Source organism: Engystomops pustulosus, chromosome 1 (genome assembly GCF_040894005.1).
Source record: "Engystomops pustulosus chromosome 1, aEngPut4.maternal, whole genome shotgun sequence".
NCBI classification, from domain to species: Eukaryota; Metazoa; Chordata; class Amphibia; order Anura; family Leptodactylidae; genus Engystomops; species Engystomops pustulosus.
The window spans coordinates 203,185,969-203,258,057 of record NC_092411.1 but is presented as its reverse complement, the minus strand read 5'-3'; the positions used below and the strand labels follow the sequence as shown (position 1 = coordinate 203,258,057).

Sequence of the window (72,089 nt, the reverse complement as noted above, 5' to 3'; positions counted from 1 at the left end):
ATAAAATCTAATTATTTAAGCTCCGTTTTGTGACTAATGACATTGAGTATTGTTGTATTTATATCATCATGGGTTTTTGTGTCAGACGTTCATATTCCCGGAATACCCCTTTAAACATAAAACAATTAAAGGTATATACACAGTACATTGCCATAGCTGTAGGACCTGACATTTTACACAAAGTGGAGGGTGGTACACTCCCATACATTGCAAGTCAGTGTGTAAGTCAAGGGTATATAGGTCAGCGTCTAGGTAGTGAGTCACCAGGGGAGGGGGAGGGCTTATTCAGGGGTAGAAGACCCCAATTGTTTCATGACACACTTCCTGCTTCTTTATAGTATATGACTTCACATATTGTGTGTCAACATATATTTAACCTTTTTTGGTTGTCCAAGGTCTATTGTATAGTATGGACGTCGATGGATGGAGGAAGACATGATGTTCGATATGTGCTCAAACGGATTTAGGTCTGGGGAACACGATGGCCAGTCCATAGCTTCAATGCCTTCATCTTGCAGTAACTGCTGACACAGTCCAGCCACATGAGGTCCAGCATTGTCGAGCATTAGGAGGAACCCAGGGCACCAGCATAGGGTTTCATGAGGCTCATTTTTGTACCTAATGGCAGTCAGACTACCTCTGGCAAGCACATGGAGGACTGTGCATGCCCCCCACACCTTTACTGACCTACTGCCAAACTGGTCATGCTGAAGGATGTTGCAGGCAGTAGATCGCTCTCCACGGCGTCTCCAGACTCTGTAATGTCTGTCACATGTGCTCAGTGTGAACCTGCTTTCATCTGTGGAGAGCACAGGGTGTCAGTGGTGAATTTGCCAATCCTGGTGTTCTCTGGCATCCTGCACCGGATTGGGCTCTGAGCACAACCCCCATCTGTGGACGTTGGGCCCTCATTCCATCTCCCACATCTCCTGGTAGCGCCTCCAGCTTTTGGACAGACACAGCAAACCTTGTGGCCATAGCTCGCATAAATAAGCCATCCTGAATGAGTTGCATTGAGCCACTTGTGGGGGTTGCAGAGGCGTTTAGGGAGGTCATACAGGCACTTGGAGGTCATACACAATACTGGATCAGCCTATATAGTGTTTTTCCACTTTCATTTTGTGGGTGACTCCAAATCCAGGCATAGATTGGTTACTAAATTTGATTTCCATTTTTTGCTGATTTTTTAGTCAACACGTTCAACTTTGTACAGAACAAAGTATTTAATGAGAATATTTCATTCATTCAGATCTAGGAAGTGTTATGTGAGTGTTCCCTTTATTCTTTTGAGCAGTGTTTATTGTCTTCAATTATTATATTTGACAGTGAATGTCAAATACATACATTTGTACCATAGAATTTGGATAGAAAACTCAAGACATACCATGTAATATAAGTTACACCATGTGTTATGATGTAGTACTGTGTGACATGTTTCCTATGAGAAATTAGAGTCAATTTTGTCTGCACTACATTTGCATACTGTTTATTGCCTCCTATAGGTTGCCCTAGGTTCAGAGACACCCAAAGTACCCAGGGAGAAGGGAGATGCGGTTCATTACCCCAATTCCGCTCCTTACAGCATTGGCTGCAATCCCACTTTGCATTTTGTTTGCGTTTAACGCATGCATTTTCAAACAGCTGAAGAGGATTTTTGCCTAATTACATTTTTATCAACATTGCGTTTACAAAACGCAAGCGTTAGCGCATGTGTTCACAAATGTGTGCGCTAACAAAGCGTTAACGCATGCATTTTGTAAACACAATGCTGACACCAATGTAATAAGGCAGATTCTCTCTTCAGCTGTTTGAAAACGCATGCATTAAGACGCAAACAAAATGCAATGTGTGACCACAACCTGAAGGAGCAGAGCCGGCGCTGCTGTCGGCTCCATTAACTCGGCAGTCCCGTGACCGCCGGGTCTGAGGGCGCGACAAACGTTCTGCTAGTGTTGCATTCATAACGCGACGCTAGCGTACAGGGGGCGGGCCTCGGCATATGCGTTTTCAGAGAAGCGCATGCAGAACGTGTGACCGTGCCCTAAGCGTGATGCCACATGTGGCATTTTTGGTCCATTTTTAAGTATTTTCAATCTGTTCAAAAATGCATGCATTTTTTATTATTGCTTTGCTTTGAACCTGTTTATCTATTGAGATCTATTGGGAAAAACAGGTTCAAAGCAGCCAAACGCATTGTAAACAGTACAAAACTGATGCGTTTTAAAAACAGACCAAAAACGCCACGTCTGGCATCACCCTAAAGGGGTTAACCAGAGTCTTATTAGACCAAGTACAGCTCTGTCCCCCTGTAACTGAGGCTCTCTTATAGATACTGGCTATATATGGGAAGGGGGGGGGGATGCAGGCACTGGCTATATACAAGGGGGCTGCTGGCTATATACTGGGGGTAGGCACTTGCTATATAGAAGGGGGCTGCTGGCTTTATACTGGGGGGCATGTGACCAATGCATTTCCCACCCTCGGCTTATACTCGAGTCTATAGGTTTTTGTGCTAAAATTAGGTGCTCCCCGCTTATACTTGAGTACATACGGTAAATTTAGAAAACACATCTAAGATTTTGTTGTGCAGTTTCTAGTTTCTTAAAAGTAAGGTAATACCCCAAATGTGAATGTAAACTACTTTAGGGGCCCACAGCAGAGCACAGAACGGAAGGAGCACCACTGAGCTGTTAGAGGGCAGATTTTGATGACTTGTTTTCATGTGCCATTACGCATTTGAAAAGTTCCTACGGTACCAGAACAGTAAGCCCCTCCACCACATATGATCCTATTTTGGAAACTACACCACTCAAGGGTTATATTGAGCATTTTACCACCACGGATGTTTTATAGAAAGTATTTACATTGGCATGTATAAGTGAAAATCTTCTTTCCAAAAGAAAACCCCTTGCCTATGGCGCAATACCCATTGTTTAACCTTTATTAGTTTTTTTTTGGGGGGGGGATTATTCGGTAATTGTAATTAGGTAACTGATTATTTTTACCCGTTTTGTTAAATTTATGCTATTACACACCAAGTAGCATAGCTAACATGTTACCCATGTTCTATGGGTCAGTAAGCTTTCGACGATATACCATGTATATAGCTTTCTACAGAATAAAACCTCAATTTGAGAAATTCCTTGATTTTGCATTGCCATCTACTAACTGGTGTTTTAATTTATTTTCTTTTAAGGCGTTAACCATATGGGTTAAGTAACGATTTTATTTTATTGTACAGGTTGTTAATGATGTGGCAATACCTAATATGTGTTGTTTGTTTGGCAGTTTTAGACTATACAGCCTACTTAAAAACACCTGACTTACAGACGACCCCTAGTTACAAACTGATTTTTGGATGTTGGTAATTTACTGTACTTTAGCCTTGGGCTCAATAAACAGAGGTGTCTGCAATTAAGCTTTATTGTTAATCCTGGTTCTTATGACAATACAACATTTTTAAAATCCAATTGTCACAAAGACCAAATAAATTACAATTATAAATTATACAGTTCCGACTTAGATACAAAATCAACTTAAGAACAAACCTACATAACCTATCTTGTACGTAACCTGGGGACTACCTGTATTGGGCATTTCAGGGACTATTATTGTGCATCCTGCCACCTCTGGGACTTGAACAAGTAATCATTTGATCACTTGTCCAAATTAATACACTGCCATACATAGGCTGACACTGGCACTGCTAAGTTCTGGCAGGACCCAGCAGGCACTCAAACAAGGTAGCCATGGGGTCCTTCAATGGACCCCAGAGCTCTTGTGGAGATGATCGACACCTCTATACCCAGCGCAGGGGTGCTGATTGACAGGCAGAGAGGTGGGTGACCCCTTTAGGTGCGGCAGTCATGACCGCGTCGCTTCAAGGGTTCAACAGCCGGCTTTGTAACTATTGCAATGCCAGCTGTTCGTGCAGAGGTCCGGCTGTCACATACAACTGGCTTCCTACATGGATAGCGTAAACTCTGCTTCTGAGCCTGTGTGATCTCCATGACGTTGGAATAGAAGGGAAGCGGTTAATAGCTGTCCTATTTGTGGAACAGAAACTCAGAAAAACTTTAAATGATGGCAGTTAAAAGAAATCTACCATTAGAATCAAGCATGATAAGCCAGAGACACTTACTCGTAGATCCAGGCACCATAACTGTGCTAATCTTCTTTTATTTGTTATTCATGGTCTTCTTCTAAGGTCAACTTTTTAAATGATGCCAAAAGTCCCGGTGGTTTGGCTTTACATAATGTTAGCATTATTAGCTCATTAGCATATTTTTTAACCCCTTACCGACATGAGACGTAATGCTACGTCACATGCCGGGTATGGGTGCATGGAGAGGGCTCACGGGCTGAGCCCTCCCCATAGCCGGTAAGTCTGCATATTGCCGAGGATCGTCGCTCCCCGTGACGTCATCGGGAAGAACCAAGGCTGCTTCGTGTTAACCCATTCATTACAAGGTGCTATCAGCACAATTCAATTAATGAGGAGGAAAATCCCCCCCCCATACTGTAGTATGGCAGTATATGATAGGATTGTACAGACAGCCTAGGGTTAAAGTACCCTAGGGAGTCTGAAAAATAGTAAAAATAAAAAAAAAGTTTAAAAAAAATTATAATAAAAAAAATAAAAACTCAAATCACCCCCCTTTCCCTAGAACTGATATAAAAATAAATAAACAGAAAAATAAACACATTAGGTATTGACACCTCCGAAAATGCCCGATCTATCAAAATGGTTTTTCAATGCATTAAAAATTCTATAAAAATTGATCAAAAGGTCGTACTGTCCTAAAAATGATAACATTGTAAACGTCATCAAAAGCGGCAAAAAATGACCCCTCCCAAAGCTCTGTATACCAAAGGATAAAAAAAAAGTTATTAGCGCCAGAAGAAGGTTTGTAATTTTTGTAAATGCATGAAAACATTATAAAATTTACAAATTTGGTATACCCTTAATCGTACTGACCCAAAGAATAAAGTAGACATGTCATTTGGGGTGCACTGTGAAATCCGTAAAATCCAAGCCCACAAGAATACGGCACAAATGCGTTTTTTTACCAATTTCCCTGCATTTGTAATTTTTTCTCGCTTACCAGTACACGGCATGGAATATAAAATACCATCATGTTGAAGTGTAATTTTTTACACAGAAAGTAAGCCATAACACAGCTCTGTACATGGAAAAATAAAAAAGTTATAGATTTTTGAAGGTGGGGAGTGAAAAATGAAAATGCAAAAACGAAAAGGGCTGCGGCAGGTAGAGGTTTAAGTTTACTTTAGGGTGATGGCACACGTGGCGTTTTGAACGTGATTTTGGCCCGTTTTTAAGTAGTTTGTGATATGGCATCCATTTTGACAGGTTTGAATTAAGATAATCGGTCCAACCTGTCAAAAATGGATTTCCAAAAATGGAAAAACGCACGCATTTTTTAACACATGCGTTTTTTGACGGACTGCTTAAAAACGGGCCAAAAACGCGTTCAAAACGCCACTTGTGCCATCACCCTAAAATAAACTTAAACCCCTTCCCCTCCTTTTTTGTTTTCATTTTTCACTCCCCACTAGAAGGAAGAAGGCCAAGGATAACAGATGTAAAAAGATTACCACAGCACAGTGCCTGGATCTATGAGTAAGTGTCCCTGGTTTCAGGACACAAAACCATTGGAAAGTGTGAAATCATTCAGGCTCAATCGGGTCTGAGAATTTTAGGGCTAAAGAAATACGGTATTTGTGAATAAAACTATTAATATCTTTCAAATATCATTAAATTGTTCAAGCAATATACCGGTATGTTACATGGTATGCTGTCTACTGATGTTTTCTTATGTTCTAGAGGATTAACATAATTAGACTTTTTTCTTTAAATCATTTCGTGATTTTTTTGCTTTTGTCTGCTGCAAATGTAGATTTTTCTCTCACTGCGGTATGCACATTTTATACAATGTGGTATAAATTTACATGGCATTATAGGGTGTTTTCTATGCTTTTGTTAAAAACCTGCTCTATTCAGTTTATCCCTGGTGTGGCTCAGTTACATTTGAATAGATGTATTTTTCTCACCTCCTGCAGAGATTTTACTCTAGTCTGATACAAATAACTTACCTGTTGAATATCTGGCAGCTGTGATTGTATTTGATTCCCTGTGCAGTACATACAACTGACGCTACACAGACATGTCTGAAAATGTGTTTTCTAGGTAAAACCCAATAAACTGAGGTGAGCAATGTCTATTGTGAGGGGTAATATAATTTCTAAAATATCATGCTGATATGCTGAGCCATTTTCGGCCATGCACAGTGTACACTGTGGGACGCAATTTTCATCATGTAGGAACATTTTTCTTATACATGTTTTTTCTTATACATGTATAGAGACACCAGGTACAGAAGACTAATTAATTTATCAGCTGTTACACTTATTGGTCACATGGCTTAATGAACTACATTTCTTTTTTTTATATTAAGGATATGATTATTGATTATATCAAGCACATCCCCTTTATAACTCCCCACCATCAAAGATCTATAACTTTATTTTTCCATGTAAAGAGCCAGGTGATAGCTTGTTTTCTGCGTAACAAATTACACTTCATATTGGTGGTATTTAATTTCCCATGTCGTGTACTGGGAAGCAGGAAAAAAAATCCAAATGCAGTGAAAATGGTGAAAATGCATTTGCGCCTTTTCTTGTGGGGTTAGATTTTACGGCTTTCACTGTGCGCCCCACATTACATGTTTACTTTACTCTTTGGGTAGGTGCGATCACGGTGATAACAAATTTGTATGGGTTTTATAATGTTTTTTCATACAGTTACAAAAATTAAAACCTCCCGTACAAATTTTTTTTTTTGATTTTGCCATCTTCTGGCGCTAATAACTTTTTCATACTTTGGTATATGATCTGTGGGTGGTGTCATTTTTGGGGACTTTTGATGACATTTTCAATGATTCTATTTTTATGACTGTATGACCTGCACTTTTCACTTTTTATTAAAATACAATACTGTATAGAAGTATATGGGGATTTTTCTCCTCATTCATGTGCAAATCAATATGTTAAAATGAAAATGCCATGGTAACTGCTCCCCGATGACGATATTCACCTATTTAAATTCGCCGGCAAAATAATGTGTGCGGATAACACCTGTGATCTGTGCTGGAGGCGATCGCGGGTGTTACTGGTAAGTCCTGATCTACAACAAATCACAAATTCCTCTCATATATTTAAATAAATGGCTATGTCTATAGGTATATGGCTATGGATATATATATGTTTAAATCGACCCCATCACCACACTGACCCCCGCCCAGCTTACAAACAGCACCTTCTTCTGTAAAATGTACATCTCCTGGAGGTGTTTTTAGCATATTTTTAGGTTGCAGCATGAATAAAAAATTTTATTTTATTCTTTTGTAGGAAGCTGTTATCCGCTAGCGCTGCCTTTACAAACGAAGCGCTAGGGTAAGGTGGTAGGCATCTACGGCTGACATCCCTGGGTAACACCCGGGCTCCGATCGCGTGACCGCGGCATTTAACATGCCTTCCGGGGGTCTTTCCCCCACGATTTCGGGGGTGCCAATCGTTGCTAAGGCATCTCTGGGACCCCAGAGATGCTTGAAGGCACAGCCAGTAAGATGACGTCTGTGACTTCATCTTAAAGGCAGAGTGTCAGCCTATGCATGTGCATAGGCTGACACTGCTAATACCCTGCAATACATAAGTATTGCAGAGTATTATCATGAACAAGCAATCAGATGATTGCTTGTTCATGTCCAATGGTGAAATAAGTAAAAAAAATGTTTTTCAATAAAAAATAAGTTTATAAATCACTAAAAATGCCCATGAGCCCCAAAACATATAAAGAGACATAATGCTCAAAAAATTCTAAATCATAACACAAACCCCACATATATAGTATCACCGCTTCTGTAACAATCCGTAGAATAAAATTAAATAAGTATTGAACCCGTACGATGAACGCCGTAAAAAAAAATTATGATTTTTACCTATTGAATCCCACAAAAAATGCAATAAAAAGTGATCAACAAAACATATGTACTCCAGAATAATACTGGTGCAAGGTACAACATGTTCCGCAAAAAAACAAGCCATCAACCAGCTCCGTAGCCGAAAAAGTAAAAATGTTATGCCACTTGGAAGACAACGATGCAAAAATGATAGATTTCACCCCCCACATTAAGGTTTTATTTGGCAAATTTAGTAAAACATAAGAAAAAATATTCATATATGGTATACCTGGAATCGTATCGACCCATAGAATAAAGATAACATGATTATTAGGATAAACGGTGAACACAAAAAAAAAAAAAAGGAAAAAATCCAGTACAGAATTGATGCTTTTCTACTCGTGACCTAAAAAAAAAGTTCCTAAATTTTCAACATTAGGGGATACCAACCCCAAAATAGTAAACTGGAAAAAGCATCTCGTCCTGCAAAAAAAATGCCGTCACATGGCCCCAATAACAAAAAAGCGAAAATTTTATAGCCTACAAAAGGGGCCAATGAGGAAACTAAAATCCTGGCAGCTTCAGGTCCCTCCTTCCTTTCTGCAGCTCGCCGTGCGCCCATAAAACAAGTAACGGCCACATGTTGGGGGCCTCTGAAATCGGGAGAAATTTCATAACAAATTGTAAGGTGGGTTTTCTCTTTTTATTCTTTTGGAAATGTGTAAATTTTAGGGCTAAATGAACATATAACCGACAAAATTTGACCATTCTAAATTTCACCTCCATTTTGATTCAATACTATGAATATCTCAAGGGGTTAACAATCCTCCTAAAAGCTGTTTCTAATAGCTTGAGAGGTGCAGATTTGGAAATGGGTTGATTGTATAGGGGGTTTTAATGCTAAATATGTAAAATTTCATTTAAAACTGTATTTATCCCCAAAATAGTAAATTCTGAAAATACGGAAAATCGATAATCTATTTGTAAGTCGCGTGACATCAAAATAAATTATCCAGACATTTAAAAAATGATGAAAATGTAAAGTAGACATATGGGAAATGTTATTCAGCAACTTATTTAGGTGGTAAATCTATCTGTACTACCCGCAAATTAAAAACACGCATTTCAGAACACATTAGTGGAGCCAATATCAATAGCGGCAACAGTGTCCGCAGTGTTTCTGGCATTTCTAAACACTTCCGAGATCTCCACAGAGGTTCAGTACATCACATGAGTGTTATAGCTATTGAGCACATTTCCCAGGACAAGAGAGGTGGAAATCGAGAAAAACGCTTCAACATACGTGAGGCATACTGGATCATGCGCCTGGATACCAGATTTCCGAAGGGCATGAACTATAAAAATGATTTAATGTACATTATATTGAGGCGTTTACTTATACTTTTACTCATTTATTACCATACGTTCATGTCCCGGACTTCATCCCACCGTCATTACATTCTCTTTCCTCTTTTCCTCAGCCCCCTCCTCTATGCATTATCGCGTCATTTTAACATATCAAGTCTTTGTACCTGTGCACAATATGGTATCCGCGGTTACTGGGTTACTGCGGTTTTGCATGTTTCTGGGAGGTCTTTCCTCCAGATCACGTGCACCTATATCACATGATACTTCATTCTCTACCTCAGGTACTTTAACTCCTTCTCCTCCTCACACACAGCTGTTTCATTTCATTGGGAGTTTCCACCTTCCGGTTTCCTCTTTCCCTTTATATACAACCTCACACTAATGTCATGCTAGGTATGATTAAGGACTGACACTTTGTTTTGTCCGAAACGCGTCACCATATGCATTTTTTCTTGTGATGTTTTGCTGTTTTTAACTTTTTCATGAATTGAATAAACCGAATTGAACATTTTTTAACCTTATACCAGTGCGGACAGAGTGGATATCCTTTTCCTCTTTTTTTCCTTTGCTACTTACCTTGGACCTAGACCAAGCGCTCTCCCTCTTCTATCCAGCACGGAGCAACCTTCAACATGCATTTTTGTGGGTGAGCATAAGCATTTTTTTCTTCTATTTTTTCCGTATTGGTAAATCTATCTGCCTGAAATCGTGATGATTTCGAATATCGAAAATGGCTAATTTTTCAAAAAATTCATCATTTTTTCTTTTCTTTGTAAATAAACGCAAAACTTATCAGCCAAAATTTACCACTAAAATGAAGTACAACATGTGGGGAAAAAACAATCTTAGAATCGTTTAGATAAGTAACAGTGTTCAAAAGTTATAACCATATAAAGCAACACAAGTCAGAATCCAAAAAATGGGACTGAGCCTTAAGCTACAAAATGGTGGCGTCCTTAAGGGGTTAACCTAAAAAAAACCCCTAAAAACTGCATATGCTGATCACAATATTATGACATGTATCCCAAGATGGCACAAACAAAAACAACAACCTTTCCTGCAGACAATTTGGCCCTTATGACTGAAATGTAAAAAAACTGTTAATTTGGTGTTGCTATAATCACAGATTCGTTTTCACCAATAACTTTTATCCAGCTCTGGCCTCTTGCACATGGCCACCATGATCTGGCCAGGCAAATTATAGGTCCTATATTTTGCCATTATACAGCAGTGGTTACTTGGCTTTCTATAGATAGGGGAGGGATGAGGAGCGCTTACCCTCCTCCCCCTGGCCGTGTCCTCAGCCAGAGCCTTATCTGTGATTGTCATGTATCTGTGATTTACCTGGATTGTGCCAATGTCAATACCTAATTAAGAGTTGTCCGAGTCGGATCAGGGGATGGCCTCTGTTAGCTAGAGAAAACAGAAAAGTTGTGAAACCACAAAAAAAACTATCAATACAAATGTATTTGATTTAAAAAAAAAAAAAGGAGTTCTCCAAAAGTAAATGCAGAAAATACTATATGGTGAGATGAGTTTTATTTTGTAATGCCATCATTTAATGTTTTATAAAATGTGTAGAGAAACTGAAAAAAATAAAAGGGTTGGAATTAGGTATAATTGTTGTTATTAGTAGAGAGGACTTCCTTTTTTAGTGTTGGCCTGCGCAACCTGGACATATTGCTAGATTGGCTGCTGAACAGCTAATCCAGCATATGAAGGCCCCTAGCAATTCAGCCATGACATGGATCTCCCCTTGGCCAATCACAGCCATGGCTAGTAGATAGTGGTGTTCATTTGGCTGTTTGGCAGCCAACATGGCAGTATGTCAGGGTCCACTTATCTCTAGTTATTGGTATTCGAGCATTAACTGTTTCATTTTAATTATATTCTGAGAGTCAGAGCCATTATCCATACGAAATTAACTACCGTATTTTCCGGACTATAAGGCGCACTTAAAAGCCTTGGATTTCCTTGGAAATCCAAAGTGCGCCTTATAGTCCGGTGCGCCCTATGTATGGCACAGGGCAGCGGACCATACTTACATAGGTCCCCGCTACCGGAGACAGCAGATCTCCAGCGGGAACTGCAGACCACGCGGCACGAACAACTTCTGCCACGTGGTCTGCAGTTCCCGCTGGAGATCTGCTGTCTCCGGTAGTGGGGACCTATGTAAGTATGGTCCGCTGCCCTCCTCCACCTCCCCCTCACCTTCCCCGCGTCGCCGCGTCTCTTCTCGGCGTCGCGTCCAGTCGGGTCTCCGCTCCGCCCCCGGACCTCCACCACGCCCCTGACCCTGCGCCTTATAGTCCGATGTGCCTTATATATGGAATTATTACATATATAAGGCGCATCGGACTAATGTCTTATATTCCGGTGCGCCTAATGGCCCGGAAAATACGGTAAATAAAACTGGTAAAAATATAATAATTGTGACGCAGTGACATCATCACAATGCGCCTGCCAGGGAAGGTGAGTACTGTTTATTTTTATTCAACAAAAGTGGAGCCATAAGACCGGGAGCAGAGAAGAAGCTACACTATGGGCGCTGTCCCACGTTGCATTTTGGCTGCGTTTGCAAACGCAGACCAAACCGCACCCACTGGGGCGGGCAGCAGACCAATCGCATCGGCGGTTCTATGGAAACGAGCAACCAGTGTTTTGAATTACTTTAATGCAAAACACCGGCGGCTCGTTCCCGATCGCAGGCGGTTCCATAGAAACGCAACGTGGGACAGCGGGGGTAGGGGCACAGATAAATATGCACAATAGGAAGGGGATGCAGAAGTGGGAACCATAATAAGAAGTGGAGCTGAAAAAGGGGGCACAATAAGTGGGGGGAGCAGATAAGGGGCATAATAAGGAAGGGGAGTAGAGGGAGGCACAATAAGAGAGGTAGCAGAGAGGGGAGCACAATAAGAGGGTTAATAAATAAAAGGATTAATAAAAGGGTTAGCAGAGGGGGGAGCAGATAAGGGGCATAATAAGGAAGGGGAGTAGAGGGAGAGCAGATAAGAGGTATAATAAGGAAGGGTAGCAGAGAGGGGAGCACAATAAGAGGCATAATAAGAGGGTTAGTAGAGAGGGGAGCACAATAAGAGGGGGGAGAAGATAAGGGGCATAATAAGGAAGGGGAGTAGAGGTAGGTACAATAAGAGGGAGAGCGGAGAGGGGGCTTAGAAAGGAAAGGGAGCAGTTACTTTCCGCTAGCGTTACGTTCATACCGCGACACTAGTGCACAGGGGGGGGGCGGGCCTCAGGCCGATCGCATATGCATTTCCAGGGAAACGCATGCGATCGATAACCAAGACCCGGTGTCCTGCATTTAAATAATAAAAGACATGTGGGCCTGGTTACCAACCACATGCATTTCCATCGAAACGCATATGCAATTGGCCCGAGGTCCACCGCCTGTGCGCTAGTGTTGCATTATGAACGCAATGCAAGCAGAATGTGTGACTGTGGCCTAAGGGGCATAATAAGAAAGGGGAGAAGAGAAATGGCGACCAATTAAAGGGGAGGGGAGCAGAGAAAGGGACCACAATAAGAGGGGAGAGGGAATGGGGCATTGTACAGGGGTAGAATATATGGTGTAAGAGCCATTTTCTAGGTATTTATACTGGTGTTTGGACATAGTAGTGAGTGGGATAAGGGGCGGGGTTTATTATACAGTACAATTACTTTTAGGCTAGACTATACAATGATTTGGACTAGACTATTGGGTAAATGTGATGTGGTAACCCCCAGCACACTCTCCACTAGCAGCTCTTCCTAATGAACAACACTTGCAGGGCAACCCACTACAGGGCAGCAGATATGGTTTCCCTTAAGAAAAAAATATATATCGCAATTCAAAATGCCTGCAGTCTCCGTGTTTTCCTCTTACAGCCCGGGATTTTTCACGCTCAAATAAATCGACCCCCCTTTGCTTTGTGTTTAGACCCGCCCACTATCCGTCACGTCATCATTCTCCGCCCTGTAACTCCATGATTGGTGCCTTCAGAGAACTAGTGCCCGGATGTCCGCCGCTCCATACATATAGTAGCTGCGACCGCGGGAGGGACTTTTGCTTTGAATCCGGGGATTGTTGTAGGAGCGAGGAGAAGCGATAAGAATGGTAAGCGCGCTCTATTCTGGCCCGCGCGGGCTCCCGTCCGCCGAGCGAGAGGAAGGCACTCGTCTTATGTATAATCACACGGCTTTATCTGAGGAATTGCAGCGTGTGTTATGTCTTCCCCTATGAGGTCTATGTAATCCCAGCTGCGGCTCTGTCCTCGGCTACACGGTATATTGTATCCCCGCCCTCCAGTATGGCGCCTCCTTGTGGCCGCACTGTCTCTGGCGGGCTGCTGGCCGGAGGACTCTGCGGTGTAATCTCTATGGATTTCCCTCCAGGACCAGGCACAAGCCTCATTCTATGTAACCCGTCACCTCCCTGTTCTTATTTTTTTTTATTATTTTTTTTCTAATGTATTGCTATTGTTTTAACAGGCAGGTGGCAAGGCTGGTAAAGATTCTGGCAAATCTAAGGCATCATCTGTTACCCGCTCTTCAAGAGCAGGACTGCAGGTAAGAAGGGGTTAAACTCGACTAACTTTTCCGAGGTTACAGGTAGTTTACTACAGATCCATCACTGAGTGGTTGTCACAATAGACTGGAGCTTCCGGGATATCTCAGGTTTAATAACTGGGAATATATTTTATTTCAAATGTCAATGTAACAAAGGCTCAAACACACTTCAACCATTAAAAGTAGCTTGGGAATTTGGGCTTACTTAGAGGAGGTTAGAGTGATGTGTAGTGGACTGTCTTCTGGAATTTGTGTGTGACTGACCATGTGTACATGTTATGCAAAAGTGAAAGAGAATGTCCGCAATTCATATAAATCCATTTTAATGTTTATTAAATCCAAATTTTAAAGACCTTAAAGTCACACACTAGTGTCAAAGCAGTAGTCCCAGTACCCAATAATATATTTAACTACAAACCTAACCAGGCAGAATACAATTAGTATGAGTAAATTCTATGTATGCAATACATATCTCGTACCCACTAATGTATTGTCAACAAGACTAGTACATAAACGGTAATAGAGCCATAGTTGTCCAAGGAGGCAGAGTAAGTTCTTTTTGATTGACCCTTACTCTTATATGTGGCTGTGTACATGTCTTCCTGTTTAATAATAATGGATAATTTTGTTCTGTTTTTCTGTAAATTTCTTACTTTATGCTTGCTTTTGTTTCTTTGTCTGTATTTTTGTACTACTTGCATATTCTTTAACACTTTAAAGAGTGAACAATTAAAGCCTTTAGAAAAAAGTCTTAAGGGCTCAAACACCCTTCTCAGTCATTATTAAATTTAGTTTCCATTCTCATAAAGAAAATGCATGACTTCACCCTTGTGGCTGCCCCTTAAGGATGGGCCCAAGAACACTCACCACTGAAATGTACATTTAGTTAATCAACTGTCGGGGCAAAACTGTTATGGGAACCAATCGGAGCTCAGCTTTCATTTTATATTGGACCTACCGCTCTAAGCTGCTTTTAATCTCAACTCCCCCATTGGCTTATTCTCTGTGAGATGTGTTTCTGTGTGGGTATGTATGCCAAGACTGTTTTCCCAGAACTAATTAATTCTATTTAAATGCCTGTGGTTTATAAGCAATTGCTCTGCAACTCTATGCACAGCTCTTAAAAGATTAGCATAAATTACATTGTACATTTATAAATGTGCTTTGGGGGTGGGGGTTTATACACTATGGGTTTTAGATCTGTAGCATGTCGGTCAAATTGTAAATTATGCCCTATTTATGCCTACCTTTAGTTTACTGCTGTTGATTGGTATGCTTACTTAGGACTCCAGTCTTTGACCCCATATACACAAGACCACCTCTTCACAATTTTTTTTAGCTTACCTGCCCTGTATAGAGCAGGACAGGTGAATTCTATCTTGGTAGAATATTGCCCCTGGTAGAAAATCTTTCAAACACAAATGACTATGCCCCTTAATGCCACAGGTGTTCAGTTTGTTTCAACCTGGCAGCCCTTTTCCTTGATGGGAAGCTTATCTTATTAAATAATATTTTATTTTATCATTTTGTTCTTTAGTTTCCGGTGGGTCGTATCCATCGTCTTATGAAAAACAGGACAACCAGTCATGGACGTGTTGGTGGAACAGCTGCAGTGTACACAGCTGCAATTCTGGAGTATCTTACTGCTGAGGTACTGCTACAGGGATAAAATGGTGGTAGAATGTGCAGTTACTGCTTGTAGAAGTTGAATCTTCTAGACAATTGTGCTTAAAGGGTTTGGCCACTTGTACTACTCTAATATGGGTGTTAATGTATGTTAATTCCTTATTACTTGCAGCACCATAGAATTAATGCTGATCTATAAATACTAATGACTAGCCCACTGTGCTATCTGAGTTTATATGAACAATGTGGTAGAAATTGTGCTGTAGCTTTCTGAGACCAGTTATTCATGTGGGGCTTCTATGTGACCAAATTCCACTCATTTCCATTTGTTTGCCTAATATTTAGTTGAACTGGTTGTTTGACATTTTTGTATCTGTCATGAATCAGGTAACCTGTTGTCATGAAAATAGTCTAATGCACAGAGTGGACTGTTTATATGGATACACCTAAATAAAATGTGAATGGTTGTTATCAATTTCCTGTTTGTGGTACATTGGTATAAGGAAGGGGGAAACTTTTCAAGATGGTGGTTGACCGTTGCGGCTGTTCTGAATCCAACTTTATTTTTTTCCAATGGGAGGATGAACGCCCAAAACATATTAAGCATTATACAAGAAATAAAATGGTTTGCTTGTTTGTGATCCAACTTTATTCTTTCATGAGTTATTTACTTGTTTATTTATTTACATGAACTTAAATTTGTTCAGTGTTGGATTGTTAAAAAAAAAATGTATCCATATAAATGGCCCATCCTGTATAGATCTAGAAAAAATTTTATAGATCCAAATTTTGGCTCATCCAATGAAGCATATAAACTGCTGACTTGTAGATGAATAGATTTATAATACTGAATAATCCCGCAAAACTATACATCAATCAATTCAACGTCTCCTGCTCTTTAACTTGCAGCTAGTAATCTGCACTCATTTTCCTAGCGTTTATTGCTGTAGAAGTGTTGTCTGCATGATTATTCTATACATCAAAGAAATGTTTTGGTTCCTGAAACAGATTTCATGTATCCAGAGGAGCTACTTACTAGGCACTCCCAAAAGTCAAGTCTATACATTATAGACTTATTTGTTTTTCCTTATTTTAAGGTACTTGAATTGGCAGGAAATGCTTCAAAAGACCTCAAAGTGAAACGTATCACACCACGTCACTTGCAGCTTGCTATAAGGGGTGATGAGGAACTGGATGCTCTCATTAAGGCTACTATTGCTGGTGGTGGTAAGTATAAGGCTGGCTACTTTCACACATACAGATTATACATGAAAATCTTGGAAAATGTATTCCAAACCCTGCATATTAAATACTGTTGTATTGAATAGTACAATAGCAGACCCTTAATAGAGAGATTGTGGTTAAGTTGTATCATCTCTTGAGCTTGTGGCCCAGGTAATTAAAATGGAACCTGTTATCAAGGTGGTCATTGTTACCTGCAGATAGGTTCTTATGGCTCATTCATTTAAAAAAAGTCTTTGTTGATAATGTGAATAAATCCAGTGCTTTTTATTAAAATACAGTGAGTGAACAAAAAAGAATAGAGTTAATACAAAGGAGTCATTGTTTTTGAGATGCAGCTGCAACTATCGGAAGTATATTACCCCAGCAATGCATAGACATAAATCATGTTTAATTGATTTTTACAATTATTGACTCATAACATGCTGCTGGCGGGAGCCAGGTAAAGTAAAAGAATAAAAAGCACTAGGTTTAGAGATTTCTGACATATTTTTAATTTTTTGTGAAACCGTCATAGGCTATTGGACCATGTCCAATGCTTGCTTAATGTTTGCGCAGGATAAGCGGATTGACCGCTTCGTATGCAAACAAGCGCAATTGCAACCTTTTGGTAGAAAGGGGGAAAAGGTAATGGGCCGCATGCATAAGTTGCATTGTGTGAGCAATGTTTGAGATAATGATTTATATACACTTAATTCTAAATCTGCTATAACCTTCAATATTTCATTCCAGGTGTAATTCCTCATATTCACAAATCCTTGATTGGCAAGAAAGAGCAACAGAAGGCCGTCTAATAAAATCCTCAAACGTGGACATGTCTGGAATGTAACCAGTTTTAAAGCAAACCTGTCACCAGCAATGTTGTTTTTGCTGGTGACCTGTTCCAATAGCCTTGGCTTTACTTATTTTAAAATATGCCTTTGTTAGCATTCTGATTCATTTGAGTCATGTAAGTTTAATTACCATTGCCTGGCTCCCTGCCAGCTGCACATGGTGAGTCCCGGCGGGAAGGGGGAGGAGGGCAGCTGCAGACTGCTTGTGCATCCTTGGTCTTCACTGCTCCACCCTTCATGTGTGTAGTAGAGGAAGAATGCATTAGGAGACACAGGCTGTGCCTGCCCCTCCCTGGGGACTCTCCACACACTGCTGGCAGAGAGCTAGGTAATGTGAATCTTGCTATTATAAACTACTGAGGTGTTTCAGAATGCTGACAGGCATTTTGAAAATCTGCATAGCATAGGCTAAATGAACCTGTTAACAGCTAAAAATTACATTCCTGGTGAAAGGTTCCCTTTAAGTTTTGGCTTCAAAGAAGCCAGTTCTGTGTTGCATCGGCTGGGAATTTTTAAAAATATTTTTAAGCATTTTTTTCTATTGAACATTGTTTTGTTGACTTAAAAAAAAAAAAAGAATAAATGTTAACCTTTCCTTCATGCTGTGTATCACTACTCTGTAAGAGATATAGGACAAAGGGTTGACTTGACAATAATAATACTATAATTGGCTAGTCTCTGGTGGTTTGATGAATCCAAATAATCACCCTGTTAGTTCGTATATCAATCCCATAGCCCCTGCTCCCCCTTCTGCCCCTCAACCCTGGAACGTGTACTCTTTGGTTATGGCTTGCAATAAAATTCTTTTCTTTTGAATGTCAATCATCCTATAAATTCAACAATGAGTTGTCTATAGTAACCAGTTATTTCCAAGATGGCTGACATGGGATACTATAGCTACTCCCTCTCTTGGTCTGCTCCCGTTGATATGGGTGATGATCTAATAGACCAGTGATTGTGAACCTTTGAAAGCATTGCACCCACACTAGACATAAAACCCACTTGTATTTTAAAGTGCTTATGCTGCCATTTGCTCAGCAAGTTACTGGTCCCTGCTCTGACCCAGCAGATAACACAATACAGTTGAAGGGAGGCAGGGAAATTCACATTACAATTGTAGCCTTTTTTCCATGGTCTCCTCGGAAAGGAAAAATTGTGGGGTAGGAGCTGCAATGATCCAGCCAGTTCCACACATCCTTGCTATTCCAGCAGTCCTATGAAGTGTTGCTTTATATGAAATCTACCATTTGTTTTTATGCATTGTGAACCAAACATACCTTGAGAAGGCTGTAGCTACACTGATGCAAGATAATATCTTGTTTAATCCCTGATCTGAGTACTTCTGCTCAAAAAACAATTAAAAAAATGCAGGACCTTGGGAAAGCGAGGTGCATATTGGCTGCTTTGTTTCATGGAGCTTCCTGAATTGTCCAGACAGGACTAATCAACCTGAGCTGGATTGGCGCAGAGAGATGCTCCCTTCCTCAGACAAGTCTGCTTGTCGTCTTTGATGCGTCTCTTGCAGATCAGAGGGATAAAGAGGTTCGTAAAAGTTTCTTCCAAGTTAAGAACTAAATTCAAACAAAAAATTCCAACTTGGGATCTCTCCTTAGTCCCCCCTTTGAACCACTCAAAGCAGCTAACATTAAGGATCTTACTTTGAAAGTAACATTTTTGATTGCCATCGCTTCTGCTAGAAGATTGAAAGAAATACAGGCACTCTCCATTAGAGAACCCTATTTAAAAAATAGCTAGTGACAGAATAACTAACACGAGACAACTTTTATTCCCAAGGTCTTGTCTGATTTTCATCAAAAGCAACAGATTATCCTGCCCTCCTTCTGCCAAGAACCAGAAGGAAGTGGCTTGACACTCATTAGACATTAGAAGAGCCTTATTACAATACCTAAAGCAAATTGAGTCATGACAGCAAGATTGTAACATCCTCCTTCAGTATGGGAGCAGGAGTAAAGGCAAAAAGGCATGCAAAGCGTCTATCGAGAGATGGAACCGAATGATTATGAAAATACTAAACGCAACTCAACTATGTGTTCCTGAATCGATAAAAGCACACTCAACTCGAGCCATGGGAACTTCCTGGGCAGAGAAGAGAGGAGCTTCAATAGAAGAAATTTGTAGGGCTGCAACCTGGTCCAGCCATATGACTTTTGCTAGACATAGACTAGATATCCAAAATACTAAACAGCTTGCCTTTGGTAAGAAGGTCTTACAGGCTTCCCCCCTCCCCCTTAAGAGATGGTTATTTGTTATGTCTCCAAGTGGGGCTGTCAATGGGGGACGCTAGGAGAAAAGTTGAATTATTCTCGCTGTTAATTCCATTTCCATTGGTGCACCATGACGGCCCATGTATATTCTCACCCTATGATATTTTGATGTTCAACATCATGTGTTATATACCTGTGGTATATGTGACCTGAACATACAATGAATGGGTTGTATCCACTGCCAGGTGTTGTTAAATTAAAAATGTCATCAAAAGTCACAAAAAATTACACCACCCACAGCCCCAGACACTGAAGTATGAAAAAGTTATAAGCGCCAGAACATGAAGAATTTTTTTTTCTCTTTTGTATAGGACAGTGATGGCGAACCTTTTAGCGACCGAGTGCCCAAACTGCAACACCAACCCCCCCCCCCTCATTTATCCCGAGGTGCCAACCAAAAATTTATGCAGTAACTTATTGCTTCCTGTTCTTCAACAACGTGGACACCAACACAATAGAAAGGAATAGGGAACTTTTGCATCATTGTAGCCAAGTAGCCAAGTTAGTATCAGTTTAAAATATCACTGAAAGTAGCATATTTAAGTGTTTTTAAACTGCAGGAAAATTCTTTGAGCCCTGTCTGGTGTGCTGGGACGATGGCCCGGGTGCCCACAGAAAGAGCTTGGAGTGCCGCTTCTGGCACCCGTGCCATAGGTTCGCCACCACTGGTATAGGAGATTTGAATTTTTGTAAATGTATTATAACATAAAACCTATACAGATATGGCATCCCTGTGATCTCACCGACCCAAAGAATAAAGTAGACATGTTATTTAGGGTGCATAGACAAAGCCGCAAATACGTTTTTTCACCAATATCCCTGCATTTGGGAAATGTCGGTATTTACAGTCCATCATATCCCTTATTCTGGATTTTCTGCAGAGAGGTTTGGATAAGGGTCTCAAGAATACAACACTAAAGGTACAGGTTGCAGCCAAAAACCTGTCATCAGCAATTGGCCCAAGAAGCCACTACCAGTATGTAACACCTTCTAGTTTTTGTTTCCTACATGATTCAGTGTGATGGCATGACCAAGAAAAAGAACTTTGAAGTGAGCTGTAAATTGGTTGTATAAAGTCAAGGAGGAGAGTTTAACACTGTAGGTCAAGGAAGGGAGATCTAAACGCCTCCCCTTCTTTAAATTGACATCATGCATCAGACTTCATGAGATCGGCGATGTCTCTGGTTGAAGGACCATCAATTACAGTGAAGCAGGCTTTCTGAGGAAGAAAGAGCTTGATTTCAGTGTTAAAATCTAATACTGACCAAAGCTCGTCGCAAAGCAGGTTGGACTTGCTGCGGCGGGATACCACCAGGTCACTCCAACCGACTTTGCTTGCAGCAGTGGCCAAGGCAAGGTACCAGAACGGCGGGCAAAACCAGAGTCGTGGTCAGGCCGGATGTCAGGACAGGAGACCGGGTCATAGCAAATGATCGAGACAGACAGAAGAGAATTGAGGTCAGGAATGGAAACTATGAGGCACAAAGATCCAGCAGGAGTTGCAGGAAGAGGCCGGCTATTTATCAGTTCAGCGGCCATCCAGCACCAATTAGCATTGCGCTGGTCCTTAAAATCTAACAGAGCCAGCATGTGTGACCCAGTGTCCTAGGGCGAGTGTTGGCTCTGTGAGATTAGCGTCACTTACTGGCCTCTGACTTGATAAATAGTCAGACCACAGGAGCCGTTGCTGGAACGCAGACAGGTAAGTCAGCATGCCGCAGCCGCGATGGGGGTCACAGGGGTACACATGTGCGCCTGCGACCTGGGACACTATACAACCAATTTACATCTCACTTCAAAGTTGATGTTCTGGATGTTGCCACCACACTGGGTCATGAAAGAAACACAATCTGTTGGGTGTTCAGCTACTTGGCAACATAATGGTGGTGGTTTATTAGGTCAATTTGTGCTGACAGGTTCCCTTTAAGTTCTTTCCTAGACACTAGATTGTCAGAGAACTCGCTTAATATTCAATACAGTATTTCTCCTTGCCCCGTATCTAGAGATTAAAATGTATAGAATCTCACTAACCTTGCATCTCTGATACTTGCCCAAAGTGGTTTCAAAATTTCACAGAGAACAATATATAACGCTTCCCTCTTTCAGTAACCATCCTTCCAACCCAAAGGAAGAAAAACTCCACTGTTTAGATGTAAAAAGATGAATTATCAGGGGGGTGTGGGGGTGTGGATGGAGATGTGAGACTGTAGCTCAGCAGTAATCCTGCCATATCATTGACTTCAAAGCATTAAACTCCTCTGCTACCTCACCAAATGCCTCTTATTACTCTACTGCCATGACCAAGAAGAGGAAAAACGTTATTAGCCCATGGAAACTTACCAATTTCAGGTTCCTCCCCAAGCTCTGACAACATGAGCGCTCGCTGCTTCTACTCAGCTTCCTGCAACCTCAGGCTCACAGCGCAGATCCAAGTCAGTTTCCGAGTTATATGACCCTGCCTCTCCACCTCGGGACCAGAGGGAAACAACGGACATAGAAAGATGCTCACAGTTTACAGCGAGGAAGGACCTGCAGGACCTCGTGTCATCTCCTCAGACACGGAGCCCAGCCAAACAGACTCCGAGGCTATACCAGGAGGCAAGCTACATGGAACAGCTTCTAGGCCAGGAAGTAGGAGACACATTTGACTCTCTGCCTACATCTAATAATACCCTTACAGAGGCCCTGAAGGGAATGCTGACAGTGCTACGCGAACCCTTTCAAAAGGATATTGCACAACTAATAATCCCTATAGATGGATCAATTCAGTCTCTGGGCAACAGAACCGACCATACAGAAAATCAAATGGGTGATTTTGCATCATCCCACTATGAGCTAGAAAATTAAGTACAGCAGCTAAGATCCAAAATGGCGGATCTAGAAGACCGGTGAAGCCGAAACAATGTTAAAATTCAGGGAATACTTGAAATTGTGCTACCGGCAGATTTATTCAATTATATACAGACACTCATTAAAAACATCCTTCCAGAATACTTGTACACATCCACTTTTACACCGTTAAAGTCTGCTTGAGACTGCAAGGAAGATGGGACAACTTCCAGCTCCATACAGTGACACTGCATTATACACTGACCTCTCTGCAGTGACTTTACAGCTTAGAAGGCAACTTGACCCCATCACCACCATCTTGAGAGAAAAGATCCTCTACAAATGGGGCTTCCCTGTACATCTCCTTCGTGGATGAAGGTTACTTATTACTCAAGTGCAGGGCCGGCGCTATGGGTAGGCAATGTGGGCAATTGCCCAGAAGAGAATCTCTTCTTTCAAATGAATCTTGAATTGTGTTTCTAGGTGCTATAGATCCAGATATTCAGGTTTAAAGTGAGAATATCAGGTGCGATTGTGAAATATATAAATTACTCCAGGCGGCAGTTTAAAGGGAACCTACCACCACAAATCTACCTATAAAGGTAGATCGGGTGTTAGGTGGATCAATGGGACGTGAGGATAGCCCTTTTAAGGCTATCCCCGCACTTTTTTAGTAACTTTTATCAAACTTTTATGCTAATTTTATTATGTGGCTACTGGGGCGTGGAGTAGCCGCATCTGAGGTTACACGAGGTGGCTACTCCACGCCCCGGTAGCCTCTTTTCTCCTCCTACTCACCATCTTCGGCGCGCAGCTGCTCGCCCTCGTCCGACGATCCTGCAGTCTGCGCATGCGCAGAACAGCAGGTCCGCGCCTGTGCAGCCCCGGCTTCGGAGCAGTGACCGCGCAGGCGCGGGCCTGCTGTTCTGCGCAGGCTGCAGGATCGTCGGACAAGGGCGCACAGCTACGAGCAGCTGCGCGCCGAAGATGGTGAGTAGGTGGAGAAAAGAGGCTACCGGGGCGTGGAGTAGCCGCCTCGTGTAACCTCAGAAGCGGCTACTCCACGCCCCAGTAGCCGCATAATAAAATTTGCATAAAAGTTTGATAAAAGTTACTAAAAAAGTGCGGGGACGTGAGGATTATCCCTTAAAAGGGCTATCCTCACGTCCCATTGATCCACCTACCACCCGATCTACCTTTATAGGTAGATTTGTGGTGGTAGGTTCCCTTTAACAGTTAATATCTCTGTTTTCCTGATAGTTAGAAACACTCAAATGGAATCATATAAAAGAGGTGACTCTTTTCTTTCACAGAGCCAGAGATACAGCTCTCTGAAGTGTCCCCCCTACAGATTCTTAGCCATCAGCAACAGGGAGAATTTGCTGCACACAGGAGCTGCTGCACCTCACAGATAATGGAAATAATCACTTCATATGTTACTACATTGTGATAAGGAATAATATCAACTAATATTCATGTTTTTAACCCTTCTCTATGCAGAACTATCCAAGAACACACTTTCTCTCTTATTGCCTTTTATTTCATAATAGTTTTATTTTTTGCAAAAATTGACTGATATGATGAACATTTCATTCTCTTCGACTAATGTCGCTATTATATATTAACACCGTGACCCAGATCATGTCCATAAAGCTATATGTAACACCAAATACACACACATGTTCCTGAATAAAGTTTTTATTTAACACCATCCTCCATTATTTCTCACTCAAATTCTTATGAAGCGCGGAGGGTTCTGTTAATGTGCGGATAATACAATGGCGAATATACACATATGGGGTCTATATGATCTCCTCATAAAATTTCTAGCTGGAAGCAGATATTTAGTTATTTCAGTTTTAGTGATATCATGTGGATTTATTCATGTGAGTGTATCAATATGAGGCATTTGTGAACTCTACACATATCCATCTATCACATTTAGGAGATGTGAAGGTAAATATTTTGTGTTTAGAGCACATTTTTTGCCATCAAAGTAAATTTTAAGTATTTTCTATAAAATGTTTTAGTTTGAATCAAAATGTCTATAAACTCTTTAAAGCAATTTTGAAAATGGAGCAAGTGTCTGCTTTCAGAAAATATGTGGTTTGCTGCGGTTTACTTTAATTCTTTTTGCTGTAATTTTTATTTTATTTTCAAACGTCAAAATTGTAAAAATTGCTCTGGTCAATAACGCAACAAAATATCCAGAAATGCCGGGCGGTGAAATGGTTAATACCCCTAGGTTGAATTCTCGGGTAAAGATGCTTATCTATCCCCTGTATACTTCTATCATCTATCTATCTAGTTATCCATGTACTAATCAATCTTCTACTTCTCTTCTACTGTATTTATCTTGCATATCTATCTCCTGTACATATCATCTACTTTATAGTTCTGCATCTAGAAATCTCTATCATCTTTCATATTTATCTTCTATCATAATAATTATAATTAATAATCCTTTATTTATATACAGGCGGTCCCCTACTTAAAGGAAACCTACCACTTCAAAATGACCCTTCTGACCCACAAATACCTTTAGCTTGCTCATGATGAACTGATGCTGGACCATGTTTTCATTTAACCCAGAAACCGCTGTATTCGAACATATTTTATTTCTTTGCTTTACTAAAATCTTCCTTCGGCGCTTCTGTGTGCGTCACACAGCGCGCACCACGGATCCTGCTGCTCCATAAAGCTCGCGACCGTCGATCGCGTCGGCGCCGCGCCAGTGTGAAATGTTGTCGTGCCCGAGAGCCGGTGACGTCACCGTGCTCTCGGGCACACTAGCGCATGCGCAGCAGCTCGCCGACTCGCGTCTCGGCCGGCTTTTCACTGCGCATGCGCGAAGTCCCGAAGCCTCGCGATACTACGAGGCTTCGGGACTTCGCGCATGCGCAGTGAAAAGCCGGCCGAGACGCGAGTCGGCGAGCTGCTGCGCATGCGCTAGTGTGCCCGAGAGCACGGTGACGTCACCGGCTCTCGGGCACGACAACATTTCACACTGGCGCGGCGCCGACGCGATCGACGGTCGCGAGCTTTATGGAGCAGCAGGATCCGTGGTGCGCGCTGTGTGACGCACACAGAAGCGCCGAAGGAAGATTTTAGTAAAGCAAAGAAATAAAATATGTTCGAATACAGCGGTTTCTGGGTTAAATGAAAACATGGTCCAGCATCAGTTCATCATGAGCAAGCTAAAGGTATTTGTGGGTCAGAAGGGTCATTTTGAAGTGGTAGGTTTCCTTTAAGAACACCTGACTTACATACGACCCCTAGTTACAAACGGACCTCTGGATATTGGTAATTTATTGTACTTTATCCTTAGGCTACAATAATCAGCTGTAACAGTTATCACAGGTGTCTGCAATGAGGATTTATTGTTAATCCTGGTTCTTATGACAACCCAACATTTTTAAAATCCAATTGTCACAGAGACCAAAAAAAAATTTGGCTGGGGGTTACAATGATAAAGTATACAGTTGCTACTTACATACAAATTCAAATTGGTGGGGTGAGGTTTCCATAAGTGGGGGAGCTGCTAGGGGGAGGTTACAATAAGAGGGTGCTGTTGGGGGGACAATAAGAGGGGGGGGGCACAGTATCACAGGGGCTACAATGTGACAGGAAGTTTAGGACACAATGTGAAGGGGAGAAGGTGGGCAACATTAGGGGGGAAATTATACTGTGTGGGGGCGCAGTAAAAAACATGGCTTAGGACAAAAACACGTTGACTTTCACTTCTAGGAAGGTTGTGAGGTATAACTAAATGGTGGCTTTTGTCTCATATGACAATGTATACTTTTTCTGGTGGTGTGCGGAACTATGTGGCCCCATGATTTCTATGTAGACCCCTGAGCCCCAGCATTATAAGGGCACATGGCAGGAGATGGCCCTGTTACAGAAAGCACACCAGGAGCTTCAGGTACTACTTCCAGGAGGACATTGTGTACATAGAGACACGTACGTCTCTCCACTTCCGTGTACATGACACATTGTGGGCGTGGTAACGTGTGCGGCAGCCACACAGAACACAACCTGAGGGAGTAGAATGATGGCGGCTGAGAGGAGGAGCTGAGGGAAGGCAGATTGACTCCGCCCCAATATTCTCCCTACCGTAGTGTCGTCTGACCTGCCGGGGCCGGCGGAGGAGAGGAGCCCCGGGACCATGGAGAGTAATAAGGATGAAGCTGACCGCTGCCTGCAGATCGGGAAGTCGGCGCTTCTTGCCGGGGAGCGGGACAAAGCACGGAAATTTCTCAGCAAGGCGGAGCGGCTGTACCCGAGCAGCGAAGCCCGAGGTAAGCGGCCTGTCTATAGGAGTCTACTGTATGGAGACAGATAGAGTCCATGTATCCATAGCCTCACGTATGTTTCACATGTAGAGGTCATAGATGCGGAAGGAGGATGCCTTAGCACAAGATACATACATGTCTATGATGTGACACATCAGCTGTGCTCTCACCTCACACACAACATACATGTCATGTTACATATAACATATGGAATGTGCTGCACCGCCTGTCACATACACCAGACCTCGCTTCCTGCTTCCTGCCATATACAAGGGACCTCTTCTGTGATGCAGGATGATATGCCAGAGAGTATACAGGCCCCTATGGTCTTCCTATAGACCGTACTAGCCTCCTGGAGCAGTGTACATGCCCCTATGTTCTTCCTATAGACTTTACTAACCTGGAGCAGTATACAGGCCCTATGTTCTTCCTATAGACCTTACCATCCTCCTGGAGCAGTGTACATGCCCCTATGTTCTTTCTATAGACCATACCATCCTCCTGGAGCAGTATACAGGCCCCTATGTTCTTTCTATAGACCTTACTAGCCTCCTGGAGCAGTATACAGGCCCCTATGGGCTTCCTATAGACCGTACTAGCCTCCTGGAGCAGTATACAGGCCCCTATGGGCTTCCTATAGACCATACTAGCCTCCTGGAGCAGTATACAGGCCCCTATGTCCTTCCTATAGACCAGTGATGGCGAACCTTATAGAGGCCGAGTGCCCAAACTGCAACCCAAAACCTCCCTTATTTATCGTTGGTGCCAACCGAAAATTAAAGCAGTAACTTATTGCTCCCTGTTCAACAACTTTCAATCATATTGGCCTCCTGAGGACAGCAACACAGTAGAAAGATGGAAAAATTTTTATCATTTTAGCTTCTTTCCAGTTCCCCTCTGGGGCCAGCAGGAGGTCCTCCAAAAATAATTCGACCCTGTCTAATTCTCCCTCTTCCTACAGTCCCAAGTAAGTATCAAAATATGACTGAAAGCAGCATCTGTTAAGTTGCTTGGAACTGCAGGAAGATTCTTTGAGTTCTGTCTGGTGTGCTGGGGCGATGGCCCGGGTGCCCACAAAAAGTGCTCTGAGTGCCGCCTTTGGCACCCGTGCCATAGGTTCGCCACCACTGCTATAGACCGTACTAGCCTCCTGGAGGAGTGTACATGCCCCTATGTTCTTCCTATAGACCTTACTAACCTGGAGCAGTATACAAGCCCCTATGTTCTTCCTATAGACCAGTGATGGCTAACCTATGGCACTGGTGCCAGAGGTGGCACTCAGAGCCCTTTCTGTGGGCACTCAGGCCATTACCAGAGATGACTCCAGGTATCTTTCTGCAGTCCCAGACAGCCCAGGACTTGCTGTGCACAGAGCTATTTTAAAGTGACAGCTCTACCTGGGACTATTTTCTGCTTTATTGGTGTCCTCAGGTGCTGGTATCAATGAAAACTGTGACAGAGAAGGGAGTATAAATCACAAATTAAATTTCTGTGTTGGCACTTTGCAACAAAGACCCGCTTATTTATCGCAGTTTGGGCACTCGGCCTCTAAAAGGTTTGCCATCACTTCTATAGACCTTACCATCCTCCTGGAGCAGTATACAGTCCCCTATGGGCTTCCTATAGACCGTACTAGCCTCCTGGAGCAGTGTACATGCCCCTATGTTCTTTCTATAGACCTTACTAGCCTCCTGGAGCAGTATACAGGCCCCTGTGTTGTTCATATGGACTAGACTAGTCTACTGGTGCAGTATACAGGCACTCTATGTTCCTCCTATGGATCAGAAAAGCCTTCTGGTGCAGTATACAGGCCTCTGTGTTCGTCCTATGGACCAGACTAGACTACGGGTGTATGGTCTTCCTCTAGATATTACTAGCCTCCTGGTGCAATATACATATCCATATGTTCTTCCTATAGACCAGACTAGCCTCCTGGTGCAGTATATAGGCCCTATGGTCTTCATACAGACCTTACTAGCCTCCTGGTGCAGTAGATATGCCCTATGGTCTTCATATAGACCTTACTAGCCTCCTGGTGCAGTATATAGGCCCTATGGTCTTTATATAGACCTTACCATCCTCCTGGTGCAGTATATAGGCCCCTTTGTTCTTCCTATAGACCAGACTATCTTATTGGTGAAGTATACAGGCCACTTTGTTCTTCCTATAGGCCTTACTAACCTCCTGGAGCAGTATACAGGCCCCTTTGTTCTTCCTATAGACCTTACTAGCCCCCTGGAGCAGTATACAGGCCCCTATGATCTTCCTATAGACGTTACTAGACTCCTGGTGCAGTATACAGGCCCCTATGTTCTTCCTAGAGACCTTACCATCCTCCTGGAGCAGTATAAAGGCCCCTATGTTCTTTCTATAGACCGTACTAGCCTCCTGGAGCAGTATACAGGCCCCTGTGTTGTTCATATGGACTAGACTAGTCTACTGGTGCAGTATACAGGCCCTCTATGTTCCTCCTATGGACCAGAAAAGCCTTCTGGTGCAGTATACAGGCCTCTGTGTTCGTCCTATGGACCAGACTAAACTACGGGTGTATGGTCTTCCTCTAGATATTACTAGCCTCCTGGTGCAATATACATATCCATATGTTCTTCCTATAGACCAGACTAGCCTCCTGGTGCAGTAGATATGCCCTATGGTCTTCATATAGACCTTACCATCATCCTGGTGCAGTATATAGGCCCCTTTGTTCTTCCTATAGACCAGACTATCTTACTGGTGAAGTATCCATGCTTTCTGTGTTCTTCCTTTAGACCAGACTAGCCTTCTGGTGCAGTATACATGCCCTATATGTTCTCCCTATGGACCAGAATAGCCTAATCAGGCTGTGCTGCATATGGAGGCACCTATTTCCACCTTTTAGTGTGAAGTCAAATGACAAGTCACAGGGTAGGTGGTTGGTCCTAACCACAGATCAGAATTGATGCATTCTTACCATATTATACTGGGTAACTTCAGGGGTGCGTTCTGTGACGTTGTCCAAAAAGTCATGGGTGTGGGGGGGGCGTGGGGGATTTATCATACTGATGCAGTCTCATGCCAACATTAAAAAAAATTGTGTTGCAGTATCCGGAAAAAGGGAGGCAAATACTGGAGGAGCTACTAACGTGGCACACTCCCAAATTAGCCAGAAAAACACACATAAAAAAACAATGTTAGTGCTCTAACTCCACAATAAAATGTTAAGAGGAACTGGGTGAGACCGTTCTGTGGAACTCTCAATCTTAACATTTTATTGTGGAGTTAGAGCACTAACATTGTTTTTTTTCATGCCAACATTAAACTAGTATAGTTTAATATAGTGTAAAGTATAATATAGTGAGTTGGTTATACACTGCTCAAAAAAATAAAGGGGAAACCTAAACAACACAATGTAACTCCAAGTCAAAAACACTACTGTGAAATTAACCTGTTATGAATCAAATGATCGCGCTATTGTGCAAATGCACGTAGAAATGAGAGATAAGGTACTGATTAAATGCATTTTGGGGTGATGCCACATGTCATATTTTTGGACCATTTTAAGGCATGCTTTTTTTAATGGTAACCATGGTTTTTTGGCTGCTTTGGACCCTTTTATCTTAAATTCTAGAAGTGTAGGCAGCTGTGAAACAGATTAAAACCAGCTGAAAACACATGCTTGAAAACGGTCCAAAAACGTGACGTGTGGCATCACCCTTAGGAAGCGCAACTCTAGCGGAACATGTGATTGCAGCCTTAATCTTGGCCTGGTTGCAATACGTTTACATAGTGTTAACAGCATTTAAATTGCATTAATGTAAATGCAAGTAGGCCAATCCCCCCCCACGGCCCTTGAATTGCCTTTCAAAATGCAACTCAAATGCTTTGTGTGAACCCGGCCTTAGGAGAAACTTGCTAACTTTAAAGGGGTTTGCCCATGAAATGAAGTTCTCAAAATCCCCTTATGATGTCTACACATCATTTTTAACCCCCTTACTTTACAATATTTATTATTGCTAATTTAGCTCCTATCACTCAGTGATTGTGTAAGATTCCATAGTGTGGACGAGGACTCTCTGAGTAGACACATTATGATCCCTCTAGTGCTGTGAGATGCTGTGTGCTTAGATTATCAGGGTACAAGGTTTATCTATACTTTCATTTAGCTTCTGAACTTTGTACTAGTATCTGACACACAGAAAAAGAGATGAGACAGATCAGAGATGAAATCTATGAGATGCATATAACACACAATGACACTCTCAGCTCTTTTATATCTGAACTATTAAAAACACATTGTCTCCCCTCCCACCCCCACAAATAAAGATGCTGACTGCTTCACTATTTTTTTCCGCTATTTGATAATGGAAGGGGGAACCTAACCTTTCTGAATGCAGGTGTGAACTGAGCCTAAGGGTGGTGGCACACGTGGCGTTTTGAACCACCCTGAGTGTTGGAGGTGGAAGTGGCTTGTCTCACACAAAGTTTACAGCTGAATGTATAATGTAGAATGTATCTAACGCTTCCTGCCAAAGTTCCACGTGTCGGCAGCTGTCATGTAGCCAAGGACTTTCAAATGATAAATTCTGCTGTCAGATAACACACGGTGATGATTTGTGGAGCTCAGATACTGAAAAGAATTTGGCTAGCTGCAATGTTGAATGGCTACATTCTTTAAAAACTCTTTATACTGTATATAGTTAGTAGTAGAATGGGTAACCAAGATATGACAAAACATCATAGGTTGCAACACTTACAGACAATGCTATATTAAAATGATGTTAGGTAAATTATAGTGTTATAAATGGCATGGCTACATTGAGGTCCTTCTAAGAAAAAAAACTTAAGGTGATTTAGGGCTCTTTCACAGTGGCTTGTATTTTCACTGATCTGTTGTCCATGGAAAAAATTATGAAACGTGTACTATATATATATATATATATATATATATATATATATATATATTATATATATTTTTTTTTTTTTCTTTTTTTTTCCGTTCATTGATGCGGATCACGGAAAAAAAACTGAAACGTCTGCTGAAAAACATTGGTTTTTAGATTCAGTTTTTGATGCCCAAACTAGGAATGGAGTAAACTGGAGGAGGAGCAGCAGCACCTTTCTATTATTTGTCTCCCCTCATTATCGTTCACACCTGTTTTTGGCTCCAAAAACTGCATCTGTAAAACTGAACGTGTGGACGCACCCTCAGGCCGGCGCCACACGTGGCGCTTTTGTCTGCGCTTGCAAATGCAAACGCAGACAATGTCGCGCCCACCGGGGCGGGCCTCGGCCCAATCGCATCGGTGTTTCTATGGAAACGCCTGCGATCGGGAACGAGACGCCGGTGTTTCGCGTTAAATTAACGCGAAACACCGGCGGCTCGTTCCCGATCGCAGGCATTTCCATAGAAACGCCGAGGCCCGCCCCGGTGGGCGCGACTTTGTCTGCGTTTGCGTTTGCAAGCGCAGACAAAAGCGCCAAGTGTGGCGCCGGCCTTAATCTTCAAGGTTTTATTTTATTTATTTTTTTTGCGGACACAGAGACAAAACGTAGACAAAACTGATCCATTGTTAACCCCTTATCACCGACACTAGTTTTCAGCTAAATGACCAGACTCGATTTTTCAAATCTGACAAGTCTCACGATAATTGGTTATAACTTCGGAACGCTTTAACATATACCGGTGATTTTGAGAATGTTTTCTCGTGACACATTGTACTTCATGTTGGTTATAAAATTTAAGTGATAAGTTTTGCATTTCGTTCTGAAAAAAAGTGAAAATTTGGCAAAAGTTTGTAAAAATTCTTCATTTTCCAAGTTTGAAATGTTCTGGTTTCCAGACAAGATGTAAAACTACCCAAAAAGCTTGATAATTAACATTTACAGAATATCTGCTTTATGTTGGGATGATATTTTATGCATCCTCTCATTTTTCTAGGATGTTATGAGGTGCAGAACTTTAGGTGCGATTTTTCTTATTTTCATGAAAATTGCCAAAACTCACATTTTGAGGGACAACTCAGCTTTCAAGTGACTTTGAGAGGCCTAAATAATAGTAAAACCCCATAAATTACCCCACTATAGAAACTTCACCCCTCAACGTATGTAAAACAACTTCTATTGTCTATTAACCCTTGTTTCACATGGGTTAAAAAATATGGACCTGCGATTTAGAAACTATTGAATTTTTTGGAAAATACATTCATTTAGGCCAAAGCATTTTTTCCCCCCCTGCTCACCGTAATGTAAAAGTAATATTTTATCTTTATTCTCTGGTTCATTACGATTGCGGTTTTACCTCATTTATATAGTTTTTCTTATTTTTGCTTAATTTTCCTGAGCAAAACCAATATTGGAGAAAATCGCATTGTTTTGACTATTGACAACTTTTCAGGGCCATAACTTCTGTATTTTTCTGTTGTCAGATCTGGTTGAGGGCTTATTTTTTGCGAAAACAGTTGTTCTTTTCAGTCGTTTTAGAACATTTTTTGTGATGGTGTTTGATGAAAAATTGTATATTATGGGAAGTTTTCCGAGTTTTTTTTTTAGGTAGTTCATCGAGCGGGTTCAATATTGATTTAGATTTATTGTACAGATTAATACGGACGCGGTGATACCAAATATGTATGTTTTTGTGTTTTATTTACTGTATATGCATTTTATGTGTTACTGGGGAGATTATGGGACTTTTATTTTATTTATTTAATTATATTATAAAAAGTTTTAATTTTTTTTTAACTTTTTTACATTTTCTACTTCTTGGCTTGAATAAGCGATCATACGATCGCTTATTCAAGCCTTTACACTGCAATACACTTGTATTGCAGTGTATAGTGTAAGTAACTGAGCATGCTGCGCATGCTCAGTTACTTACAGCCGGGTCCTGCCAGGAAGGCAGGACCCGGCGAGAAGAGGAGCCGACAGCCCCGGGTCACTCGTCGGGACCCGGGGCAGCGGCAGGAGGGATCGGATCCCCCGGTAAGCACACCGGGGGGGTCCGATCCACGGGGGACACACTTGCACGCCGCGGTCATGCTTGACCGCGGCGTGTAAGGGGTTAAACACCCGGGATCGGAGTTTTTCCGATCCCGGGTGTTAGTGCCGGGTCTGGGCTGTGATATCACAGCCCGACACCGGCACTATACTGACCCGATGTCCCGAAATCTTCTTCTGACGCGGCGCCGTAGAAAGGCGTCGCGTCAGAAGAAGTACCCTTAATGACCGCCGTAGAATCCCGATAGGGCGGTCATTAAGGGGTTAAAGCATACGCAGCACCAATGCCAATGTGAAAGAGCTTTAGGTTTAGTACACACGTGTTTTCCATCACTAAAACGATAACAGAACTCTAATGGAAGCCATTAAAAGTCCATTGAATCAACTCATAACTGAGCAGATCTGTTAGATTACTGTTATTAGTGACGGAAGATACTAATAGAGGTCTGAAAGTGCCACTGAACTGGGCTAAGCCTGCATGTGGCAACTGCTTGGAGGGGAAGAGCTTATTCTTAACATTTAAAATGTGACAGACCCTGGAGCATGTGGAAGGTACATCTGAATAAAATACAAATGTCTTTGCACTTATTGGTGATGCCATCCATAGGATTAACATACCAGTGCAGTGATCCAGAGAACAGGTCAGACGGCCATGTGTGGGCACAGGTAGAAATATTTTTGGTCCACCTCATAACACCTTGACAGCTTCCTTGGTCACACAGAATATTTGTGTTGCGCTGTGTTTTCCATGCAGCCTTTAACTCTCTTGTAACCAGGTTTAGAATACCCTTTAAGACTGTAATAGCGTCAGAAGAAATCTTCAGTAGGGACCACCTTATTATTTCAGTTCTGTACCTGTTCCACATGTGTTATATAGGGTCCTACTTTCTGTTTATTTTGGAATCTGTTTTGTACAAGTTTTAGTTTGTATGTAAACACTCGCAGTTTTTCACAAGTAACAATAGGTTGTGACCTGAACAAGTTTAACCCCTAGGGGACGCAGCCTCTTTTGGCCTTAAGGACGCGGTCCCATTTTTCAAATCTGACCTGTGTCACTATAAGTGGTTATAGCTTTGGAACGCTATGAGATATCCAGGGGATTTTGAGATTGTTTTCTCGTGACACATTGTACTTCAAATTAGTTTAAAAATTTGGATGAAATCTTTTGCGTTTAGTTATGAAAAAAACCAAAATTTGGCAAAAATTTGGAAAAATTCTTTATTTTCAACATTCTAAATTCTCTACTTTTGATGCAGATAGTCATAGCACCCAAATAAATTCATAACTTACATTTCCCAAATGTCTGCTTTATGTTGGCATGGTTTTTTAAGATTCCACATATTTTACTAGAATGTTATGAGGCTCAGAATTTAGGTATCATTTTTCACATTTTTTGTAAAATCACCAAAACCCGTATTTAGATGGACCTGCTCACCTTCTAATTGACACCGAGAGGCCTAAATAATAGCGAGACTCATAAATTACCCCATTGTGGAAACTACACCACTCAATGTATGAAAAACCACTTTTAAGAAGTTTGTTAACCCTTTAGGTGTTTTATAGGGGTTAAAACAAAATGGAGGTGCAGTCTGCAAATTGTAATATTTTTTCACAATACACTCATTTTGGGTGGAAAATTAAACATTTACAATGGATTAAATTAAAAAAGGCTCCACAAAGTTTGTTACCCAATCTCTCCCGAGTACACGGATACCCCATATGTGGTGGTGACCTGCTGTATGGGCGGACGCCTGGGCATAGGAGGGAAGGAGGCGCCATCCAGATCAGATTTGCTATGTCACATTGTACAGGCTATAATTTTTTTCTTTTTTTAATGTGGACCTATAGGGGCTTATTTCTTTTGCCACATGAGATGCACTTTTCTGGTACGTAATTTCGGGGAATCTATAGGCTAATTGGTGAGATTTTATTAACTCTTTGTTGGTGGAGGAAATGAAAATCATCACTTTTTAGGAAGATTTTTGTTTGTTTTTTTTTTGGCCGTTTACCATACCATAAAAATAGTATATTATTTTTATTCTATGGGTCGCCACGATTACGAAAAGACCTCATTTATATAGATTTTTTATTTTTCCCATTTTTACTGAATAAAAAGTAATTTGGCAAAAATGTTGTTAATTTTAGCATCACCGTCATTCATATGCATAACTTCTTTATTTTTTGCCTCACAAATCTGTTTAAGGGCTTATTTTTTGCGAGAAGGATGGTTCTTTTTAGTGGTCTTATTTTAGATTGCATAACATTTTTTAAATTAATTTTTAGAGCATTTTTTATAGGGTATTAATTGAAAATTGTCTTTTTTTTGGAGCTTTTTTGGGGGTTTTTTTAACGGGGTTCACTTTGCGAATCTAATAACAATTCTGTTTTATTATTCAGATTGTTACGGACGCAGGGATACCAAATATGTGGGGGTTTTGTGTATTTTATTCAATTGTACTGAATAAAAACCAATTTGGAGAAAATCTTGTTCATTTTAGCATCACCATCTTTTCATATGCATAACTTTTTTATTTTTCGGCTGACAAATCTAGTTAGGGGCTTATTGTTTGCGAGAAGAGTTGTTCTTTTTAGTGGGCTTATTTTGGAGTGCATAACATTTTTTAAATCACTTTTTAGAGCATTTTTTATAGGGTATTAATTAAAAATGATCTTTTTTCGGAACGTTTTTGCGTTTTTTTTCTACGGCGTTTACCGTGCGGGTCCAGTAACGATTCGGTTTTATTATACAGATTGTTACGGACGCGGCAATACCAAATATGCGGGTTTTTTTGTGTTTTTGTGTTTTTTATACTTTATTAAGTGTTTTTATAGGAAAGTGACATTTTAGGGGCTTATATTTTAATGTATTTATTTTTTATTTATTGTAATGTGATAACTTTAGTGTTTTTTACTTTTTTTTACTTATACATACTTGAACTTAAACCAGTGATGCTCTGATCACTGGTTTAAGTCCAATACACTGCTCTACAATACTATTTTATTGTAGAGCAGTGTAAACTGTCTGAGCAAGCTTGCGCATGCTCAGACAGTTTGCAGTCAGACCCGGAAGGGGTCTGGCTGCCATGGCAACCGGGCAGCTCCGAGGCACATTCCAGTCCTCGGAGCTGCCCAGAAGTGGATCGGATCCCCCGGTAAGCGGCACGGGGGATCCGATTCACGGCGCAGACACCCTTACACGCCGCGGTCATGCTTGACCGCGGCGTGTAAGGGGTTAACACCCGCGATCGGAGCCGGCTCCGATCGCGGGTGTTAGCGCAGGCTGTCAGCTGTACTAGACAGCTGACAGCCGCTGCTTCTGGTGCCGGCTCCGTTCGCGAGCCGGTGCCAGAAGCAGGACGTTATAGAACGTCCCCGTGCGCTCAGTATGTAGCCTCGGGGACGTACTATAACGTCCTGGTGCGCCTAAGGGTTAAGACAGTTTAGACAGACTCGGGCGATGTGATGACATGTCTTCTACCTTAGTAATAGGACCCTGAGCTTTTACTAATTGATTAACACTTTACTGAGCTCTTGGCTAGAGTTCCCTGAGCTCTGCCAGTCAGGTGCTGGGGGCCAATAAGGTTTATTCATTCCTAGTGGTTGCTGATTACCGATCATATGCATTTCAATGGAAACACATATGTGATCAGGCTGAGCGTTTGCATCACCTGCAAGTGACCATTTATGACCAGTGATGGAATAGAAAGAACATGGACACACAATTCTGAATAATAAATGAGATTATCTCCTCTTTTAAAGTCTAAGGGTGCGGTCACACGTCGCGTTTACCGCATGCGTTAAAAAACGCATTGGAATAGCTGGAGAGTGATTTGCCTAATTAAACACCTCTTAACACTTGTGTTTACAAAACGCATGCGTTAACCGCGATGTTAACGCATGCGTTAACAATGCGTTAACAACCGCATGCGTTAACCGCGATGTTAACGCATGCGTTAACAATGCGTTAACGGTTGCGTTTTGTAAACACAGGTGTTAGCAGCTGTTTAATTAGGCAAATCACTCTCCAGCTATTGCAATGCGTTTTTAAACGCATGCGGTAAACGCGACGTGTGACAGCACCCTAAGGGTGCTGTCACACGTCGCGTTTACTGCATGCGTTTAAAAGCGCATTGCTACAGCTGAAGGGATATTTCCCTAATTAAACAGCTGTTAACGCTTGCGTTTACAAAACGCAAGCGTTAACGCATTGTTAACGCATGCGTTAACATCGCGGTTAACGCATGTGGTTGTTAACGCATGCGTTAACCGCGATGTTAACGCATGCGTTTTGTAAACGCAAGCGTTAACAGCTGTTTAATTAGGGAAATATCCCTTCAGCTGTAGCAATGCGTTTTTAAACGCATGCAGTAAACGCCATGTGTGTCTTCACCATTAGGCCGGCGCCACACAGGGCGCTTTTGTCTGCGTTTGCAAACGCAAACGCAGACAAAGTCGCGCCCACCGGGGCGGGCCTCGGCCCGATCGCATCGGCGTTTCTATGGAAACGCCTGCGATCGGGAACGAGACGCCGGTGTTTCGCGTTAAATTAACATGAAACACCGGCGGCTCGTTCCCGATCGCAGGCGTTTCTATAGAAACGCCGATGCGATCGGGCCGAGGCCCGCCCCGGTGGGCGCGACTTTGTCTGCGTTTGCGTTTGCAAACGCAGACAAAAGCGCCCTGTGTGGCGCCGGCCTAATGGTGAAGACACACATGGCGTTTTTGGGCCGTTTTTACTAAGTGCGTTTTCAGATCGTTAAAAACGCATGCGTTAAAAAACGCATCCGTTTTTTAAAAACGCATGCGGTTTTTGAAAACGCATGCGTTTTTGTCCGTTTTTCATTGCGCAATTTCGGAAAAACGGACAAAAACGCATGCGTTTTCAAAAAACGCATGCGTTTTTTAAAAACGGATGCTTTTTTTTTACGCATGCGTTTTTAACGATCTGAAAACGCACTTAGTAAAAACGGCCCAAAAACGTCATGTGTGTCTTCACCCTTAGGGGGACATTTACTATGGCGTTTCCGCCAGTTTTGTGGCGCTCTCTCACTGCATGTTCTGCTCTCAGACCTATTTATTAGCTGGCGGCGCCAGAAAAAATGCCTTTTTCCGTCTGCTCCGACTCTTCTCCGAAAAGGGGCGTGGCTTTGGCGGAGTGGAAACTCAGACACAATTAATATGTGTCGCAGCCCTTTTTGGGCGCTGTAAACTGGCGGAAAGTAGACCAAAAGAAAACTGGTCTAGCAGGGACTGTTGGACACATTTCTGGTGCTCGGGACAGATTTTGGTCCCGGGACAGAAAATGGTCTCGGCGCCAGAAATGTCTCTGCACAGCTCCACAATGTGTATCTTCTTTCCCAGAGCAGGTCGGTAAGAAAGCCAATGCAGACACCGACACTTTAAGTAAATGTCCCCCTAAGGGTGAAGACACACATGCCGTTTTTGGGCCGTTTTTACTAAGTGCGTTTTCAGATCGTTAAAAACGCATGCGTTTTTTAAAAACGCATGCGTTTTTTGAAAACGCATGCGTTCTTGTCCGTTTTTCCGAAATTGCGCAATGAAAAACGGACAAAAACGCATGCGTTTTCAACGATCTGAAAACGCACTTAGTAAAAACGGCCCAAAAACGCCATGTGTGTCTTCACCCTAAGGCTGGTGCCACACGTGGCGCTTTTGTCTGCGTTTGCGAACGTTAAATTAACACGAAACACCGGCGGCTCGTTCCCGATCGCAGGCGTTTCCATAGAAACGCCGATGCGATCGGGCCGAGGCCCGCCCCGGTGGGCGCGACTTTGTCTGCGTTTGCGTTCGCAAACGCAGACAAAAGCGCCACGTGTGGCGCCAGCCTAAGGGTGAAGACACACATGGCGTTTTTGGGCCGTTTTTGGGCCGTTTTTTACTAAGTGCGTTTTCAGATCGTTAAAAACGCATGCGTCGGTAAGAAAGCCAATGCAGACACCGACACTTTAAGTAAATGTCCCCCTAAGGGTGAAGACACACATGCCGTTTTTGGGCCGTTTTTACTAAGTGCGTTTTCAGATCGTTAAAAACGCATGCGTTTTTGTCCGCTTTTCATTGCGCAATTTCTGAAAAACGGACAAAAACGCATGCGTTTTCAAAAAACACATGCGTTTTTAAAAAACGGATGCGTTTTTTAACGCATGCGTTTTTAACGATCTGAAAACGCACTTAGTAAAAACGGCCCAAAAACGCCATGTGTGTCTTCACCCTAAGGCTATTGGAATTGATTGAAATGTAATTGATTATAAAATATATCATCCAGTGTTTCTGATGGTTTTAATGTTTTGTTGTTTTTTTAAAGACCTACTAGAAAAGCTTGAAAAGCAGGGTGGAGCGTCAGCAAATGGACCAAACTGTGCAAAGATGTCCAATGGGGTCGACTCGAATAAAACCAGTGCTGAGAAGGACCGCACCTCAGGGGACAGTGGTAAAAGCTTTACTAAGGAACAGGTGGAAGGTGTAAAAAGGTATATATTTGCAGTGTTATGTTCAGACAACATGTTATAGAGTGGAAGGAGCTGATCTACAGTTTGAGAGAAGTTTCAGTTCAACCCATTTTATATTTCTGTTTTCTGTATGCTTGGAAATTGTAGATAAGTCATGGCCAGCCTACCGTGTACAAATGTGGATACAGTCAGTAACACTTAAGACTGCCTCTTTGATGCCTCTACAGTTTCAAATGTTGACGGTTTGAGGGTGCGACCACGTATTCAGTCTTTCAGATGCAGTTTTTGATGGCCAAACCTGGAATGGAGTAAAAGTAGGAGGAGCAGCACCTTTCTCTTATTTTTCTCAACCCATTGTCATCCACACCTGCTTTTGGCTTCAAAAACTACATCGGAATCACTGAACGTATGAATGCACCCTTACTTGAGACCGGTGGCACACGTGGCGTTTTGAACCCGTTTCTAAGCAGTCTGTTAAAAAATCAAATGAGTAAAAAGCACATCAGTTTTTAACAGGTTTTACCAATTATCTTAATTAAAAGTGGTCATGCGTTTTTTAATGGACTGCTTCGAAACGGCCCAAAAACGGGTTCAAAACGCCACGTGTGCCACTGGCCTTGGGCAGATGGATGCATGAATTCACAATGGCTACAGATGTTTCTGAATAAAGAACATCTCACCTGATGCATATCTCTGCATGGCTTGGCGTTGGCAGCACTGTGGAGTTTTTGTAAATTGTACTTGCCAGTACATATGGATCTAGTGAAGTACACAAATCATGATGGTTTACTTCCATATTCTGGTGGCAAAAAACGCTCGAATGTGTGGTTTGTGCACAAAATGCCATTGTTTTCATTGATTCAATTGATTATTCGTCGCCATGTTACAGGTAGGTCCTAGTTTTACCGGCATTCACATGCCATGAACAGATTATGTCATGAATCCTCTAACAATAAAAGCACTAGGCAAGCTAATATTAATAATCCCTAAAAATTATGTTTTGCATCATTTTTACTTTTTCCTTAAAGGAAACCTACCACTTGAAGTGGCAGGTTTCTGATGGAAATACCAGGCACCAGCTCAGGGTGAGCTGGTGCCGGAGCTTATTTTAGTTAGTGTTTTAAACTGCGGTATCGCGGTTTAAAACACTTTTTAAACGTTATAGCCGGCGCAGGCAGGTACGCGCTCGGCGCTTACCGTGTACGCGGCTCTCATTCACTTCCTATATAGCCGCGCGCACGGTAAGCGCCGAGCGCGTACCTGCCTGCGCCGGCTATAACGTTTAAAAAGTGTTTTAAACCGCGATACCGTGGTTTAAAACACTAACTAAAATAAGCTCCGGCACCAGCTCACCCTGAGCTGGTGCCCGGCATATCCATCGGAAACCTGCCACTACAAGTGGTAGGTTTCCTTTAACGGGTTTTCCTGGAAAGTCCTAAGGAGCTGTTGACTCCATTCCGACTCAATTCCCCAAACTTCGATTCCGACTCCAGCTGCACCAAAATGGTCGACAACACTGACTCCACAGTCCTGTGTTCTAGGTCACTTTGGCAGTGCTTGAGAGAGGATTTACTTTTGCTGTTTTGGTGATCTCCAGTATTAGGGTGATGTCACACATGGCGTTTTTCGGCCGTTGCACTAACTAAAAACGGCCCACAAACGCCATGTGTGACATCACCCTTATTATATGCCCTGGGGGGTCTCCAGTATTATTAGTTTTATGCTTTGGGGGTCTTTAGTATTTTAAGCCTGCTTTGTGGTCTCCAGCATTATTACTGCTCTGTGTCTGCATTATTATTGTGTACTCTGAAAGCAGTATCTGGTTTCTGTGGTGGCATTTTGTGCTGTACTGCGGGTGTATCTAGGGTTCTGGTTACTGATGCGGCCCATTAAAGTTAAGCAGTATGACAATTTGGAAAGGGGAAAGAGTATGAGATGTGAGTGTGAATAAAATATAACTTTTATTGTTTCCAAAATAAGAACGAGAGAAAAAAATGAAATTCTCCAATATTGTTGTGCAGTTGTAATCTACAAATGTATTCAGGCAGTTTGTTTAAATAAAAAATTAAGATACCCAGCTCACTTCTGCCCCTCACATATCACCCTTCTCATACCATATCCCCAAACAAACCTAAACAAAAGATTGGGTGGAATCTTTAGCCAACACAGGGCAGGGCATTTTATCTGCGTTGACTTAAAGGGAACCTGTCACCAGGAGACCCATTTTTAGCACTCCCCCAGTCCCCACAGAGCATAGTACATACACTGCCAAAGTTTTTTTTGTATAAAAAAAAATAGGTTTTACAGAAAAAAGATATGTTATATTCAGAGGTCGCACTAACATTTTTCCAGAAGGGTAAAAATACTCCTCTCACCATTTTTGAGGAGTATTTTTACCCGAGGAGGAGTATGAAAATTTGGGTAGCACACTGCGCACACAGCACACACTACACTCACACACTGCGCACACAGCACACACTGCGCACACACTGCACTCACACACTGCGCACACAGCACACACTGCGCACACAGCACACACTACACTGCGCACACACTACACTCACACTGCGCACACAGCACACACTACACTCACACTGCGCACACAGCACACACTACACTCACACTGCGCACACAGCACACACTACACTCACACTGCACACACAGCACACACTACACTCACACAGCACACACTACACTCACACTGCACACACTACACTCACACTGCACACACTACACTCACACTGCACACACTACACTCACACTGCACACACTACACTCACACAGCACACACTACACTCACACTGCACACACAGCACACACTACACTCACACAGCACACACTACACTCACACAGCACACACTACACTCACACAGCACACACTACACTCACACAGCACACACTACACTCACACTGCACACACTACACTCACACTGCACACACTACACTCACACTGCACTCACACTGCACACACTACACTCACACTGCACACACTACACTCACACTGCACACACTACACTCACACTGCGCACACAGCACACACTACACTCACACTGCGCACACAGCACACACTACACTCACACTGCGCACACAGCACACACTACACTCACACAGCACACACTACACTCACACAGCACACACTACACTCACACTGCGCACACAGCACACACTACACTCACACGCCGGAGGCGTTTAAAAGACGGCGGCGCGCGGGCGCCGCCATCTTTTTTACGATCGCCGCGCCCCCGAACGTCATCGGGGGCCGGCGATCGGTTGCCATGGTAGCCTCGGGTCTTCTTTTGACACGAGGCTACATGGCTTATGCAGGTTCGTTACAATGAGCCAGTGGCTCATTGTAACGTATGACCTGCAAAAATGCCATATATTGTAATACTGTAGTATTGCAGTATATGGTAAGAGCGATCTGACCATCTAGGGTTAATGTACCCTAGATGGTCTAAAAAATAGTGAAAAAAAAAGTTTAAAAAATAAAAAACATTAATAAAATATTAAAAGTTCAAATCACCCCCCTTTCCCTAGAACGGATATAAAACATAATAAACAGTAAAAATCACAAACATATTAGGTATCGCCGCGTCCCAAAATGCCCGATCTATCAAAATATAAAAACGGTTACGGGCAGCGGTGACCTCCGAGGCGGGAAATGGCGCCCAAATGTCCGAAATGCAACTTTTGCACCTTTTTACATAACATAAAAAATGAAATAAAAAAATGATCAAAATGTCGCAGACCTCAAAATGGTAGCAATGAAAACGTCGCCTCATTTCGCAAAAAATGAACCCCCCACACATCTCCGTGCGCCAAAGTATAAAAAAGTTATTAGCGTCAGAAGATGGCAAAATTTTTTTTTTCTTTTTTGTACACATTCGTTTAATTTTTGAAAATGTATTAAAACACAATAAAACCTATATAAATTTGGTATCACCGCGATCGCACCGAACCAAAGAATAAAGTAGGCGTGTTATTTGGAGCGAAGAGTGAAAGTCGTAAAAACTGAGCCCACAAGAACGTGACGCACGTGCGGGTTTTTTTCAATTTTTCCACATTTGGAATTTTTTTTCAGCTTCGCAGTACACGGCATGTTAAAATAAATAACATTACGGCAAAGTAAAATTTGTTACGCACAAAATAAGCCCTCACACAGCTCTGTACACGTAAAAATGAAAAAGTTATGGATTTTTGAAGTTGGAGAGCGAGAAATGAGCTTTCAAACCCTGCGTCCTTAAGGGGTTAAATTGATCTCATGTACCATAAACATCAGGGCTAATACAGGGAGCTTTTCTGCCCAAATATAAGGTCCTCCATTTACCTGACAGAGGACAAATATAAACGTTTGCCTGCACCTGGTAATCCACCTGTCTTACACTGCATGTGCAGTGTGAATGTCTCATGTCTGTACTGTTCTATGTAACTACTGTGTATGCAATAACTTAATCCTTGCAAAAGTGCACAACCACTATAGGTGAAACGCCACAGTCTTCACTGTGGCTGTGAAATAGGCAATGTACATATTTTAATTACACACTCACAAAATTCTGAAACCGCTCACCGGGACCCAGGAACCACACTGCTTAGTCCTGACTCCCACAGCTCCCGCCGTCTCCAAGCTCCGCCCACAGCAAGTGCACAGTCAGGAGGGGCTTGAGTAATATACAAGGTTGAGGGGCAGGCGTGCAGCCAATAACAAAGCCCCATACACGCTGCTTAACATCAGCAGTGTGAAAGGAGCTTGGTTATTGGCCTTGTGCGCAGAGCGGTGCGCGGCGATTCTCATTATGATCGCGAATCGCGATCCTGCAAATGAGCGCGTCGACCCGCGCGCTACACATGATAATCGCCATGCGTACTTTTACGCATGGCGATTATTTTGGGGGGTAATCGTGCCTCATCACGCGTCATAGACGCGTGGTGAGGCGTTAATGCGACCTCTGGTTATATTGTAACTTTCATTAGCATCTGCTGTGTGACTAAGCAGTTGCCAAATGGGAGTGGCTGGAAAGGAGCAGTCCCCCCCCCCCCTTGGGAAACATGTGACCTTTTCAAATATATGAATAACTCCCCTCACTCGGGATTGGCTGTAGAGGAGCAGGGGGCGTCGCTAAGCCAAGTGATGGATGTTTTCATATATTTGAAAAGGTCACATGGAGAAGCAATTTCCCAAAGGTGGGGGGGGGGACTGCTCCTTTCCAGCCCCTCCAAAAAGGCAACTGCCTAGTCACACAGCAGATGCTAATGAAAGGTACAATATAACATATCTTTTTTTTCTGTAAAACCAATTTTTTATACAAAACACTTTGGCAGTGTATGTACTATGCTCTGTGGGGACTGGGGGAGTGCTAAAAATGGGTCTCCTGGTGACAGGTTCCCTTTAATGATTTAGGCAGCTAGGTCATAAAATAAAATATCCAGCTACCTAGCTCACTTTTGCCCCTCATATACCATACTCCTTATTCTGCATTACATTAGGATATAAAAGAATAAGAGGGGGGTGAAAGTTTTCAATAAAGGGTCCCCCTCCCCTCAGTACACATCCCTGTTCAAAATAACAAACATGGATATTTTAGTGAATAATCACAATAACAAAAATATAGTATTTTTCGGACTATAAGGCGCACAAAAAATCCTTTTGATATTCTCAGAAATCAAAGGTGCGCTTTATAGTCCAGGGCGCCTTATATATAAACCTTACATACAGACAAGAAAACTGTTTCCAGCTGGATATCCAGCTGGAAACAGTTTTCTTTCACTTCAATCGTTGTTTGCACCTGTGGCCGAGGTTGTCCGTGCTGGAGTGTCCAGAGTCAAGACAATGAGGAATGTCTAAACGGAGAAGGTGAGCTGATTTCACAAGATTTTTCTGTGATTGTTTTTATACTTACAGACAACAGCTGCCTTGAACTGTGCACAGGTCTGCCACCTGCTGGTCATTCATCCTTATAATCAGGTGCGCCTTATAGTCCAGTGTGCCTTATATGAACCTAGGTGTTTTAGCAGGCATTTATTTATGGTGCGCCTTATAGTCCGAAAAATACTGTATTGGAAAATGAAATTTTTTTCAAACTTTTATTTTGGAAATAATAAGTTACATTTTATTTACACTCACATCTTGTACTCTTTCCACCTTCCTCAAGTTTATGATTACCAGAGGGTGGTGTACACCAGTGAGTTTTTCAGTAATTGGAACAGTCTATATAATTTTCGAATGACAATATGGCCCTTGGGCCAATAAATGTTGGTCAACCCTTGCCTAAAGATCAGGAACAGAATACACATTTAAAGAAAATTTTGAAATTTTATCATTTATGTTTTTATGTATTTATGTTTTTGGAGTCTTTTTATTACGACTCCACAGCCTTGGTTGCCCAGGGACTTCACTACCTATATTGTCCTGTGGTCAGAGGAGGCCACTCATTGGCTGAACAGAACTTGCATATAAATGGGGCTTCGTATTAGGGTTGAAGTAGGAAATGAAGGGATTACACATACAGTACTACAGTGTTTTATTTTTCTGTTTGAATATCTTGTCTTGTACAGGATAAAAAGCTGTAAAACCTATTATGAGGTCCTAGGAGTGAGTAAAGATGCAGGAGAGGAAGACTTGAAGAAAGCTTATCGGAAGCTTGCACTTAAGTTTCATCCTGATAAAAATCATGCTCCAGGAGCCACGGAGGCCTTTAAGAGTAAGCAAAACTACTACAGTCACACCACATGTGCATCATCATCTTCAAATCACATGGTCAGCTTTCCAAGAGGCCCTGCAATGCAGAACCCTTGTGGAAGCATCAAATTCTCCCTCGCAGCAGGATCTTAAAATAAACAACTTTATTTTTTTTGTTTTAAGAAGGCGGATAGATATATATATTAGTTTTTTTTAAATCTTTTATTCATTATAAAAATTACAAATTCCCTTTAGCTTTTTCTCTGTGCCCAGAAACACAACAAAAAAAGCCTGGTATACATACCCCGGTCTGGAGCTCTCAGCGCCTGTGCACTGATGTAGTACATCTCGTTTTCACTGCGCATGTGCAGATAAGACCTAACTTGCTGATTGGTGGGGATCTGGGTGATGAGACCTCCGCAGATCATGAGAACCGGGGGTCCGATGTACTCAAATTGGCTTCTGGAGATGAACGGGGCAGCCCGGCCATGTGCTTCCAGCTGCTCTGCACATGTTTGGAACGATGAGGGGTCTAATGGAGGGGGTGGTACATCAGACCCCCTGTTTTAGTGATCTCATCACTGATGTTGCTGATGTTACATTTCAATCTGGACATCAATGGCTTGAGTTATACCCATACTCTTCTCAGGGTGGGTATTGGGGTCTTTTGATCGTCTACGTCATTCAATTCTTTCTTTTTTACTTCAGAGATTGGAAATGCATACGCCGTACTAAGCAATCCAGAGAAACGCAGGCAATATGACCTTACTGGCAGCGAGGAGCATGTACATGGCCACCACAGGAACGGTGGATATGACTACCACAGGGGATTTGAAGCAGATATAACTCCAGAGGATCTTTTTAATATGTTCTTTGGTGGAGGTTTCCCTTCAGGTATGTCTGATGTCTAAACACAAACTAGTAAAATACACCATCAATGTTCCCTATTTACTTGAATACAAAACACTGCCGGTCAGGAACGTTTTAAAACCATTTTATTTCTTATCCCTAAAATACTGGATACGAAATAAAATTGTTATAACATCCCACTTTCACTATTTTGTATTTCTGATGTCTAACCCACTTTTTACCACATTTTTAAGTGTTCAGAATGTTTTATTAAAATTGGCTCAGTAGGAAGGGGCCTGGATTAAGGAAAAATTGGCATAGCTTGAGCTGTATCATTGGGGGAGATGAACTAAGCAAAATGCACCAATCTGGCATAACATATGCTTAGGAAACTTTATTACCTGTGTTGTGTTACCCTTTTTCAACACTTTTAAATTGGTAGGAAAATGGGTGTGAGTTATGGGCGAAGGGGTGACTTTACTAAAGTGGGTGTCGTCAAATGGGAACGGGTTCTGCCCATGAAGCATGAACCCGTACGGTCCGTGGTTTACGGACCAAACTCTGCAGGTGTGAAACTGCCCTATGACTGTCTACTTTTTATGTTAACATGTTTTTGTATATCTCCCCAAGAAAATCCACCTAAATTTGCTGCATTTTCTGACATAAAAGAAACCATGATGGTGTAATATTAAACTGGACCAGATTTATTGTCCCGCATAAAACACTGTATTAGATCTGGGACAAATGATGACTATTCACCAGGGGCAACATGACCGGCCGCCAGCACTATTCACTCTCAGCAACGGAGCTTAAAATTTAAATGAACCCAAGTGCCACATTTCTGTAGAGATCTCCCCAGTAACCAGCCACTCTGGTTTCCTCTCGCATTTACCCCATTACTGCATAATTCAGCACAATGGCTTTTCATTTAACGAAAACCTGTCAGGGCGATTTGGGACACTAAACCAACTACAGGCCCTTTTGGACTTTTGGTTTAGTGTCCAAAATTGCCCTGTTTTAAATGTCTGTGCTATTAAAATGTCTATGTGCTGTATCGGGAATATTATATTAATGTATGTGTTCTATTATCAGCAAATGTTCGGACATTTTCCAATGGTCGGACAACATGTAACCAGCACCAACATCAGCATCATAGCGGTTATGAAAGAGAAGATGAGAGGGGAGATGTAAGTATCTCAAACAGTTTAAGGAAGCATTTTCAGATGTGAAAAGGGTGATGGTGTAGAAAGTCGAGACAGTTTTTGGGGACAGCTTTCTTGAAATATTTTGTGTGTGCAATTTGTAATTTCTGTTCCTTTTTTTTTTTTTTTTTTTTTATACCAACAGGGTGGCTTCTCCATGCTTATCCAACTACTGCCCATAATTGTATTGATACTTGTGTCTTTGCTTAGTCAGTTATTGGTCTCCAATCCACCATACAGTTTGTATCCCAGATCGTAAGTAAAGCCTTGAATTTCTATGAAACGTTAACAATAATTTTATCCAATGTGCTTACATTTATTCAACTTTTTTTTTTTTTTGTCTTATTCACTAACCATTAGAATGAGATGTAAGGACCATTTGAATATTATGCCTTCTGGAATCATGAAAATGGATTTCTACAGTTTACAGAATCCATAAATAAAATAAGACCAAGGCAAGAGGTTCACATAAGTTCTGTTTCTAGCAATAGCTACTCCTCTGCCTAGTGTCCTTCCATCGAGCTTAGTGGCAAAGCTCTTAGAATAAGCCTCTACCCCTTCCCCACCCTTCTAAAATATGTTCTTATAGCGCCATCATATTCCACAGCATTTTACAAATTATGGGAGACTTATACAAATATAATATTACATTATAGAGTACAAACAGTCATATGGCACAATAGGAGTGAGGGCCCTGCTTGCAAGAGCTCAATATCTATGGGGATGAAGGGGTTGACACAAGCTATAAGAGCTTGTATAATGCTCCAGCCATTCTTTATAAGGGAACAGTATAAAATAATTTGATAACAATTCTGCTGCTTGAACCAGCCATCAGCCGCCATCTTTTATATACAAAGTCTAAGGTGAAAGTGACTGCAGAGAAGCCTGGAGCTTGGTATATAACCAACGGGAGGACGACATAGGATGGATAAGTGAAGAGAGAGTTGACGTGTTATGCAGTTAGTGAGTGTGATAGGCCTGTGATAGAGATGGGTTTTGAGAGCATGTTTAAAAATTTGGAGGTTGGGTATCTCATAGTCCCGGAGAAGGTCATTCCAGAGAATTGGTGCAGCTCGGGAGAAGTCATGGAGCAGTGCATGAGAGGTTCAAATTAAGGTAGAGTTTATAATCCTTGTAAAAAAAAAAAAAAAAATTAAGGTAGAGATTCATTTAACATCAGTGGCAGATCTAAGAGCATTGGGTTGGACGCTAGACTGAGAAGAAAGAGGGAGGTGCAGCATTATGCAGATAAGGGTTAACACAACACGTGTGTCTTTAAGCAGTGGTCCCCAACCTTTTGTAACCAGGAACCTACTAAACATTTATAATATTTTGTATTATATTTTCCAGGGACCGTAGGTGAGAAAGAACAATTTCTGTGTCCCGCCCTTATGCCATACCTTAACCGAACACCTCTTATTGCACAAAGATTAATACCCTCTTTACTGCATAGTATAATGCCCCCCTTTATGGATCCCCAACTGCCCTTTTATGTTGCAAAAAAAAAGTTAGCTATGCTAAATACATGGCTATGTGCTAAAGCATATGCAGTCTCCCTGTCTCTTTACCCCAACGTTATGGATTACTTTTTTTTTTTTTTTTTTTTTCAACAGTAGTCACCAACCATTTTTCCGCGGATCGGTCTCCCTCCTACAGTCCCTGGGCATGAAATTTTGGACCACACCTAAGGGTTCATTCACATGCGGTATGCCTGCCGTGCCCCTCCTCCCTCCATAGAAAACAGTGGCTCACTGCCGCACACACGTTGAAAGATAGAGCAGGCTCTATCTTTTTGCGGTGTGCGGCCCGGATCGGTGCATCGTATCCCCTCCGTGCCGCTATTGCCGTCTATGGGGACGTACGTACGGCTGTATATATGTCCCCACAGACGGCCATGTGAACGCTGGTATCCACAGTAAAACAACTCCACTTAATGCCCCAATTTTTACCCCACACAGTATATTTTTCCATTGCACTGTGAAAAAAAGCATTCAGATGGCACACCCCTTGCCTAGATCTACATCAAATGTTAGACTGGTACAGTACACGGGGCCTTTTGTCTTATTTCATCATACTTGTTCCTGTGAGTTTATAAAATACAACTTTCTTTTTTTTTTTTTTTTTTTTTTTTAATTATAAAGAACTTAAAGGGGTTATCTGGGTTTAAAAAATTTCTTATGGCTGGGGTGGGCTAGTTAAACATAATAAACATGTACTTGCCTCGTCCCGCGCCATGGTCCCACGGAAGCCGCGCACAGGGAGCTTCCGGTCCGCGATGTGGCCGGCTCCTCCTATCCGTCCCTATCTCTCAGCGTTGTAAGCGCTGGGAGATGGTGCGCATGGGAGCTTAAGGCTGGCCGGGTTTAAAAAATTTCTTATGGCCGGGCTGGGGAGGGCTATTTAAACACAATAAATATGTACTTACCTCCTCCAGTGCTGCCGATGTCCCGCGCCACGGCCGGTCTTCTCTGTGCGCCGGTTTCATCACAAGTGCGCACAGAGAACAGCACTGGAGGAGGTAAGTACATATTTATTGTGTTTTTTAGGAGAGGTTTTTTATTTTTTTTTTTAAATCTGATATTATCGGATAACACAAACAAACAAATGGTCATGCATTACAGCTCTATTGACAAGGTATGTTACATGTAGGAAATTGCAGCTGTATTATACTGTATTACTAACAACCTTAATCAATTACAATAAAAACTGTACCAATACAATTTGACAGTATTGGATCTGTTTTACAAGGAATTGCAATGACAGGATGAGTCCCCACGGACCCCTATTTTACATAATAATTGTGGCAACCTGTAAGCTCTAGGCAACATGAGTAGATGTGACATTCTGTAAGGCTCACTTGGAGAAAGAGTTTGTACACCCTCCAGGCAGTCAGACCACTGTTCATCTGAAATAGGTCCAATATCTCTCTCCCATTTGGCCCGGCATTTCACTGGTATATTTTCAAATTTTTTGTTTATTGATACTGTTATAGAAGGAATTGAACCCTTTAGTAGAAGTAGACGGCAAAGCCCTATTCAGAGAGCCACAGGGCCCTACCGTAATTGGCGTCAATCTGTGCTGGGTGTCATAGGCATGTCTCAGTTGCAGATATTGAAAAAAACAGGAGCGGGGGAGCTCATAAGTGGCACTAAGGTCCTCAAATGTTTTGCATACCCCAACGGTGCATAGATCCTCTACAGTAAGAATCCCCCTTTCCTTCCAGGACGAGAAGCCTTCCAGCCGAAAAATCTTTGCCAATGCCGGGTTTCTCCATATAGGACTATAAGGAGTGAATTTGGCTGTACCCAAAATGTCATTCACTTTTAGCCATACCTTCCCCATAATTAACATCGTTGGTTTCCTACTAAGTGGTCCTCTTCCAAATTCAGCTTCCAGGGCATGTACAGTGGTTAGAAACCCCGTCCACCCTTTAATTAGACTGCCCGCAGCGTTAACCTCCTCTATCTTACCCCACCCTACAAAATGCTGAACCTGAGAGGCCAGGAAATATATCCAGGGATTATGAATCGCTAGGGCCCCCCTCCATTTTTCCTCTCTGGAGCGTTTCCAAACTGATACGTGCCTGTTGGCGTCTCCAAATCAGTTTGCAGAACATCCCTTGTATCCTATGAAAATAGGTCTGCGCTACCCATATTCGAGAGTTATGTAGGATATAAAAGAGCTGCGGCATCAGAACCCTTACTCTCCCACTCACTAGCCAAAATTGACACATGGAGCTTGATTAAGATGGTTCTAAGTTCTTTTATGTAATCCTTCGGTTGGCTGGTTACCACCACTCCCAGATATTTAATTTTGGATGCCACCTGTTTCGGACCTATGGTTTGGGGGTCACCCGGAATAGGATCCAGGGGCAGTAAAACTGACTTATCCCCAGTTGATGTGAAACCCTGAGTATTGTCCAAAATCCCCAAGGATGTTCATGACCCCAGTTAGGGAACTGTCTGTGTCACCCAAATAGACTAAGAGGTCATCAGCATAAAGAGAGACCCTCTCCACCCCTAAATCCCTGTGAGTCTGGGGTAGATCTAAGCAAAGCCGCCAGCGGCTCTATTGCAATTGCAAATAAGTAAGGAGAGGTTTTACTTCATAACTCTATGGAGGGATGATTAGGAGATGTACAAATAACAGTAGATGTTTACAATATTTCTAGCATAGTTCGGGGCTATTAATAAAGTAATCGTTTTCTTAAATTGTCCATTCAGAGGAGCCTGATTCAGATTTTTATCAGAAAAGCCAAATCGATGTAGGCTGTTCATCTTTTAAGTGAAATCTATCAGAATAAATTTATTTGCCTGAGATGAGGTCAATTTAGAGGCTTCAGGGGTAGTGTAACTCCAGAAGCCCCTATCTTTGGTTCTATAGTACATAGAAACATGCCTTTGGTGTCCTGCTAAAAGATGAGATGATTCTCTTTAAACATTTGCTTCTAGTACCCTCATAACCATAGATTCAAGCAGTTAAAGATATACTTGGAAATGCAGCAGCTGCTGATAAAGAAAAAGGCAAAGGCAATTGGATATTAACTGATGCGATCTAAAAGTTGATGTTCCGATCTTTAATAACATTCCATGCTACTGGTCTTGATACTACAGAACTAAAGATGGGGCTTTCTCTTCAGCCTCTAAAAATGATGCATCTCTGGTAAAAGGGCACATTTCTAGACAGGACATTTCATACCTTACCTGAGGCTGATGGTTTAATGGGGTAAAATCTGTTGACACTGTCCCATTAAATGCTATTATTTTTCAATAATATTGTAGTGAATAAAATTTGAGAGGTTTAACTAGCTCTTCATCTACTATTTATCTGTATATTGGATGACATAGGCTTTTCACCTGCCTGTTTACCTTGATCCACATTGGATAAGAAATGCCACCCTGTTCATATAAGTCTACCTCTCTCTGTTATTAGTGGACAAACTATAAAGCGTGTGACAGAAAATCTTCGCGTGTCGTATTATGTCAGCAAGGACTTTCAGTCTGAATACAGCGGATTGTTACTACAGAAGCTGGAGAAGAACATTGAAGAGGATTACGTTGCTAATGTCCGGAATAATTGCTGGCGAGAAAGACAGCAGAGTAAGCTACTCGGCCTCCTTATAGAAATTGTATCATTTATGAAAGGGTTTTCAATTAAAAAAAAAACAAAATAAACTCTGCTACAGTCAGTGGTTGGCTATAGCAATAATAATGTCAGACCAGTAAGTGCAGTAAGTTTCACTTTCTATGTTTACACAGCCAGATGGTCACTTCTAGATGAGCTTAAATAATAACTATTAATGAACATCCCCTTTAATTTTGATGTTTCATGTTTTGCAGTATTTAACATTTCTTTCCCACATGTTCTTAATGTGATATCTTTGTCCTGGTTTTCAGAAGCGGATTTAATGCACGCGGCAAAGGTTTACCGGGATAATAGACTGAAAGTGAAAGCAGAGTCGATATCGATGGATAATTGTAAAGAACTCGAAAGACTGACCTCGATCTATCGAGGTGGATGATGGATCACAGTAGTCTGCCTTGTATACATACTTCCTTTCCTGTAATATAAGAACTGTACATTTTCTCATGAAGAAGGAGCAAGATATGACCCATCCATCCAGTTAACGTGGATCATCTTTTAACTTCCTGACACAACTTGAAGGTCGAGGATTCAGTTTTTCCTTTGTTTTTATTTTTTTTTTTTAGTTCAACCTCATGTGTAACTAATTACAGAGTGTATAAATTATATAAAGCACCATGGAGATGACTTTTCCTGTGTCCATGGGCATTTTGTAAATATGGCAGTAAGTTTTCTTGTATATAAGAGCTAATGAAATTATATGTGAAATATGTTTGTTTTTTTTCACTTCCAGTAACTTTGAAGAGTCTCTGCACCAAAAAGTATTTAATTTTTCAATGTCATTAGTTATTTAACCCTTCCAGGACCATTTTAACTCGTTGATATTAAATATAACCAATATTTCAAGGTACATTTTCCACTTTGTTACTGTGATATGGGTATATTACCGTTTCCACTGCTGATATGTTCATGATTGTACGTGAATGGGGTGAGAAACTTGTCAGTACTGTTCATAAGCTATGAACTTTCTTCACTAGAAAGAACATGGACAGCAGAGAACCGGATAAAATACATTCCTTTTTTTGTTTTTACTGAAGAAGTTATTCACCTAAAGCTTATTTTCCTAAAATCTGATTAAGGTCAGTTTGCCACAAGTGAGCCTGGTCCGGGAAACTCGCTCCATGCGCTTGCAGGATTTACCGGACGGAACCTGTAATCACTGGAACCAACTCCAGTAATTACGTGTCCATTCCATGTTTTGTTAAGTCCAGTGATTAGAGGTTGGGTCTCTGAAGTCCTGCAAGTGCCAGACTAATACTGCAGAAGTGGCTGCTAAACGGTTAAAAGGAGGGAAAGCGGCTCGACTTGCAGTCAGTCCATACTATCTGTTAATGCAATCACCTCCTAAAAAAGAACTTCCCTATTTTATTAGAACTGTAGATTAGCTTTGACTTCTTTAAAACTGGTGGCAGAAGAAGAGCGGGTTAGTTGTGCCTAGGATGTTTGTTCTTTTAGGGCTTCTCAATGCACAATCCTGGCATCAGGGCATTAAAACCATTTAATATATGATGTGTAGCAGAATGCTTTCCCCTAAGTCAAGCAAGTCTGTTAGGGTATCACTGCTGTTTATTATACAAGAGAAACTATATCATGATTTAGAACATAGGCCTAGATCTACATTAACTTTAAATTAGAATGCCAGACATTACAACCTAATGGAAATCTATCATGGAAAAACCAGGAGCATAGATAATGGCAGCATGATTGTGGTAATTTTCTTGTATTTGTTATCCATGGCCTCCTACTGCAATGGACTTGTAATATTATGCTAATGAGCATGGGGAGCTCTTCTTGGTGTTTGCAGAGCTCCTCCGTGCTGCAGCTTTACAGGCTGTTACAGTAAGCAGAACGTGTCAGCCATAGATAACAAATATAAGAAGATTACCACAGTCACAGTGCCTGGATCTATGAGTAAGTGTCCCTGGTTCATTGGCAGCTTAAAGGAAATCTTCCATCAAAAAGCATAGTCATTGGTTACTCTGGTCTTCATTTTAGATTTCCACTTCACAGAATTTGAACAACACTTTTTGTGAATTATTCTGATGCTGGTCTAGCAAGATTTTTGCATTATAACAGTTTGGTTTTGCAAAAAAAAAAGCAATATGACCAATACACTACATATTATTCCAAGAGGTCCAAATAAAAGCAGTGAACTTGTATGTGCCTACCATTAAAGGAGTAGTTACCATTCTCTATTGACCCACAGTTCAGATCGGACAACTACCTCACTGTTACATTTGGTGGTTGCATTGTGGTATTTGCCTTGATTTGATTAGATACTAAATAATAATGCTTTCTCATTGACGGTTTCATCTTTTTCTGTTGAGAATATAAAATAATGAAGCTGTCCTGTACAGGGAAATGTGCAGGTTTGTGGGAATTTGAAGTTTTGGTGACAATAACAGTTTGGTGACCCAGTTGCTAATCTACAATTTTAGGTTTGAGCGGCACAGTGGGAGATCTTGTTACTCTTATGAAAGCGAATGGTAAATGTGATACGATTAGTAATGGTAGTCCTAAATTTGTAATTCACTTCTATTGATAAAAAAGTTGTATGTTATCTTGTTCTTAGAAAAGAGAGAATAAACTCCTTTGACAAAGTTGTTAAATTCCAACATGCCCTCTGCCACAACTACCCCATTGTACATTAGATGGTTGGCCATGTCTCATGGGTTTACCATCAGTGATTTTTTTATATTTAGGAATGCCCACAATTTTTTATTACATATGTGCCTGAGGGGCTCTGGGGGCTCTGTCTTTACATTTACTCACTCCTTCTTAGACCACCTTTTCCTGACCCTACACCAGGCTGAGAGGCATCAGGGTGGTGTGAAATAAGGGCTGGGCGAGGCGGCCAGATGCAAATGAAAATGTTAGGGGTCTATCAACAGCGATTCTGATAGTAGATTAACTTATAATGATGGCAATACAGTTAAATGAAATGGCAGAGCAGGAAGAAATTTGCCCCTTCTAAATTGCCTGGCTACCCTTAAACAAGTAGCCTGAGACTCTCGGCAATGCTTTTGGGTTTTGCAAGTAGGAAAGTTGCACCTTGTGTTTGAACTGGATTATATGGTGTGTTACCAACACTGAAATTGTACAACACCGTAACGATGGCTTTCTCTACGGTAGCCATTTCTAGGGCATTTATAATGCAGGAATATCCCAAAAATAACTTGGGTTATGTGTTTTTACGCTGTCTATGAATAAAGCCTTTATGGTAACTTCATGCTGTTGTGTAGTCTCCTTCAGACTGATGTCTTATAATAAATAAAGTCCTAGTATTCTTATGTGTGGACCCATGCTTTTTAATTTACATACTAGTATGTCATAACATGAGCATTCAGTGAAGCGAATAGCCTGAAAGCTACAGATAAATACCTGCCAGCTTTTACATTCAGAAGTATCTTCCCCCATGGTTGGACAATTTACCATTTAGTTCCTGTTTGGGGTTAACAATGGCTGTGCTAGACAGGCCTAGGAGAGAATCTCTGTATGGTGGAGCTACAAGGTATGGTCCGACCATGGGCAGTAATATATGATGCAGATTTCATTTACTGTTGGTGAAGAAGTAACCTGTAAGAAAAAATTCTGTGTCCATTAAAACCATATGATAAAGGCTCCCGTCTGGCAAATCTATGCCAGTACTGATCTGGTGTAGTTTTACATAAAAACCAGAGAACGAAACTTGTTGACGTGACTGGTTTTAAAGGGGCTGCACTCACCTCCTCAGTCTCACCTCCTCCTTGGTCCTGTGTCGCCCTCTCACTGGTCCATGCCACGCCCACCGGTCCCTATTCCCAGTGCTGTATCCTGCGCTAATATATGGGGATAGTTCGGAATGCTTGCCGAAATCCGACCTATCCCCTGTTTACCGGGTGTTAACCCTTTGATCGGCGCTCCTCGTGACGTAATGGTTGCCATGACAGCCTTGGGTCACACAAAGATCCAAGGCTTTAATGTTTTAGGCTATCTATTATAATAGATGGTGTGCAAAATCCCCATATACTGCCATACTGCAGTATGGCAGTATATGATAGGATCAATCAGACAACCTAGGGTTAAAGTACCCTAGGGAGTCTGAAAAATGGAAAAATAAAAAGTAAAAAAATGTAAAATTATATATATTAAAAAAACATAAAAATGTAAATCCCCCCCCCTTTATTTATATAAATATAAATAAACAGTAAAAATCATAAACACATTAAATATCGCCGCGTCCAAACATGCCTGATCTATCAAAATAATAACTGTTTTTCACTGCATTTAACCCCGTAATGGGAAATAGCGCCCAAAGTCAAGAATGGTGTTTTTTTTTTGCCATTTTGAAAAATATTAAAAATTCAATAAAAAGTTATCAAAAGGCTGTACAGTCCTGAAAATAGAAGCATTGAAAATGTCATCAAAAGTCACAAAAAATGACCCCACCCACAGCTCTGTGCACCAAAATATGAAAAAGTTAGCGCCATAAGGAGGCAAAATTAAGATTTGGGTTTTTTTTGTACAGGAGGCTTTCATTTTTGTAAATGTATGAAAACATTATAAAACCTATACAAATTTGGTATCCCTGTGATCGTACCGACCCAATAAATGAAGTAGTAGATTTAAAGGCGCACAGTGAAAGCCTTTAAATCCAAGCCCACAAGAAATGGAGCAAATGTGTTTTTTTTTTTTATCATTTTCACTGCATTCAGAATTTTTTTCCCAGTACATGGCATGGAATATTAAATACCACCACTATGAAGTGCAATTTGTTATGCAGAAAACGAGCTCATACACAGCTCTTTACATGGAAAAATAAAAAAAAGTTATAGATTTTTGAAGGGGGGAGTGAAAAATAAAGCCGCAAAAACAAAAAAGGGCCTGGTCCTTAAGGGATTAAACGTTCATTTTTTTTTTGGGGATTCATCACAGACACAAAACAGAAGAAAAACCTAGACACAAGCAAATGCTAAACCACAGGTGGAATACTAAATGGCTATGCTTACTGCACTATGTGCTACCAACAGAGATGGAAAGAGCACCTACCAGGACATCACAATAATAGTAAGGGCGCGTTCACACGATGCTTGCGTCACTTTTTTTTATGCATTTTCAACACATTTCAAAGGCTTCAGCTTTGATCACATGCAAAGGTTACATTACATTACATTCCGTTCCGTTCCCACTGCATTTGCTCAAACGCAATGAAGCCTCGCCATGTGATCAAGGCTGTAGCCTTTGGAATGCATCAAAAAACGTGACGCAACGTATCATGTGAAAGCGCCCTAAAAGTTATACTTTATTAATAATGAAATAATAAAACTTGTATAAAGTCATGATACAGTGAAAAAGGGTGAATTAATCCCAGCACAATCAGAACTACAGATGACATCCCATAACGTATAAATTGTCACAACGCAGATAAGGGACCCAACGTATTACAAGTGTTTGCATGCAGGGCAAAGTGCTCACGCTACCATTGTGCTGGTAAGGGACATATCACTTGTATCTATTGCAGACTGTATAATTTGACCCTTAGTGTCCCCCATGTCCCTGTCACATTGTGCGACCCCTTGATATTGTGTCCTTCCAGCAGCTCTCCTTACATTGTGCCCCCCCAAAGCTGTTCCTCTTCATACAGTGCCCCCTACCCGATTCTCCTCTTCATACTGTGCCCCCAGCACAGTGAACTGTTGCCCATTCTAGCAGATACCCTTCAATCTGTGTCCCCCAGTTGCTCCCCTTCATACTGCACCCCCTCCAGCGGCTCCCTTTTAGGATAAATGCACACAAACCTTGACCTGCCTTCCGTAGGCTGGGCAGTGTTAAGGAGGTCGCACTGGTTTCGGATGCCATCTTGACTACTGTCCGCCATCGTAGATACAGCGGCCATGTTCCCTGGCCATTGTCAAGTTAATGTCATGATTCAAACTTCATTTTATGTAACCTGTTTGCTCGCCTGTCAGCTAATACCCTTTGACATTTAACCCCTCACGGGCTGAGTCCTCTTCATACAAAGGTGGGGGTTTTTGCATTTTGCAGAAAACCCCCACCGCTAATAACCGAGGTCGGTGCTTGCACCGATCGCGGCTATTAACCATGTGATTGCCGCCGGCTTTAATGCGATCGCCGCGCCCCCGAACGTCATCGGGGGGCTGCGATTGGTTGCCATGGTAGCCTCGGGTCTTCTTTTGACCCGAGGCTTAATGGCTTCTGCAGATTCGTTATAATAAGCCAGTGGCTCATTGTAATGAATGTGCTGCAAAAATGCCATATATTGCAATACAGAAGTATTGCAGTATATGGTAAGAGCGATCTGACCATCTAGGGTTAATGTACCCTAGAGGGTCTAAAAAATAGTGAAAAAAAAAGTTTAAAAAATAAAAACAAATTAATAAAATATGAAAAATTCAAATCACCCCCCTTTCCCTAGAACGGATATAAAACATAATAAACAGTAAAAATCACAAACATATTAGGTATCGCCGCGTCCCAAAATGCCTGATCTATCAAAATATAAAAACGGTTACGGGCGTGGCGGTGACCTCCGAGGCGGGAAATGGAGCCCAAATGTCCGAATTGCGACTTTTACACCTTTTTACATAACATAAAAAATGAAATAAAAAATGATCAAAATGTCGCACAGACCTCAAAATGGTAGCAATGAAAACGTCGCCTCATTTCGCAAAAAAATGACACCTCACACAGCTCCGTGCGCCAAAGTATGAAAAAGTTATTAGCGTCAGAAGATGGCAAAAATTTTTTTTTCTTTTTTGTACACATTCGTTTAATTTTTGAAAATGTATTAAAACACAATAAAAACTATATAAATTTGGTATCACCGCGATCGCACCGAACCAAAGAATAAAGTAAAGGTGTTATTTGGAGCGAAGAGTGAAATTCGTAAAAACTGAGCCCACAAGAACGTGACACACTGGGTTTTTTTTTTCAATTTTTCCACATTTGGAATTTTTTTTCAGCTTCGCAGTACATTGCATGTTAAAATAAATAACATTACGGGAAAATTTGTTACGCACAAAATAAGCTCTCACACAGGTCTGTACACGTAAAAATGAAAAAGTTATGGATTTTTGAAGTTGGAGAGCGAGAAATGAGCCGAAAAACCCTGCGTCCTTAAGGGGTTAATGAGAAGCCACTCTGTCCTTGATTATATTATGATTCTGGAGTCCACTTATCTTCTTCTTAGTATAAACAATATCTGTGTACAAGTTCTCTGAGAACTGAGCACAAGTAATTAACTTTTTTCCCAGAATGTGCTGATGTCCAATCGAATCTAAGTGCCTTATCTCCTTTCATACAACACCCCAAATGCTGATTTCTCTGTATTAAAATACAGCTGGGGTTTTTTTGAGTTGAATTTGAGTGCATCGGAAGACCGAACTGTGTCTTTCATTTACTCTGTCATCTCGCTGCCGGCAGCTATCTCATCCTCCCTCAAAGGGTTAATTAGGACTCACCTTACAAAAGTCAAGAGGGCTGTTGGGGCCCTGCATAAAAATCCCTATCAGCAGAAACATGCCAGCATGCTGGAGAGGAGTAGGGATGAGCGCCACTCATATAACACATGTCCTATATTTCGCCATGCACGATCATGGTGTGGTGAGACATCGGGGCAGATTTATCAAGCTGTCTGAAAGTCAGAATATTTCCAGTTGCCCATGGCAACCAATCACAGCTCAGCTTTCATTTCACCAGTGCTCATGAATATTTTAAAGGGGAGCTGTGATTGGTTGCCATGGGCAACTGGAAATATTCAGACTGCTTGATAAATCTGCCCCATCGTGTTCTCACTGCAACGTGACCGGACGCCATATCGGTCCCTCTTACATTAGTCTAAATGAGCCCTTATACTGTAGGCTTACCCCACCCCCCAGCAACAGCTTCCCTTGTCAACAGCTGCCCATCTCTCCTACTTGTGACTGCTTAGGAAAGAAAAAAAATCACTACATACTTACCTCTCCCCTGCTGAAGCCGGAAGGCAGGATGACGTCATTGTGCCTGCCACCTCGGCCACACACAGCACCTCGGAGGTCCCAAGACATAGCGGGACAGAGCCTGATATGAAGGCTGTCCCGCTGAATCCGGGATGGTTGAGAGCTATGCCGGGTTGCCTCCAATGCCAGAATATTGCACTTTTTTACGCAGTTTTCTGTTGTAAACTTAACTGACTAGGAGCAAATGCAGACCTAGACACTTTGATAAATCTGCTGCAGTATAAGATCAGTTTCACACTGAAGGGTCCCTGTTACAGGGCAGTTTCCCAAGTGCCGTTTTCGTCACGTTTTTTAAACGCATCCAAAACACAAGTGGGAGGGGGTTTGGCCAAAACGCATATGAGTTTGCAATGAAATATGTGTTTTGGCTAAACCCCCTCCCACTTGCGTTTTGGATGTGTTTAAAGGGCACCTACCACCCAGATTCTACCTACCTTTTTTGGGCTAATCCTCACGTCCCGGGCGTCTTTTACAAAACTTTATTACATCTATATGCAATTTTTTTTATGCGGCTACTGGGGCGTGGAGTAGCTGGACATGAGGCTACTAGTCGCGGCTACTCCGTGCCCCAGTAGCCGCGTTACTCCGCCTACCAGATAATCTACCAGGAGTTGCGCGCCCTCGTCCGGGTCCCCTGCGTTCTGTGCATGCGCAGAACGCAGGCCTTCGGCTGCGCGGCCGCGGAACTACTGCGCATGCGCAGTAGCCGGGGGGCTCGGACGAGCAGCGTGCTGAAGATTTCCTGGTAGGCGGAGTAACGCGGCTACTGGGGCGTGGAGTAGCCACGACTAGTAGCCTAATGTCCGGCTACTCCACGCCCCAGTAGCCGCATAAAAAAATCTGCATATAGATGTAATAAAGTTTTGTAAAAGACACCCAGGATGTGAGGATTAGCCCAAAAAAGGGCTATCCTTACGTCCCATCCATCCACCTACCACCCCTTCTACCTTTATAGGTAGAATCGGGGTGGTATGTTCCCTTTAAAAACGTGACAAAAACAGCACGTGGGAAACAGTCCTCAGAGACCAACCACAGTGTAACGAGTAACCTACCTCAGGTTGAGGAGTCCTTGCACCGTAGGGATGTATGATGCAAGGAGTCCCTACAGCACCATTGTATCATCATGTTTACAGTGCTGCTGTTAAGCAGGGAAAAAGGGAATCTGATACAAGATAAAAGTGTATGTAGATTAAATGGCTTCCAGCACAGAGGACGCGTGCAGCACACTGCTGTGGCCAGGAGGAGGCAGTGTTATACACCACAGCGGTGCACAACCTAGCTCCGCCCATAAGCTCCTCCGAACACTGCCCTCAACAGACATGGCCGCTCAGCGGAAGCGGAAGACGAATGGCCCATAGCGAGTAACGTGACTTCCTGTCAGCTGATAGCAGTGGAAGCAGCCTAGGAAGCTGGAGGTAAGTAAGTGAGTGGGGAGCTCGGTGCAGATCTCCGGCTGTGTATGTGTGCAGTACACGATGCTCCCGTGTGATATGCAGTGAGTGTGTTGTTTCTGCAGGAGGTGGTGTGCGGTGTCTCAGGAGGCAGGAGCTGTGCCTGCAGGAGCCTCCACTATCTATGGGCTGAGGACTGTCCGCTCCCTCCCCTCACTGCAGAGGGGTGAGGACCTGGCCCTCCCATACCTCTGGGCTCCTAGTGATGGGACATAGGTCTCCGTGAAGTCTGGCAGTTCCTTCATCCAGCAGCCACATGGATGCTCAGCCGAGTGTGCATGTGTTTTATAATAAGAATTATTTTATTTATACAGCGCTCACAGATTACGAGATGATACCACAGAGCTGCCTAAATAGTGTTTAGGAAGTATCAGCCAAATGCACTCCCACCTTCAAAGATCTGTAACTTTTTTTTATCTTTCCATGTGAAGAGCTGTGTGAGGGCTTGTTTTTTGTGTAACATATTGCACTTCATACCTGTTTGTCCGAATGAAGGAGATTTGCTTTTTGGAGCGGCTTCCCTGAACAATACGATAGACACCTTTAGTAAATTGTGGGATTCTTGCTGCATGAATGCCTAAGGGTTTTCCAGGATATGGTTATATAGTCTTGTGCCTCTATTCCTACAGCTCTGAGAGTCCTATATAGTCCCCCTTGTCTCCCATTGGGCTACTGTGTCATGTCATCCTGTCTTTGTGTTTTCAAGGTTTTACATTCATCTATCACCTCCAAATATTTTTCTATGGGCTCTTTGTGAGTCAAAAATCTTCCCTTTTGGTTTTTTCTTTTCCTTTCACAATGGGTGTACTTACACTACTGTTGTTGCACTCTATGAGACATGTACTAGTTTACCATATTCTGCCACATTAGGCCAGTCTACTGCTAGCCTAGAGCCTCCAATTCGGTTTTGCAAGGAGGTTTTGCCACTTTATAGGATGTGGCGTCTGTTGTTCTCTATAATCTTTTTGTTAAAAAAAAATGTTACATGTTAAATACAGTTATAAAAGAAAATTGCACTTTATAACGACAGTATTTAATATTCCATGCCCTGTACTGGGAAAAAAAATTCCAAATGCAGTGAAATTGGTGGAAAAACACTTTTGCACCACTTTCTTGTGGGCTTGGTTTTTACATATTCCATTGAGTTCCCCAAATGACATGTCTCCTTCATTTGTTGGGTCAGTATGATCATGGGGATACTAAATTTATATGGGGTTTATTATATTTTATACATTTCGAAAAATTTAAACATTCTGTAAAAAAAAAAAAAAAAAAAAAAAAAAGAGTGCCATATTCTGACACTTTTTCATACTTCAGTATACAGAGCTGTGGGTCTTGTTTTTTTTTTTTTGATGGATGAGAGAACTTTTGCATTGTTACCAAGTTGAGGACTGAACAACCTTTTGGTCGCTTTTTATTACATTTTTTATGTGCCCCCTCCCGATGAACTTACAGGGGGCAACGATAAAATCCAATATGGCAGTGCGCATGCGCAGCTGGAATTTAAATGCCTCTTGCAGCTTTGCCGGATGCTCATGGATAACACCCGTGGTCGGTGCCAACACTGCCTGTGGGTGTTACCGGTGGGTGTTTGCTGCAAAATGCAGAAAACACCCACCTGGTACCAAGAATGCTCAGCCTGTAAGCCCTCACCATCCAACCACTCCCAAAGTGCTCTGTACTATTACAATGCCTGTTGGGAAGTGGTGAAACCCAGGTTTAAGCATGGCGTGCAAAGTATTAGACTACTGCGATCTGCTATTGATTATGGATCCTATATATAACCTTGTTATGTAGACGGTTCTGCCTCCTTCCCCACTATACACATACATGCTCAGCTGTAGCAAGTATGAGTTACCTGGTTTGCAGTGCATATATATTATGCATATATGCTAGCACTAGAAATTTTATGTGGCTCTGGGTGTAGTGTATAACTTACTGACAACGTGTTTTCTGATTTTATAGAAGACTGCCGAGAAGAAGCATGGCAGAAGTAAGTATCCAGTCTGCGCAACACATTACACATTCATTTTTGCTAGATATTTGTGTTCCCTGTGCTTCGTGCAGTAAGATATATAGCGGGTATATATCAGCTGTGTACATCACACTCAATGAATTTATATTGGCTGTATGGAAACAGTATGGCACGCCAAGGTCCTACATGTCTTTCCAGGATACCCCTTTATGCAACCATTTACAAAGAAGTTCCATATAAATGCCATTTGTCCTGTCTACAAGTGGCTTTGGAACTTGTCTATCTTAAGGGGGTTTGAGCCTTGTACATCTCAAATCTCAGGGGCTTCACTTTTGCATTGACAAATGAGGATGCAGATTTAACTTTGTGAATCTTTAAATCTTTCAGTTTTGTGTGATAATCTTTCTAATTTTTCTTTTTCTAGGACTTGAGACGGTTCCTGTACAAAAAACTTCCAAGGTACTTTGCTTCCTCCTTTGCTGGTTGGCCACATATGAGAAAGGTTACCAGATAAGTACAGTACTGTAATAGGGTCACTCATAATGTCCTTATCTGGTAAACTTTCCCCTTCTGCCTAGAGGAGCACGTGTCACATGACCTGCCATCATCTGCTTTCAAGACTTCCTTTAGCGCTCTGTGTCCTGCAGTTTACCAGTGCGTCATGGGGTTTTGTGCTCATTACTGACTGCAGATCCTCCGTGAACGCAGCTCCAAAATCACTTGTTGTAGGGTTACGTGTATACCCTTGTCACGCTCCATCAACCAGTGACCTAGAAGTAGTGTTCAGAGGGGCGTGCTATCAGAAATAAGTGCACTGTCCCTTGATCTGTCATTAAGCTGAAGGTTTCTGGCAGTCACATGACTCGCAATTCCACTTGGCCATTTACTATGGTAATAACAATATGGGTGACCCTACTGGGGAATCGTACTTGGTCTGTTTAAACAGTATGTTATTTGTAGTAACTAATTTTTCCTCTGTCCTGTGTCTTCTGTCTCTTCCTCAAGCAGTGAGCTATTAATGCAACATGTAGAGGGCTTAAAGGGAACCTGTCACCTGGGACCTCATTTTCTCTACAGACAGGTTGCAGAAGCCTATTACAGCTGCATTGCAAATATGTCTTTCTGCCTTTTTAGAGGATTTGCATTACACTATAATTGCGTGTTATAACTCGCCTTGCACCCTGGCAGAATCCTGTCCCGATTCCCAGCTTTGTTTTAGTTTGGATGCATTTAAAAAAAAAAACATGTGCCTTGTCTGTGCTGCTCACTCGCTCCTCAGCACCTACTTTTGTGCTTCTGTACAGCTACTCACACCAGGACAGAGCTCACAAGCTGGTGAGCTGACATCAGTGGGGTAGTGAGGAGTGGTACAGGAGCACAAAGGTGGGGGCTGAGGGCAGAGGAGTGATTGAGCAGCACAGACAAGTCATGTTTTTTTTTTTTTTTCTTCTTTCAATGCATCCAAACCAAAACAAACCTGGGACTCTGAACAGGATTCTGTGAGGCCGCAAGGTAAGCTAATAGACACAATTATAACATAAATCAAAAGCCCAGAAAAGGCAGAAAGACATCTGCAATGCAGCTGTAATGGGCTTCTACAACCTCTCTTTAAATAAAAATGAGGTCCTTGGTGCCGGGTCCCTTTAATGAGAATCTCTACACATAAAGTGTTTAGCACACAGCCATGTGCACATAGCCTAAAGCAGTGATGGCGAACCTTTTTAGAGATCGAGTGCCCAAACTACGACCATTTTAAATGCAAAGTGCCGACATGGCAATTTAAACAGTAACTGTTGCTACCTGTTTTGTCACGGCTTGTAATTGCATCTGTGTTTTGGGGACATCCATATAGTTTAAAGAGAGAGTAGACATTCAGATTATCGTTGTATCTTCCTTCGAGGGGCCCCTGAACAGGAAGAATTGAGGGGCCCAAAGCAAGAGCTCCAATAATAATGCAGCCTTGTCTACTCCTACTTGCTCCTCCTGTAGTCCCAGACAAATTCGGATGTGTAACTTTAATATGGCACTGATCACAGCACATCCTGGGTGGCCAGGGACTGCAGGAGGAGGTTTCCAGAGTCCAGTCTGAAAACTCAGTGCCGGGGTGATGGCCTGGGTGCCCACGGAGAGTGCTCAGAGTGCCACATCTGGCACCCATGCCATAGATTCGCCACCACTGGCATAAAGTGTATGTTCAGCATACATGTCAGCTTTCAGGTTTTGTTAGGCTGGTTTAGCGGTATAAACTTGCCTAAGTGCAGCACTTTAACATAGTCACAGGGTATGAAAATAGATGACCATGCCTTGGCTCATTATATAAATTTGTTTTAGTAAAGTGAATATGTTTGACAGACATGCAAATATGTATTCAGTACTAGGTCATGTCAGATGATCAGTTTTTCCATCATTGTTTAACAGTGTTGAAGGACTTCATGCCATCGTAGTGTCAGACAGAGATGGTGTGCCTGTTATTAAAGGTAAGAGAATATATGCAAATAAAGTGCCATAAAGTTGGTTCTTTCCTTGTGACTTCCCTTAGACCAGTGATGGTGAACCTTTTATAGGCCAAAGCTCAAACTACAACAAGAACCCACTTATTTATCTAAAAGAGCCAACACGGCAATTTAGCAGTAATTTATTTTTGTTTTGTCGGAGCTTTTAATCGTATTAGTGTCCAGAGCACACCAAGGTGGAAAAAAGTGGAGAAATTTGGTGTATCATTGTAGCTTTTTGAACATTTATACTTGCAGGGCCCGGAGAAAAAGCTCTAATGGTAATCCAGGTCTGTCCACACCTTGCTGCTCCTCTGGTAGTTCCAGGTAGCTCAGGATGTGTCACTTTAAAATGGCACTGAACATGACGCATCCTGGTCTTCCTCGGACCGCAGGAGGAGGTCTCCAGTCCTGTCCGGTGAACTGTGTACCAGCCTGGCTGCCCACAGAGAAGTACCCGTGCCATAGACCCTTCCATTCTTGAAGGTCTAAGTGTCAAGTAGAGCTAAGTTATATGTTGTAAATGTTCACAGTAAAAACTATTATTATTGTTGTCTTGGTTCAATCAGTTGCAAACGAGAATTCCCCGGAATATGCTCTGAGGCCAAGTTTCCTGTCCACGTTCGCACTGGCCACTGACCAGGGAAGCAAGCTGGGACTCTCTAAAAACAAAAGCATCATATGTTACTACAACACTTATCAGGTGGGTAATGTTATAGTCACAGCATGACTACATGTATGTAGTCCAGTGCTATGCATTTCCTTACAGCACCCATTGACAGCACCCCCAGTATATCTTATTTTGTTTCAACATGTTTACATACTATACATGTAATCACTGTGTTGTCTTCAGATGTATAGAATCATTGTAAAAATGTTATACCACAGTCATGTAAGGTGATGCTCATTATTAGTGATTGTATCTTTACTATATTGTTGTTGAATTACTGGGCACCACTAGGATGCTGTGTAGATGTTGTGAATCGGATGGACACCATCTTTCAGGGGTTAGATGCTGAAAATTTGTTGGGGGGCTCACAATTGCAGCATAGTGGATGTGCAGATGTGTTTACAGGCATGGTGTGATGAGACAAAGGTCTTGCTACAAAAGAGTTCAACATCCCCACTGCCATATAAACAGGCTATATGTAATATGTGAATGACATTCTGCAGCCAAATGCGTTGTCACAGCTTCCAGTTCCTGCAGTTGTGTATGGCCAAAACTACTGGTGGTTCGCACTACCTTCAAGGCATCCACACAGTGTAGAAAAGTCTCCCTACTGTTCAGTTTTACCCAGTTACATTTCATTCTGATATTGTAATCATTGCAGATTTTAACATTTGCACTTTCCATCTTCCAATGTAAAGTCGCCCCATTGGTCCCTAGCATTTGACATGCTTTTCTCTTCTCTTAGAAGCAACAAATGATTAAGATTTATTTAAAACTTATGTTTACCATGAAAATGAGGTTTTTCAGTATTAATCTATGATCTTGGAAATGATAAAGCATTAAAAGTTTTCAGAACATTTCAATGTTCAACAATGCATTATTTACAGTAAATGATAAAACTCTAACATTTAAAGCTTATAAGCATCTCTTCATTTCTTTGTTTTTTTGTTCATTATTTCAGGTTGTCCAGTTTAACAGATTGCCTTTGGTAGTGAGCTTTGTAGCTAGCAGCAATGCCAATACAGGTGAGCACTGGATCTACACTTCTGTGACAACTTGGGCATAATTGAAAAAAATTAACTTTTGGTTTAAAAGAAAAAAATATATACATATATATATCTCCCACTGCTTATTTCCTTATACCCCTCCATCCTTCTGGTTGCCTCTCTTTGCCCTCGTATCTTTTTATGCCTGCTACCATAAGTCCCAATGATTCCTGTACATGCCAAACAGACACATCTAAAGGCAAAATCTCCTGTGTTTTTTTCTCCTCTTTTTAAGACGTCAAGCAGCTTGCAGCCCCTGTCATTGTGTGTGGTAGAAGGACATGTGACATCATTGACCTTTTATTGAAAAACCCCAGTTGCAGTTATTCAGTAAAGGTCACTGATGGTTTGGTTACATGACCTTCCAACTGAGATCACGATCAGAGCCGGGTGCACACTGCACCAGTGAAGAAGTTGTTGTTAACCCAATCTGTCATGTACACCCTTTTCTCTCTGCATCTATGTCCTAGTACCAAGACAGACAAAACAGTAGTTATTTTGCACATCATATTGTGTCTACAACTCCTCCCTTGACTATGAGTTGAAAGACTCTCATTTCCATTATGAGGTCCAGTAATAAGGTCCATTGTCCGAAATTGACAAAGCCAACAAAAGTGTGCGTAAGCTATGTTCACATCATGTTATGTGCCAATGTTCAGCAAGTAAGCCAGGAATTTTCCATTTGTACATGCTGAACATTTACTTTGACATATACTGTCAGGCAGAAGCTCCTTCTGGTCTTTGTCTGCTTAGTATACATCCCATCCCACAGGAAATGCAGCATGAAAAACTTAGTAGACTACGCTATTTCTGAAACCTATGTTTAGTGGAGGCCAGTGGAGGATATAGGGCATGGAAACCAATGTATGGTATCTACACATTCAGCGGAGGCTGGAAATAATGTGGTTGCTTCCCCACTGTCAAAATATGGAGACTTCCTTAATATCGGCAATTAATTATTTGCTCATACAGCACTGAAAGTGGGAGGCCAACACCTGGTAGAATTTAAATGCTGTAAAACGTGTAAATTACATTTTTATTCATCCCCCAACATTGGGGGAATTTCATTAAGACTTCCGCCGGCGGTCGGGCACATGTATTTACCTGTACAGGTTCATGCTTCTTTGTTAATAACTGGCGGAGTTTTCTACTATGGTCTCCCCCTTTTTTCCGGTGGAGAGTATAATTAACATTGCAGGCCAGGAGTTCATGCTATGCCCATAGTGGGTCACAGAATACCTGAAATTGACGGGAAAATCAAGTGGTTCTGCGCCAGAATACTGCCAGAGAAGCCACAATAAGTCTCCCCCATTGTTTCAGAGCAGATGTTTATGGAATGATAACATTCTATCAGGGAGTATTTTTAATTTTTTTATCAGTGGTTTGTAGTCTGTTAATGCACTGAATATACAGGAGAAAGTGAGTGTATGAACATAAATTCCTGCATTAATTCTATTTTTCTTCTTGTAGGCCTTATCCTTAGTTTAGAAAAGGAGCTTGGTCCCTTATTTGAGGAGCTGCGACAAGTGGTGGAGAATTCTTGATCTCTGTGTTCCCCAAAATGAATCCTGGACTTTTGTTGTGACAAATACTTGCTATTTCCAAAGCAATTGGATGCTTAGCACCTGATGATGTTTCCTCTAGTGCACTGAGTAATGTTTCTGCTTAGAAAATGAAAGCCCTACAGAGTTCTTGGGTTTCTTGACCTTAACTTTGACTTTCACCCAAATGTAGGAGCTGCCAACATCAAGGCAATATATCTAGTTGTGGTTACATTTCATCATCAACCAACTAATACCTTGAATAACAAAAACTGCATATTGACACCAGTTTAAGGCGGTACTTTTGCTAATACTGCATTAAAATAAACCTGCTGTTGTTGAACCATGTTTCTATCTAAGTATCTTGTACAGTTCTTCACGGCAGATACAGTATTGTCTGCTTTCAGTTCTATCCACTGTGTAGGTGGGGCTGCCATTAGCTTATCGATGGGAGTGTCTGTACTCAACCACACCAATCTCATATTATTGTCCAATCCCATAGATAGGCCATTTTGTTTTCTGGGAACCCCTTTAATTTTTAGTATAAGTTATTTGCCCACACTTATCAATAACAGTGCAAACT

The 72,089-nt window shown here is 41.9% G+C and overlaps 3 protein-coding genes across 5 annotated transcripts; all 3 read left to right on the top strand.

The window, feature by feature from the left end:
* The first annotated feature begins 13,306 nt into the window (after positions 1-13,306).
* On the top strand, positions 13,307-18,217 carry LOC140071129 (histone H2A.Z-like). Its single transcript, XM_072118456.1, has 5 exons — positions 13,307-13,464; positions 13,839-13,916; positions 15,454-15,567; positions 16,640-16,769; positions 17,517-18,217. Exons 1-5 carry the CDS (start codon positions 13,462-13,464, stop codon positions 17,576-17,578), a joined length of 387 nt encoding a protein of 128 aa, XP_071974557.1. The 5' UTR covers positions 13,307-13,461; the 3' UTR covers positions 17,579-18,217.
* Positions 18,218-26,744: 8,527 nt separating this feature from the next.
* On the top strand, positions 26,745-57,624 carry DNAJB14 (DnaJ heat shock protein family (Hsp40) member B14). Its single transcript, XM_072118446.1, has 8 exons — positions 26,745-27,032; positions 40,321-40,486; positions 47,018-47,163; positions 47,850-48,035; positions 49,083-49,177; positions 49,338-49,447; positions 54,125-54,291; positions 54,589-57,624. Exons 1-8 carry the CDS (start codon positions 26,900-26,902, stop codon positions 54,711-54,713), a joined length of 1,128 nt encoding a protein of 375 aa, XP_071974547.1. The 5' UTR covers positions 26,745-26,899; the 3' UTR covers positions 54,714-57,624.
* A 5,974-nt stretch (positions 57,625-63,598) lies between these two features.
* LAMTOR3 (late endosomal/lysosomal adaptor, MAPK and MTOR activator 3) lies at positions 63,599-71,849 on the top strand. 3 transcript variants are annotated; one of them, XM_072118424.1, is made up of 7 exons: positions 63,599-63,746; positions 65,748-65,775; positions 66,182-66,216; positions 68,176-68,234; positions 68,819-68,952; positions 69,881-69,944; positions 71,436-71,849. In XM_072118424.1, exons 2-7 carry the CDS (start codon positions 65,767-65,769, stop codon positions 71,507-71,509), a joined length of 375 nt encoding a protein of 124 aa, XP_071974525.1. In that variant the 5' UTR covers positions 63,599-63,746; positions 65,748-65,766; the 3' UTR covers positions 71,510-71,849. The 3 variants fall into 3 exon arrangements, with proteins under 3 accessions (XP_071974525.1, XP_071974517.1, XP_071974535.1); XM_072118416.1 differs by lacking the exon at positions 63,599-63,746 and adding an exon at positions 63,759-63,826; XM_072118434.1 differs by lacking the exon at positions 63,599-63,746 and adding an exon at positions 63,835-63,948.
* The last annotated feature ends 240 nt before the right edge of the window (positions 71,850-72,089 follow it).

Excerpts from the sequence above, each read along its gene's own strand:
- DNAJB14 (XM_072118446.1), top strand. The coding sequence starts at position 26,900 with ATGGAGAGTAATAAGGATGAAGCTGACCGCTGCCTGCAGATCGGGAAG. Across the intron at positions 27,033-40,320 it reads CCCGAGCAGCGAAGCCCGAG|ACCTACTAGAAAAGCTTGAA; the intron begins GTAAGCGGCCTG and ends GTTTTTTTAAAG. Across the intron at positions 49,178-49,337 it reads GAGAAGATGAGAGGGGAGAT|GGTGGCTTCTCCATGCTTAT; the intron begins GTAAGTATCTCA and ends TTATACCAACAG.
- LOC140071129 (XM_072118456.1), top strand. Across the intron at positions 15,568-16,639 it reads TGGAGTATCTTACTGCTGAG|GTACTTGAATTGGCAGGAAA; the intron begins GTACTGCTACAG and ends CCTTATTTTAAG. Across the intron at positions 16,770-17,516 it reads GGCTACTATTGCTGGTGGTG|GTGTAATTCCTCATATTCAC; the intron begins GTAAGTATAAGG and ends ATTTCATTCCAG.
- LAMTOR3 (XM_072118416.1), top strand. The coding sequence starts at position 63,807 with ATGCTCCCGTGTGATATGCA. Across the intron at positions 63,827-65,747 it reads ATGCTCCCGTGTGATATGCA|AAGACTGCCGAGAAGAAGCA; the intron begins GTGAGTGTGTTG and ends CTGATTTTATAG. Across the intron at positions 65,776-66,181 it reads CGAGAAGAAGCATGGCAGAA|GACTTGAGACGGTTCCTGTA; the intron begins GTAAGTATCCAG and ends TTCTTTTTCTAG.